The following is a 72,089-nucleotide window of genomic DNA, read 5'->3' on the forward strand; positions in this document are numbered from 1 at the left end:
GAAATTCTTGGAATGTGAGAATTTGATGAGTATATATGATACTCATAATCATGATTTGATACTAAAAATATGATTTCAATGCAATAACATGAAGGCTTGAGTGATTTATGGTTGAATTTATGGAATAATTGGCCATAAGGGAAATTTTGGGAAATCTAAGGATAGCCACATGATGATTGACATCTAATAGGTGAATGACATTCATGGATATGAATTGACACTTTAGAGATGGAATTGGAACATAAACATGAAGGATATCTTGAGCTATAAGTGGTTCTAGTGATTATTTTAGCCTAAAGGGAAATTTGGGAAACATTGAAAAGAATTAAGCATCCCATGGTTAGTTTATGTACTTACAATGAGATTATTGAAGGTTTTATGTGCTTGACAACATTTATTTGAGTGTTCAATAAGCTGGGAAGAAGCCTTGTGAGATTTGGAATGTTCAAGTGAAAAATGGACTACTTACCCTTATTGTAAACACTTGAGGATCATCATGATCTTAAGGTTTCAATGAACACTTAATGGATTAAATGGAGTGTTTTAAGATGATAAAACACCTCATAAACATGTGTGACAACCTATACAAATGGTACAAAGTGATTTGGAAAAAGGTCTTCAAGAACTATGCAAAGTATAGTTTTATTTTGAGAAAAATCGAGTTTTTTGTGTGTGCAGACATGAAAACACGGCCTTTGTAAATGCATGCTTTAATTTAGACGGCCTGTGTAAATCCCTGATTTGGAGATTTTCTTGTTTTCTTCATAACTTTTGCATACGGACTCGGATTTACGCACGGTTTTTTGTCTGCATTTATATTTTTGCATGAGGAATGATTTGAAACAATAAAATTTAATAATGGAAGCTATGAGGGGTATTTTGGTCATTTTAATGACTTATGTCCGTATATGGTATATGTAGTGTTTGAAGAGTATTGCTATAGGGAAAGGAACTAGAAGAGCACTAGCTAACCTATGTGTGATTAAGGTGAGTACGTGTTGGCATTTTCCCACTTTAGGGTAAATGGAAAAATGTTTTTTATTATAAATGAATATTAATTATTTGGTATACTAAATTTTTTTGAAATGTAAGTATTAAATGCTTTTGAAAAAAATGTTTTGAAAGAATGCCTTGAAGGCAAGAATGTTTTTGAAAGTAAAGAATGTTTTGGAAGATCGAATGTTTTGATAATGTGTTTGAAATGATTATTTTGATAATAAAATATGAAATGAGTGAATCATGAAAAGTAATAACAACAAAATGGGAAGTAATGAAAAGGAATGGAAAGTAATGAAATGAAAACTGTTTGGGCCATGATACCTAGTAAGAGGCACTAGAGGAATCTATTGGGGTGACGCCTACCCTTCGCGAGATAGATGTCCTAATGGAAATGATGCTTTGGTGGATTGATTTGTTCTTTCCACCTTGGTCTAGACTTGGGAGCGGTTCCTTTATTGAACGTAGAGCTTAAGTATAAAAATGGCAACGGCTTAATACCAGAATTAACCCTTAATGATAAAAGAAAATGAAATATGGAAATATGGTTTTGAAATGAAATGAAATGAAATGATATTTGTGACATGTATGAAATGAGTTTTCCTTGAAAATGTTTTATGGTCTAAAATTATGTTTTGCAAAGATGAAATGTTTTTGGTAAAAATATGATAAATATTTTGGGTCACAAACTGTCACACCCGGAACCAGACGGCGAAAACATCCGGGGGCGGATGACGTCATTGTACAGTATCATAACCATTGACTATAAATGAATCAAATAATTACAACCATTGCATTAAATATTAAATAAGTTTACATTATATTCAAATATTGTTTACATGATATCAAATATATGTGATAAAAATGAATGACGTGATGTGACGACGTCCCATCCACCAAAAACTCTCGTGGTTACCTGTTTATTGATTTTCTGTTAATACAAGTGATTTTGAAAAGTTTCAACAATTAAGTTGGTGATTTCATAAGCGTTTTTGTATGTGAATGATTTGTAATTGTTTCGTATAAAATGGTCAGGTATACTTCCAGAAAATCCGATATTTTCTTTATAAACGAACTGTAAGTCTTAAATCCCAAGACTAAAAATGTAAGTAATATTGTACTGAGAAATAGTTTCATGAAGTCTATCTTTATATAAAACTACTTGAGTGTATGTTAACCCGTAAATCAAGTGTGTTGTCGATACCCTATGTGAGTTATTATAACTATGCTAATGCGACTAGTTTCCTGAACGATGTGATTTGAACGTCGGAACTGTTACGACATTGTCACCCCAGACCTGCCGGTCTAACTGTGGCTAACAGTTTAGGTGTGGGGTTGCCAATCCTGTATAGATCTATACACAAGTGTCACACTCTCCTTACAAGAGACTCTGGATATAATACAGGTCTTAGTATGTGTACTCTGGTGGGTACGGTGAAGCCAAATGTCTCACAACCAGTATCTATCGATTTACATAAATTAAAAACTCCTTTTTCTTGTAGATGGACTAATTATACCATTAAATAAGTAGATGTTTCTTCTGTAATGATAGTGTAGTTTTGTGACTCCCAAACTATACCAGTTATAGTTTATTATGTTTGTTTGTCAAGAACATTCATATAATCTTTTTTATGAATAAATAGTAATCATCTTGTTTAGTTTCAAAATTTATGATCCAACTTCATATTTTTGGGTTTTAACCCACAAAATAGTGAAATAACTTGAGTGTACTCCTTTTTGTTGGAAAAAGCTATATTTTGGTAAAGAGCTTCCAAAAGCCTTGTAGTTTTGCAAATCATAATTTTTCCCATGAATTTTATAGCATAGATCATGTTTTGTTTTTGTTAGTTTTGCATTTGAAAACTAATATATCACAAATACTTGTACAAAAGCTAGTAATAATCACGTCTTATGCAAACAATGGCTTATATTTTAACATAAGGATGAAACATGCAAGTATTTATATGATAAACAAATTTTGACTTGTATCCCCCCCCCCCCTAAAACATGGAAAATCTCGAAAATGTGGGGGTATGAACTCACCTTGAGTGGATTTGTGGGTTGTTTGAAGTGATGATGTGAAGATTTCCAAGCCTAAACACTTGAATGGGGTTGATGAACTTCCTTGAAAAGAATATTATCCTAAGAATTTTAACACATAATAATATGTGTAAATATGATGAAACTAACATAAAAGTGTACAAATACACTAGACTTTGAAGGAATACTTACCAAATTCTAAGAACACACGTGAAGAATTTTGAACTTGGAAGATTTTGGCTTTCTTTTTTAGAGAGTTTGAAGTTATAGCAAAGAGAAATGGAAGTGGGGGTTTTTGATTGCTTACTGTCATGTATAAAAAGGAAAGGGTGAAGTGATATTACTTAGTTAACTGTTGGTTATAAGTTTGGATACTTGTTGGGTATACATCGCATGGGAAACTGATGAAATATCCTATCACAAAGTCAACTATCCTTGTCTTTTACTTCTCTTAAACCGAAATCACATTAGAAATGACTTAAAGTGGTGATTTCGGCCAATGTATGACCGAAATCACCTTGCACCCTTTGTGATTTCGGTACTAACTCCCCCACAAAGGTGTTTTCAGTCTTAGTTGTTTGGATCTTAGGTGTTTTCGGCCTAGGGGTTTTCTAGGTTGGTGATTTCGGCCTCCTTACAACCTAAATCTCAAGGAGGGTGGGGTACTAGGCCAAAAACTATAAAGCAAAGTTTTAAATTCATGATTTATGTTCCAACTATTAGGCTTTGCTTGAACTTTAAGTGTTTACTAAAAATATGATTTTCAAAGTATAAATATATACATACATATATACTTTTACAAATAATGCTCTTTTTGGCTTTCAAAATTTTATTGCAACAAGGTTACATTGTGGTTGTACTTATACATAGCTACATTTTAAACCTTGCTTACACGAAATTTGCCAGTTGTCACACAAACCCACGTAGCTCACAAGGCATTATTGTCTTGCGTATCTTTTTTTAGTGTCATGTATCTCAGGTTACCTTTAAGGAGAGAGGATGATAGATGGAAGTTAGAAGTCAAGTTATAGAGAATGGAGTGAAACTTGATTAGTTCCTTATTATTTTGTATTGATGTAGTTCGTATTTGCTTGCTATGGATTTATTGATGCTTAATGGTAACACCCTAAGTTTTGATTTAGAAAGTTTTTTTGGGACCGGTTTTTGTTAAATGTTGGTTAATACCCGAATGTTTTTAAAACATTGCATTTTAAAGTTGGAAAAAAATTTGAAAATTTTGGGGTGTTACATAATGTGTGGTAGGTATGATGAATTTGGTGATGGATATGGCGTTTGGTGGTGGCTAGATTGTCTTTTGTTGGTTGATGAGGTAGTGATGGTGGAGATTAGGAGATGGAGGTTAAGGTTTGGTAGGGGGGCTGAAATCGATGAATTGATTTATGGTCATGATTGCCACGACGTCGTTTGGTAGGGCAAGGAAATCTATGGGATGTGTCCCGATAAACTTGAATCCTCAAGGATATTAGTAGTGTTCATGTGATGCAGTGGTGAATAAGAAAGAGAGAAAATGAGGAGGGAGACTTGTAACGCCCGCAGATCCGGGCTAGTCAATTTAGAGACAATAAGCATCAAAAATGAGTTTTTGATGGAAGATTATTTAGAAGTATTAATATTAACTAAGTTGTAGTATATGTTACAAGGGTTCAATACATATAAAGAACGTCGAAATCCGAGTTATAACGAAGAAGTTATGACCCTTCGAAGTTTTTCTGCAAAACCGGCACGGCACCGGGAGACATAAATAGTGAATTTACGATAGATGACTTTTTAGCCTTAGCGATCTGAATGAAATTCGTAGTGTTCATTAAACTGAGAGCGTCCATAAAAAGAACGCCCAAATCTGACTTCGTATGAGGAAGTTATGATTTTTCGAAGTTTCAGCTTAACAGTGTACAGCCTGGAATTTGAATATTAGATCGAGCGGTTTTTAGCTGACACAACCTAAACGAGAATCTAAGATCTCATTAATAGTAGCATAACGATAAAAAGATAGAGGAAAACGGACGTCGGATGTAGGAGTTATGAATTTTTAACGGACCAATCGTGTCCCGGCCTGTTAAAAATATAACTTTAAAAATAAAGCCAAAATTAACCGACGGAGTCTAAACGAAAGTTGTAGATCATGTTTCTGCCTACACGTGGATATAAATAACGTCAAAATGGAGCTCGTATGCGAAAGTTATGGATTTTAGAAGATAATTAGTTTTTGGAGTAATCTGCGAGTGACACGTGTGAAAATCTAGGCCACACCTTCTTCTCCACAGCTTTGCATGAGATTGAGACACGTGGCACATTACGCCCATCATAACTTTGAGTACGCTTAGTGTAACCCTTAAAACCCCATTACGCTCAACGTAACTTTTGAGTACGCTCAGCGTACTCGGTGCTGACAGCCTATATATAGAGGCGTTTTTCCTCAATTTTCTTCACACCTTTTCTCAACTTCTCTCCCAAACACCCCCAAAGCCTCAAGGCTTTTCTCTAGCCTTTCTTAGGAGTTAGTAGCGAGTCCTGAAGCGCCAGAAGGTCCTGAGAAGAAGAGATTTCGGCTCAGAAGTTCTGCCCTCGCACAATCCGGTTATTCGCTAAGCCCCAATATAAGTGAGTTATGCTTACCCTACTTTAATTATAGCTTATGATTAATATTAGTATTGTTATTAGGAACTTATAATAAGCATTTGGGTTATTATTATGAGTTATATAAGTGTCGTTATAATATCTTTTTAACTACTCGCGGTACAGGGAATCTGGTTTAAAGGGCCGCATTGGGTTGTTTGATTTTAGAAGTGCTATATGCCAAAATGGTCCTGCCCTCCGGTGTTTTATGTCTGGCCCCTGTCTGTACATAGTGGGTGAAGAGTATTGTTTAACGCTTATATATTAGTAATAATTGCTAGACTATTAATTAGTCTCGTCAAACATTAGACTAAACTCTAGTGGTAATGATACTAGGTTTTGTCCAAGGGAAATTGTTTTAACAGTAACGAAGTGCTGTCCGAGTGCCAAGTCACCACCTTTTCAAGTGAGTGCATGGTCTATTTCATCTTACACATAGATATGAAGTATTTTATATAAACTACATGCTATGTGTGCATATTATCTATATAATTTCTATCTATGTTGGATGAACGATTTTATACAAGTTTTATATGATTTAAATTGTATATGTATTTATATCTACATAATATGTTCGGTAAAGCATGGGTAGATGAAATATGAGTTGGATGATGAGTTGAGAGGTGATATAGACCATGAGGTAAGGGTGAGAGGTGGACGATGTGAGAAACCTTGTTCTCAAATGTTGGCCCCGTCATCTAGCAGAGTATGGATGACAACCACGGACTATTCTAGACACTCCAGTGGAACACTAGCAAGCTCGCAACATGTAGGTGTTGTGAACGATGTGTTCACCCGGTGTACTCTAAACCTTTGCGATCATGCAGACTTGATGCCTAAACCCTGGTGACCATGCATACTTGGTGCCTAAACCCTGGCGACTATGCAGATTTAGTGCCTATTGTGTAAACCGTGGCAACGATGGACTTCGTGCTGATTCCTTAGGATGATCCTTAGGAATAAATGAAGTAGGAATAGCTGATTCTTAGGGTAGATTCTTAAGAGTAAAGAAGATAATGGGGATGGGTAATTGGGTTGTCTGTTTGATGATTAAGCATAATAATTATATTATTGTGGGTTGAAAACCCTGTGTACTCACCAGGTTTCCCAACCCGACCCATGCAGTTTATTTATATCACAGGTGTTGATATGAAGTCACTTTACACTGAGAGATTAAGGAGATATAAATCACTAGTGATAATGAATGTAAGTTCTGTTTATGCTTATGTTTCTGTATTGACGATGACATCCCAAATGTTTTAAAATGAATAAAAATACTTTTCTTCGGAAATGCTTTGATAACGTATTTATCATGTTTTACTGGGAACAAATTCCGCAACATTTTTATTAAAAGAGGTACTCTGATTTTTATAAAGCATAAACAAAACCGGTCTTTCCTGTCCGTGAGTATGGGGATGTCAAAGTTGGTATCAGAGCATTAGTTTTAGAGAACTAGGAATATGGAATTATTTCTAGACTTAAACTTAGAATGCTAAGCAATGATTGTGAGTAGTGTGTCTTAGGTAATACACCTGAATAGACACAAGCACTAGCTTATTTAGGGAAAATGCCTAACATGCTTTTATGTGATAAAGGCTTTATGATGCTAAATGTATGATCAGATCTATGGTTGTTGCCGACCGGATCTGGAAACTTTACGTGTTCAGACTTCTAAACGATTAATTACAGTGTTAGAACTGGCATGTAACTTTTCGGACTAATAGGGAGATTTACACGTCGATCGTAAATAAAATGTTTGTTATCTTAATTATCGTCATTACATAGCGAACATCTGAATTGGTGTATAGATCGAAATGGCAAGAACCCGAAGTGGAGTCGGGAACGCAAATGGAAATAGGAATCAACAGCCCCTAGTGATTGAACAAATACCTGTTGTAGTAGAAGCTACACCTGAACCAATCACCATGGCTAGAGTACAAGCCATGAGCCGGGCTATGTTAGTTGAACAAAGGGAAGAAATGAGGAGGATGTTGCATGCAAATAGGCACGAACCTACCATGCATATTGAGCAACCTGAGCTGATCCCCAAGCAATCGGAGGAAGGAAACTACACCCGTAATTTGAGTCAAGTTGGGACTCAAGGAGAACGCAGGAATGGCCCGGAAAGGGGAAACAACAAGTATGGATGAATGTATAAGAACTTCTTGGGTGCGAAGCCACCAAGCCTTTCCGGAAGCCCGAAGCCGGTTGATATTATGGACTGGATCTCTGAAATGGAGATGGTGTTTGAGAGTTGTAACTGTAGCGACAGGCAAAAGACCGTCTTTATGGTTAGAAACCTAAAGAATGAAGTGCTAAGTTAGTGGAAGTTGTTGGTAGGTACAATGCCACGAGGAGAAGCCATGCGAATGTCTCGGGAAGCATTCGTGGAGCAATTGAAAATGCAATACTGCTCAGAGATAGATCTGATAGACATAAACAACGAATTTCAGAACCTAAAGAAAGGAAAAATGAGTGTGGATGAGTATGCCACCACATTCACCGAGAGGATGAAGCTATTCCCCTACTTGGTGCCTACTGAACTCTCCAAGATCGATAGGTTTGCTTACGGACTGCCCACAGACTTTGGCCCAACAGTCAAAATGGCAACTACCTTGAAAACAGTCGTTAGAGCAGCCAAGAATGTTGAGACCCATATTAGGGAAAAGGGTCTGGAGAGAGCTGAAGTTGGCGAGAAAAGGAAGTATGAAGGATCTTCAAAATCCAACAAAGAAAGGAAATTCTCAAAGACTGAAGGAGGAGGAGGTGAAGCTAAGTGGTGCGAGAAGTGTAATAAGAAACACTTTGGGAAATGTAGCGAAGATGTGACTTGCTACAAATGTGGAAAGACAGGGCATTACGCCAGCAAGTGTACATCCAACAAGAAGGTGTGCTACAGATGTAACAAAGAAGGGCACATTTCTAAAGACTGCCCGAAGAAAAACGAAGCGGCAAGGCCAGAAACGCCACCAAGGCCAAGGACATTCCACATGATCCTCGACGAAGCAGAAAACAACGCAAGGAATCAAGGATGAGGAAGTCATACCCGAAGGTTGAGTTATGAAGTAGCCAAGAGAATAGTATCTTGAGATGTAGCCTATTATAAGCATAGTCTAGGGTGAACTTGAACACCTATGTAATTGTTTCAATAAATAATATAAACCTTCATTTTGTTATTTGATGTGTTGAATGATTATTTGATTTTCCTGTATGGTGACTTGGATAAACTGCGAGACAATACTTGGGACGGGTATGAGTAGATGTGAATGGTAGTAGAGGCCTATACTACCGGAAGCACATGACTCACGCTTGGATCAGGGAAAGTCACAAGGTTACCAAGAAGCTAGTAATTGATACCGTTTTATTCAAATATGTCATTACCATCATTTCGGTAATAACTAAGAAGATGATTGTTATTCCGACCCGAGTGGTCATATCGAATTGAGTCCGACTACGATGAGTATGTTACGTGGTTCAGAGAACCAAGTTTTATGTAGCATCTGACTTAATCCAGAAGATTGAAACAAAAGATAATCAAAGAGATCGGTAGAGGTATCGTGATAGTTTCTTGTAGCTAGAAATGCTACCTTTAAGATGAGATTAGAACATGAAGGAAACTATAGTCTGTTCTGGAAGACTCTAAGAGACTTGAGTCTAAGCATTGCAACATACGATGATAGGTCATTAGAATATGACACATCGTTCCATTGTAGTAATAAAAGAACTTATCTTAAGTTCGTATCCAGTCAGGATTGAGATTGTGACTTGAATGTCATAATTTGGAGTCTAACGTGAGATAGGGAGCAAGTGCAAGATCGAGCACCGCCTACACTCAAGGAGTCTAAGAGTTAGATACTCATTTGAAGAAACAAAGAAGTTACGATTATTACCTAGGATGAAGAGATAACATATGGAATCATTATAATGCCCTATTTCGTTGATGATTCCGAGACGTAATCATCCTAAGGGGGAGATAATTGTAATGCCCGCAGATCCGGGCTAGTCAATTTAGAGACAATAAGCATCAAAAATGAGTTTTTGATGGAAGATTATTTAGAGGGATTAATCTTAACCAAGTTTTAGTATATGTTACAAAGGTTCAATACATATAAAGAACGTAGAAATCCGAGTTATAACGAAGAAGTTATGACCCGTCGAAGTTTTTCGGCAAAACCGGCACGGCGCCAGGAGACGTGAATAGTAAATTTACGATAGATGACTTTTTAGCCTTAGATATCTAAAAAAAATTCATAGTGTTCGTTAAACCGAGAGTGTCCATAAAAAGAACGCCCAAATCTGACTTCATATGAGGAAGTTATGATTTTTCAAAGTTTCGTAATAGCAGTGTACAGTCCGAAATTTGAATATTAGATCGAGCAGTTTTTAGCTGACAAAACCTAAACGAGAATAAAAAACGGACGAAAACGGACGTCGTTAATAGTAGCGTAATGATAAAAAGACAGACGAAAACGGACGTCAGATTAAGGAGTTATGAATTTTTAACGAATCAATCCTGTCCCGGACTGTTAAAAATATAACTTTAAAAATAAAGCCAAAATTAGCCGACGGAGTCTAAACGAAAGTTGTGGATCATGTTGCCGCCTACGCGTGGATATAAAGAACGTCAAAAACGGAGCTCGTATGCGAAAGTTACGGATTTATAAGATAATTAGTTTTTGGAGTAATCTGCGAGTGACACGTGATACAATCTGGGCCACACCTTCTTCCCCACAGCTTTGCATAAGATTGCGACACGTGGCACATTACGCCCAGCGTAACTTTGAGTACACTTAGCGTAACCCTTAAAACCCCATTACGCTCAGCGTAACTTTTGAGTACGCTCAGCGTACTTGGTGCTGACAGCCTATATATAGAGGCGTTTTTCCTCAATTTTCTTCATACCTTTTCTCAACTTCTCTCCCAAACACCCCCAAAGCCTCAAGGCTTTTCTATAGCCTTTCTTAGGAGTTAGTAGTGAGTCCTGAAGCGCCAGAAGGTCCCGAGAAGAAGAGATTTCGGCTCAGAAGTTTTGTCCGCGCAGAGTCCGGTTATTCGCTAAGCCCCAATATAAGTGAGTTATGCTTATCCTACTTTAAGTATAGCTTACGATTAATATTAGTATTGTTATTAGGACCTTATAATAAATATTTGGGCTATTATCATCAATTATATAAGTGTCGTTATAATATCTTTTTAATTACTCACGGTACGAGGAATCTGGTTTAAAGGGCCGCATAGGGTTGTTGGATTTCAGAAGGGCTATATGCCAAAATGGTCATGCCCTCCGGTGTTTTATGTCTGGCCCCTGTCTATAGATAGTGGGTGAAGAGTATTGTTTAACGCTTACATAATAGTAATAATAGCTAGACTATTAATTAGTCTCGTCAAACATTAGACTAAACTCTAGTGGTAATGATAATAGGTTTTGTCCGAGGGAAATTGTTTTAACAGTAACAAAGTGTTGTCCGAGTGCCGAGTCACCACCTTTTCAAGTGAGTGCATGGTCTATTTCATCTTACACATAGATATGAAATATTTTATATAAACTACGTGCTATGTGTACATATGATCTGTATAATTGTTATCTATGCTGGATGAACGATTTTATACAAGTTTTATATGATTTAAATGTATATGTATTTATATCTACATAATATGTTGGGTAAAACATAGGTAGATGAAATATGAGTTGGATGATGAGTTGAGAGGTGATATAGACCATGAGGTAAGGGTGAGAGGTGGACGATGTGAGAATCCTTGTTCCCAAATGTTGGCCCCGTCATCTAGCAGAGTATGGATGACAACCACGGATTATTCTAGACACTCCAGTGGAACACTAGCAGGCTCGCAACCTGTAGGTGTTGTGAACGATGTATTCACCCGGTGTACTCTAAACATTGGCGATCATGCAAACTTGATGCCTAAACCCTGGTGACTATGCAGACTTAGTGCCTAAACCTTGGCGATCATGCAGACTTGATGCCTAAACCCTGGTGACCATGAAGACTTGGTGCCTAAACCCTGGCGACTATGCAGACTTAGTGCCTGTTGTGTAAAACGTGGCAATGATGGACTTCGTGTTGATTCCTTAGGATGAGCCTTAGGAATAAATGAACAAGGAATAACTTATTCTTAGGGTAGATTCTTAAGAGTAAAGAAGATAATGGGGATGGGTAATTGGGTTGTCTGTTTGATGATTAAACATAATAATTATATTATTATGGGTTGAAAACCCTGTGTACTCATCCGGTTTCCCAACCTGACCCACTTAGTTTATTTATATCACAGGTGTTGATATGAAGTCACATTACACTGAGAGATTAAGGAGATATAAATCACTAGTGATAATGAATGTAAGTTCTGTTTATGCTTATGTTTCTGTATTGATGATGACATTCCAAATGTTTTAAAATGAATAAAAATACTTTTCTTTGGAAATACTTTGATAACGTATTTATCATGTTTTACTGGGAACAAATTCCGCAATATTTTTATTAAAAGAGGTACTTTGATTTTTATAAAGCATAAACAAAATCGGTCTTTCCTGGCCTTGAAAATGGGGATGTCACACTCATCATCTTCAAAACAATGGTCCAGTTGTGAATGATCCACCGACTTCTTTAAGTTTGTCCTTACCTAGATCTAAACTGAAACAAAAGTTCCCAGAAGAGTCTTCGACACTACCACATGCGGCGGAACTGCAAAGTGGTGGTGCGAATTATGAGTTATCCAACCAGAAATTAATGGTGATGATGCTGGAAATGATAAAAAAGAAGTAAGGCATTACATGTCTGGGATGGAGAAAAAGACGACAAGCTGAAGGTGTTATCGGAAATGCTTTGATTAATCATATGGATGTGAACAAAATCGAGTGACGATTTGGATGAAAATATAGAAACTAGGTTGGTAATTGCCATTGATGATGATGATGATGATAAGCTCCGATTTAGTTCTTATAGAGAAAATGAAAAATTAGAAATTTTGGGTAGTTGATTTGCATAGATATAAAAATATAATTCTGGTGAAATTTTGGGAAAATGGAAACATTCTTTATTGAAAGAGATTTATAAATAATTTAATAAAATGTTAGATAATAATAGTTCTTTTTAAATTAAAATATTTTTTTGTTAAATAAAAAAAGATAAAAGAGTTTTGAAAAGGACAAATAAGTCATTTCATATGGCTCAAAGTTTTAAAAACCACAAGATTATTTATCAAAAAGATTAACATGACTAAAGCTGTTATCTTTGGTTAACCACAAAGACCATTTATGTAATTTTGTCTTATTTTTATGAAAATGTCGGTAATTAATAAAATAAGTGTTGTCGTAATTCATTCATATGTTAGCAGTGACCATCTAGATTTGTAGTTTCGTACATGGGTAAATGAACATGAATAAATATAGAGAAAATTACAAATTTAACAATTTTCTTTAATTATTTGCAAAAAATAGCCAAAAAAACACAAATTACAAAATTAGCCACCAAAATCACAAATGAATTAGAGTCATCTGCGATTTCGACATTTAATCTGCGAATGTACAAGTGTTTAAAGTGTGCGCGTGCATTGGCAGTTGTACATTTGCAGATGGACTCTGCGATTTTATTAGACGTTGATCTGCGATTTTGACTTTTTAAGGGTATAAATACCTTAACCTTTTTGAGCTTTCATTTTGCAAGGTTTTTGTTGTAAGAACTCTCTTTGTAGGCGAAAATCAGTAGCTACGGACGATTTCGTAGTTAAAATTAAAAAAAAATGTGCAAAATCGTAGATGAAACGTCAGAGGAAATCGCAGATGAACTAACGTATAGTTGACAATGCACGTCCACGCTTTAAACACTTGTATATTCACAGATCAAATGCCAAAATTGCAGATGACTCTAATCTATCTGCGATTTTGATGACTATTTTTGTATTTTATTTATTTATTTATTGCTATTTTTACTAAGTAATTAAAGAAAATGGCCAAATTTGTAATTTTCTAATTAGTATAACCAAAATGCTACAAATCTACGAAAGACACATGGAAACATTTTATACTGAGTTTGACAAAATGTGGTTATGATTAGAAATAGAAATAGAATAGATTAATGAACCGTTGACATAATAAAAGAAATTATCATCAACTAAGACATAAATGATAATTCATAATATATTTCATGTCAGAATCTTTCATTGTATCTAATATAACATTAATCATTTTACATTTTAAACACATAGAACAAAGTCTTTAGTATTAAGAAATGCAAATATACAAGGATTCAGGTGATACATGCACGCCCTACCCCGAATAAATAATTAACACTTCCAAACGCAAAGTCTTCGCTCTTCACTAAAACAAAGTAAGCTGTTTACTGAAAGAATTAAACAGCCCAGCATGACGAAAAGAGTCTTTCTCCTCCTCTTCTGTTGCTTAATGAGATCTTCCGTATCAAAGAACACAATTCAGGATCATCTTTATAGAGGCTCGTTTCTCTCCGTAGATGATGATTCACACTTCATAACCTCCCCTGACAACACTTTTACCTGCGGCTTCTATGGCTTTCAAACCAATGCTTACTGGTTTGCAATCTGGTTTACAAACTCCAAAGAACGTACTGTGGTTTGGACTGCAAACAGCAACAAACCTGTCAATGGCCATGGCTCAAAGTTAACACTTGAGACAAATGGTGCCATGGTTTTGACTGATGTGGATGGCACGTTTGTGTGGGAGACAAACCCAACGTCCACGGATGTAGATAGAGTAGTGCTGCTTAATACAGGTAATCTAGTACTCATGAACAACAAAGATCAGATTCTTTGGCAAAGCTTTGACTATCCAACTGATACTCTGTTGCCTTCTCAATCATTAACAAGGAGCAAAAGCTTGATATCTGCTTTCAGTAAAGAAAGTTTTCAACCTGGGTATTTTAGTTTGAGCTATGGTAGTAATAACGTTTTAACAATGTTTTACGATGGCCCAGAAATATCAAGTGTCTACTGGCCTAGTCCTGATCCAAGTCTTAATGTTTGGGCCTATGGAAGAACCCCTTTTAACAATACCAGATACGCATTCTTTAATGATCTCGGTGTGTTTAACTCAAGCGATGGGTTGCAATTTAATTCTTCAGATATGGGTTTTGGGATCAGAAGGAGGCTCACCATGGACTATGATGGTAATCTCAGATTTTATAGCTTGAATGAGTCAACAGGATTATGGTCGATCTCGTGGCAAGCTATATCACAATCATGTAATATTCATGGAATCTGTGGGAGAAACGGGGTTTGTGTTTATGGAGACAAACCTGAATGTTCATGTCCACCTCACTATGAGTGGAGTGACCCTAATGATTTAGGTAAAGGTTGTAAGCCTACTTTCAACAATACATGTGGAAAGTCAGCAACGTTTGGATTTGTGCCGATGCAGCATACTGATTACTATGGCTTTGATCTAAATTTCTCATCGCGCATTTCGTTTGAATCGTGTAAAGACATCTGCTTGGGCGATTGTCGTTGTGAAGCATTTGGTTACAGGCTAACAGGTGAAGGTACTTGCTATGTAAAAAGCGACCTTTTTAATGGATACCAGTATCCTAATTTCCCAGCAACCATGTACTTCAAAGTACCAATTGGCATGGAAGCTCCCGAATCTGCCTCAATCCTTAATGGTTCAAAGGCCATATGTACAGATGTCCCAGTCATGGTGGGTTCTCCATCTATGTATAAATCACCTGCTGGAAAGGTGAAATGGGTTTATCTTTACTCGTTTGCTTTGGCTATTGGTTTAGTTGAAGCTTTGGTCATCTTATTGGGGTGGTGGATATTTTATGGAAACAACGCATTGGTAAACAACCTAGAAGAAGGGTATCGTATGGTATCTAGTCAATTTAGAGGGTTTAGTTATAGAGAGCTGTTGAAGGCGACACGGAACTTTAAGGAGGAGATAGGCCGAGGAGGATCAGGAGTTGTGTATAAAGGGATTCTGGAAGACGAAAGGGTGGTGGCTGTGAAAAGACTGGGTGATGTGAGCGAAGAAGGTGGAGAGTTTTGGACAGAAGTCAGCACCATTGGTAAAATCAATCACATGAATCTAGTGAGGATGTGGGGATTCTGCTCTCAGAGAAAACACAAACTTCTAGTTTATGAGTTTGTAGAAAATCAATCTCTTGACAAAAGATTGTTCTCCTCGAGTTTTCTTCAATGGAAAGAAAGGTTCAAAGTTGCCATCGGGATAGCAAAAGGTTTGGCTTATTTACACCATGAATGCCTAGAATGGGTGATCCATTGTGATGTTAAGCCAGAAAACATTCTTTTAGATGAGTCGTTCGAAGCAAAGATTGCAGATTTTGGTTTGGCAAAGTTGTCACAAAGAGGTGGTCAAAACTCGGAGTTTACTAAAATGAGAGGTACAAAAGGATATATGGCTCCAGAATGGGCTAGCAACCTTCCTATCACAGCAAAAGTTGATGTCTACAGCTATGGGGTTTTGGTTTTAGAAATGGCAAGGGGAATTCGACTTTCGAATATGATTATGCAGGAAGGTGAAGAGGAAGAGTCGGAGCTTATGAGGGTTGTAAGGGTAACGAAAACGAAGCTTCAAGGAGAAGAAATGGAGTCATGGATTGAAGAGATTATTGATTCAAGGTTGGGAGGGGTGTTTAGTAGGAAGCAGGCTGCAAAACTGGTTGAGATTGGTGTAAGTTGTGTGGACGAAGACAGAAATAAAAGGCCTACAATGGATTCGGTTGTCCAAGTTCTAATTGATTGTGAGCCATAGTAGATGCACCAAAAAGAATTGCATTTTACTGTTTATGTGAATGTTTGTATTCATATAGGTTTAAATTACACTTTCCTTTGAAAAATTAAAAATTGTTCTTGGTTGATACTGCTCCAAGAAAAATAAAAACAAAAACTTTCTTTTGTTGCACTTTCCTTAATTGCATTTAGTTTCCTCTTGGTCTATATCCTCTTCTTTTAGGCTTATTAAATATAGTTGTTTTGTTATTATAAACTAAATCTTATATTCAATTTCAGAAAATATCTCTTCTCTGTAAATTCTAAAAGAGGAAAACAATTCATTTTACAAGTCAAAAAGCGTACTTGTTGCATGTTAATTTATTCAATGGTTTTACCCTTTCTAAATCCTAAATCTCATTCAATCTCAACCCATTTTACAAGTCAAAAAACATACATGTAGCATGTTTATTCAACACCTACAAATTTCACTATTCAGTCATAAATAACCCCCCCTCCCCCCACAAATAACTTACTAAAGTTGAAATTAACATTATAATACAAAAAGAGAGTTTACAAAAAAGTGGCCATTCAATAACCTGAATATTGTGTCTCTCAGAATATTCACTATTAGAATATAGACCTTTAATATAGGTAACACAGTGAGAAGACTCACGATTGCATATAGGATCTCATACAACATACTACACCACAACTAGTAGGATCACCAGCGAATGCATAACTACATATAATTAATCAGAGGTGAGATACACAATCGAACAGTTGATCCCACTCTAGAGCCACAACCACACAAGGAACATGCAAGAACGTTTTAATCAAAAGTTCTCAAGCTATCCTACATGACTACATACAACCCATAGGGCATCCAACTAGACTATCACTGACCTATGGTACTCTAACCAACATGCCATTACTCATATATCCTATCATATAAGGATATACACTATGACACATAGTATAGTGAGGAAAATCACATGAATCAAAGACCCAAGGAAGCACAACAACACCCTCACTCCATAAACTGGTTACTCCTATGAACCGACTAGCACCAAACAAAGATGAGTCTCTAATCAATAACCCAAATAATTCGAGTTTGACCCAAAGTCAAAGGTCAATGATAAAAAAAAGTCAACTGTCAACCTAATCAACATTCACCACGATGTGGAAACCTCTTGGCCACGCCGTGAGCATGCCATGACAAAACAGTTGACATGCAAGACACCACCACGTCGTGGCAAGCCCATGGTTGCGTCGTGGCTCCTGGCAGAAAGCCATATTTTTCATTAAGAACTTAATCGTTACATATCTAAACCCATAATTTTAGATATAGTCCTTTTCAATGATTTAGTTGATAAAGTTTCCAACTTTATCCATTAGGACTCCACCACAAGGCAAGATCTACAACCCTAAGTCCATTAAGTCCTTAATGAGGCTAAAACTTATGCATGAACACAATATACTCCAAACATGACTCTTTTTCTTATTCATTAAAATCCTAGAGACCATAAGAGAACCATAACAAGCTCGGGAGTTCCTCAAACTCCAAGAGCATCAACGGAAGGGGACAAAACCACCCAAAATGATCCCAAACTTGAATCTATGAAAAGAAATGCCAAGGTGTGAATTTTATACCTTAAATAACTCAGAAATCTGAAGAAGATGGATCCAAGTTGGTTCTTTGCTCCGTTGCACCAAAATGATCTTCCTCGTTCCTCAAGCTTCACAAAAATCAAAGAACAAGGTCTTCAATCAAGCAAACAAGCTTTTAATCATCCATGGAGGCTAGGGTTTCATTTTGAAGGGTTGGAGGCTGAAGACGATGCCCTAATCCTTAAGTTTAGTTTCTTAAATATGGAAGAAACCCTAAAATCATAAGCTTGGGCTGTAGCATCTGCCACGTCGTGGCACCCCTCTTGCCACGTCGTGGCGGCCATTAGATGCGCGTTCTTGAAGTTGGCATGCCACACCGTGGTACTCCATTCACCATGTCGTGTTACAAAGTTTTTTTTTCCAAAAACCTTACATTGATCCCTCAAGTCCTCAACTAATCTATTATGGAAAATGAGTGTTACACCCTGTGATTTTTTTTGACAAACATGGTCCTTGTGCTTTTTAAAACTTGTCATGATTGATCCTTGTGGTTTTGTTTTCCTACAAATTTGAATTGAAATTACTATTATACCATTTTTCAATTTCATTTTCCTTTTTCTTTTATATAGTTTTATTTAAAAAATAAAAAAATAAATAGACACCCACTCCGCCCCTTCGCCAATCCCTCACCATCTTTCTTCTTCCCCACATCTCTCTCTCTCTCTCTCTCTCCTCATAATTTGATCATAAAACCCAAAATTTGTGGTAAAGAAATTCTTGAACAAACCTATAAATCGATTGCTAAAGTTCTCAATTGATCCCTCTATTGTTGTCATCCTCAATCGATATCCAAGTTTGGTAAAGGTCTATGTGTCTTCCTGATTCCTTCTAGCAGCCGAGAAAGAAAATGGGTAAATAAAAAACACAAGAACAAAATTTTTTGGTTTTGTTTTTAATCTATTCCTCTATATCACTTCTGGTCTATTGATGCAAAAACCATCAGATTCAGAGAAAGAAGTCTCCACCGATCTAGAAAAGTGAAATGAGTCTCCAACAGTGGTGAGAGAGACGATGAATGTGTAACATCCTAAAATTTAAGATTAGGTTCTTAAATTAATAAAGTAAATAAATTAAATATGATTTAGTTAGTCAAATCATAAAAGATTAATCGTATCATTAATTGATATGAAGTTTAGAAAGCTAGAACTGAAAATAATAACATTTTAAAAGTTTAAGGGCCATTTGTGACAATCACGTGAAACTTAGGTTTGACTAGAGATTTGAAAAACTTAATAACTTGGACTAAGTTTGTGAAGATTAAGATGGAGAAGGATCATTTTGGAATTTATTGAAGCTTATAAGTTAGTTTGGAGTTATCTTGAAAGATCTTTTGCAAGGAGGGACCAAAAGTGGCAAGTTAGGAAAGTTTAAAACTAGTTAGCGGGTCTTCTCTCCCATTTGCTTGGGAAGAACGTAATTGAGAGAAAGGAAGAAGGAAATGGCTATTTTTGATTCTCAAGAGCTCTTAGGGTTGATTCAGGTGGAGATTTGATTGTCAAAGTAAAAGGAAGATCAATCAAATGCTTTTTAAGGTAGAATCCCTTCTCCTCTAGCTCTCAAATGCGAAATTATGACTTGGGGGAAACCCTAATGTCGATTTTAGATTGTTATGATGGTTAGGGTTTGGTTTTCTAACCTTTCTTGAGTTGTTTTGATGATCCTAATCTCAATCCAATCATCTCATTGATCGATTTGAGTGAAAACCCTCATGAACCCTAGAAACTGAAATTGGGGATGTTGCAATTGATGATGAAATGAGATGGGATTCTATGACCTAGATGATATTTGATAGCAATAAAACCAATTGGAATGCTCAAATTCATCTATGATGGTAGAATCAAAGCATAAAGATGGGTTTTATATGGTTATGTGAGAAATTTTGATGAATATAATGAAATTCTTGGAATGTGAGAATTTGATGAGTATATATGATACTCATAATCATGATTTGATACTAAAAATATGATTTCAATGCAATAACATGAAGGCTTGAGTGATTTATGGTTGAATTTATGGAATAATTGGCCATAAGGGAAATTTTGGGAAATCTAAGGATAGCCACATGATGATTGACATCTAATAGGTGAATGACATTCATGGATATGAATTGACACTTTAGAGATGGAATTGGAACATAAACATGAAGGATATCTTGAGCTATAAGTGGTTCTAGTGATTATTTTAGCCTAAAGGGAAATTTGGGAAACATTGAAAAGAATTAAGCATCCCATGGTTAGTTTATGTACTTACAATGAGATTATTGAAGGTTTTATGTGCTTGACAACATTTATTTGAGTGTTCAATAAGCTGGGAAGAAGCCTTGTGAGATTTGGAATGTTCAAGTGAAAAATGGACTACTTACCCTTATTGTAAACACTTGAGGATCATCATGATCTTAAGGTTTCAATGAACACTTAATGGATTAAATGGAGTGTTTTAAGATGATAAAACACCTCATAAACATGTGTGACAACCTATACAAATGGTACAAAGTGATTTGGAAAAAGGTCTTCAAGAACTATGCAAAGTATAGTTTTATTTTGAGAAAAATCGAGTTTTTTGTGTGTGCAGACATGAAAACACGGCCTTTGTAAATGCATGCTTTAATTTAGACGGCCTGTGTAAATCCCTGATTTGGAGATTTTCTTGTTTTCTTCATAACTTTTGCATACGGACTCGGATTTACGCACGGTTTTTTGTCTGCATTTATATTTTTGCATGAGGAATGATTTGAAACAATAAAATTTAATAATGGAAGCTATGAGGGGTATTTTGGTCATTTTAATGACTTATGTCCGTATATGGTATATGTAGTGTTTGAAGAGTATTGCTATAGGGAAAGGAACTAGAAGAGCACTAGCTAACCTATGTGTGATTAAGGTGAGTACGTGTTGGCATTTTCCCACTTTAGGGTAAATGGAAAAATGTTTTTTATTATAAATGAATATTAATTATTTGGTATACTAAATTTTTTTGAAATGTAAGTATTAAATGCTTTTGAAAAAAATGTTTTGAAAGAATGCCTTGAAGGCAAGAATGTTTTTGAAAGTAAAGAATGTTTTGGAAGATCGAATGTTTTGATAATGTGTTTGAAATGATTATTTTGATAATAAAATATGAAATGAGTGAATCATGAAAAGTAATAACAACAAAATGGGAAGTAATGAAAAGGAATGGAAAGTAATGAAATGAAAACTGTTTGGGCCATGATACCTAGTAAGAGGCACTAGAGGAATCTATTGGGGGTGACGCCTACCCTTCGCGAGATAGATGTCCTAATGGAAATGATGCTTTGGTGGATTGATTTGTTCTTTCCACCTTGGTCTAGACTTGGGAGCGGTTCCTTTATTGAACGTAGAGCTTAAGTATAAAAATGGCAACGGCTTAATACCAGAATTAACCCTTAATGATAAAAGAAAATGAAATATGGAAATATGGTTTTGAAATGAAATGAAATGAAATGATATTTGTGACATGTATGAAATGAGTTTTCCTTGAAAATGTTTTATGGTCTAAAATTATGTTTTGCAAAGATGAAATGTTTTTGGTAAAAATATGATAAATATTTTGGGTCACAAACTGTCACACCCGGAACCAGACGGCGAAAACATCCGGGGGCGGATGACGTCATTGTACAGTATCATAACCATTGACTATAAATGAATCAAATAATTACAACCATTGCATTAAATATTAAATAAGTTTACATTATATTCAAATATTGTTTACATGATATCAAATATATGTGATAAAAATGAATGACGTGATGTGACGACGTCCCATCCACCAAAAACTCTCGTGGTTACCTGTTTATTGATTTTCTGTTAATACAAGTGATTTTGAAAAGTTTCAACAATTAAGTTGGTGATTTCATAAGCGTTTTTGTATGTGAATGATTTGTAATTGTTTCGTATAAAATGGTCAGGTATACTTCCAGAAAATCCGATATTTTCTTTATAAACGAACTGTAAGTCTTAAATCCCAAGACTAAAAATGTAAGTAATATTGTACTGAGAAATAGTGTCATGAAGTCTATCTTTATATAAAACTACTTGAGTGTATGTTAACCCGTAAATCAAGTGTGTTGTCGATACCCTATGTGAGTTATTATAACTATGCTAATGCGACTAGTTTCCTGAACGATGTGATTTGAACGTCGGAACTGTTACGACATTGTCACCCCAGACCTGCCGGTCTAACTGTGGCTAACAGTTTAGGTGTGGGGTTGCCAATCCTGTATAGATCTATACACAAGTGTCACACTCTCCTTACAAGAGACTCTGGATATAATACAGGTCTTAGTATGTGTACTCTGGTGGGTACGGTGAAGCCAAATGTCTCACAACCAGTATCTATCGATTTACATAAATTAAAAACTCCTTTTTCTTGTAGATGGACTAATTATACCATTAAATAAGTAGATGTTTCTTCTGTAATGATAGTGTAGTTTTGTGACTCCCAAACTATACCAGTTATAGTTTATTATGTTTGTTTGTCAAGAACATTCATATAATCTTTTTTATGAATAAATAGTAATCATCTTGTTTAGTTTCAAAATTTAAGATCCAACTTCATATTTTTGGGTTTTAACCCACAAAATAGTGAAATAACTTGAGTGTACTCCTTTTTGTTGGAAAAAGCTATATTTTGGTAAAGAGCTTCCAAAAGCCTTGTAGTTTTGCAAATCATAATTTTTCCCATGAATTTTATAGCATAGATCATGTTTTGTTTTTGTTAGTTTTGCATTTGAAAACTAATATATCACAAATACTTGTACAAAAGCTAGTAATAATCACGTCTTATGCAAACAATGGCTTATATTTTAACAAAAGGATGAAACATGCAAGTATTTATATGATAAACAAATTTTGACTTGTATCCCCCCCCCCCCTAAAACATGGAAAATCTCGAAAATGTGGGGGTATGAACTCACCTTGAGTGGATTTGTGGGTTGTTTGAAGTGATGATGTGAAGATTTCCAAGCCTAAACACTTGAATGGGGTTGATGAACTTCCTTGAAAAGAATATTATCCTAAGAATTTTAACACATAATAATATGTGTAAATATGATGAAACTAACATAAAAGTGTACAAATACACTAGACTTTGAAGGAATACTTACCAAATTCTAAGAACACACGTGAAGAATTTTGAACTTGGAAGATTTTGGCTTTCTTTTTTAGAGAGTTTGAAGTTATAGCAAAGAGAAATGGAAGTGGGGGTTTTTGATTGCTTACTGTCATGTATAAAAAGGAAAGGGTGAAGTGATATTACTTAGTTAACTGTTGGTTATAAGTTTGGATACTTGTTGGGTATACATCGCATGGGAAACTGATGAAATATCCTATCACAAAGTCAACTATCCTTGTCTTTTACTTCTCTTAAACCGAAATCACATTAGAAATGACTTAAAGTGGTGATTTCGGCCAATGTATGACCGAAATCACCTTGCACCCTTTGTGATTTCGGTACTAACTCCCCCACAAAGGTGTTTTCAGTCTTAGTTGTTTGGATCTTAGGTGTTTTCGGCCTAGGGGTTTTCTAGGTTGGTGATTTCGGCCTCCTTACAACCTAAATCTCAAGGAGGGTGGGGTACTAGGCCAAAAACTATAAAGCAAAGTTTTAAATTCATGATTTATGTTCCAACTATTAGGCTATGCTTGAACTTTAAGTGTTTACTAAAAATATGATTTTCAAAGTATAAATATATACATACATATATACTTGTACAAATAATGCTCTTTTTGGCTTTCAAAATTTTATTGCAACAAGGTTACATTGTGGTTGTACTTATACATAGCTACATTTTAAACCTTGCTTACACGAAATTTGCCAGTTGTCACACAAACCCACGTAGCTCACAAGGCATTATTGTCTTGCGTATCTTTTTTTAGTGTCATGTATCTCAGGTTACCTTTAAGGAAAGAGGATGATAGATGGAAGTTAGAAGTCAAGTTATAGAGAATGGAGTGAATCTTGATTAGTTCCTTATTATTTTGTATTGATGTAGTTCGTATTTGCTTGCTATGGATTTATTGATGCTTAATGGTAACACCCTAAGTTTTGATTTAGAAAGTTTTTTTGGGACCGGTTTTTGTTAAATGTTGGTTAATACCCGAATGTTTTTAAAACATTGCATTTTAAAGTTGGAAAAAAATTTGAAAATTTTGGGGTGTTACATAATGTGTGGTAGGTATGATGAATTTGGTGATGGATATGGCGTTTGGTGGTGGCTAGATTGTCTTTTGTTGGTTGATGAGGTAGTGATGGTGGAGATTAGGAGATGGAGGTTAAGGTTTGGTAGGGGGGCTGAAATCGATGAATTGATTTATGGTCATGATTGCCACGACGTCGTTTGGTAGGGCAAGGAAATCTATGGGATGTGTCCCGATAAACTTGAATCCTCAAGGATATTAGTAGTGTTCATGTGATGCAGTGGTGAATAAGAAAGAGAGAAAATGAGGAGGGAGACTTGTAACGCCCGCAGATCCGGGCTAGTCAATTTAGAGACAATAAACATCAAAAATGAGTTTTTGATGGAAGATTATTTAGAAGTATTAATATTAACTAAGTTGTAGTATATGTTACAAGGGTTCAATACATATAAAGAACGTCGAAATCCGAGTTATAACGAAGAAGTTATGACCCTTCGAAGTTTTTCTGCAAAACCGGCACGGCACCGGGAGACATAAATAGTGAATTTACGATAGATGACTTTTTAGCCTTAGCGATCTGAATGAAATTCGTAGTGTTCATTAAACTGAGAGCGTCCATAAAAAGAACGCCCAAATCTGACTTCGTATGAGGAAGTTATGATTTTTCGAAGTTTCAGCTTAACAGTGTACAGCCTGGAATTTGAATATTAGATCGAGCGGTTTTTAGCTGACACAACCTAAACGAGAATCTAAGATCTCATTAATAGTAGCATAACGATAAAAAGATAGAGGAAAACGGACGTCGGATGTAGGAGTTATGAATTTTTAACGGACCAATCGTGTCCCGGCCTGTTAAAAATATAACTTTAAAAATAAAGCCAAAATTAACCGACGGAGTCTAAACGAAAGTTGTAGATCATGTTTCTGCCTACACGTGGATATAAATAACGTCAAAATGGAGCTCGTATGCGAAAGTTATGGATTTTAGAAGATAATTAGTTTTTGGAGTAATCTGCGAGTGACACGTGTGAAAATCTAGGCCACACCTTCTTCTCCACAGCTTTGCATGAGATTGAGACACGTGGCACATTACGCCCATCATAACTTTGAGTACGCTTAGTGTAACCCTTAAAACCCCATTACGCTCAACGTAACTTTTGAGTACGCTCAGCGTACTCGGTGCTGACAGCCTATATATAGAGGCGTTTTTCCTCAATTTTCTTCACACCTTTTCTCAACTTCTCTCCCAAACACCCCCAAAGCCTCAAGGCTTTTCTCTAGCCTTTCTTAGGAGTTAGTAGCGAGTCCTGAAGCGCCAGAAGGTCCTGAGAAGAAGAGATTTCGGCTCAGAAGTTCTGCCCTCGCACAATCCGGTTATTCGCTAAGCCCCAATATAAGTGAGTTATGCTTACCCTACTTTAATTATAGCTTATGATTAATATTAGTATTGTTATTAGGAACTTATAATAAGCATTTGGGTTATTATTATGAGTTATATAAGTGTCGTTATAATATCTTTTTAACTACTCGCGGTACAGGGAATCTGGTTTAAAGGGCCGCATTGGGTTGTTTGATTTTAGAAGTGCTATATGCCAAAATGGTCCTGCCCTCCGGTGTTTTATGTCTGGCCCCTGTCTGTACATAGTGGGTGAAGAGTATTGTTTAACGCTTATATATTAGTAATAATTGCTAGACTATTAATTAGTCTCGTCAAACATTAGACTAAACTCTAGTGGTAATGATACTAGGTTTTGTCCAAGGGAAATTGTTTTAACAGTAACGAAGTGCTGTCCGAGTGCCAAGTCACCACCTTTTCAAGTGAGTGCATGGTCTATTTCATCTTACACATAGATATGAAGTATTTTATATAAACTACATGCTATGTGTGCATATTATCTATATAATTTCTATCTATGTTGGATGAACGATTTTATACAAGTTTTATATGATTTAAATTGTATATGTATTTATATCTACATAATATGTTCGGTAAAGCATGGGTAGATGAAATATGAGTTGGATGATGAGTTGAGAGGTGATATAGACCATGAGGTAAGGGTGAGAGGTGGACGATGTGAGAAACCTTGTTCTCAAATGTTGGCCCCGTCATCTAGCAGAGTATGGATGACAACCACGGACTATTCTAGACACTCCAGTGGAACACTAGCAAGCTCGCAACATGTAGGTGTTGTGAACGATGTGTTCACCCGGTGTACTCTAAACCTTTGCGATCATGCAGACTTGATGCCTAAACCCTGGTGACCATGCATACTTGGTGCCTAAACCCTGGCGACTATGCAGATTTAGTGCCTATTGTGTAAACCGTGGCAACGATGGACTTCGTGCTGATTCCTTAGGATGATCCTTAGGAATAAATGAAGTAGGAATAGCTGATTCTTAGGGTAGATTCTTAAGAGTAAAGAAGATAATGGGGATGGGTAATTGGGTTGTCTGTTTGATGATTAAGCATAATAATTATATTATTGTGGGTTGAAAACCCTGTGTACTCACCAGGTTTCCCAACCCGACCCATGCAGTTTATTTATATCACAGGTGTTGATATGAAGTCACTTTACACTGAGAGATTAAGGAGATATAAATCACTAGTGATAATGAATGTAAGTTCTGTTTATGCTTATGTTTCTGTATTGACGATGACATCCCAAATGTTTTAAAATGAATAAAAATACTTTTCTTCGGAAATGCTTTGATAACGTATTTATCATGTTTTACTGGGAACAAATTCCGCAACATTTTTATTAAAAGAGGTACTCTGATTTTTATAAAGCATAAACAAAACCGGTCTTTCCTGTCCGTGAGTATGGGGATGTCAAAGTTGGTATCAGAGCATTAGTTTTAGAGAACTAGGAATATGGAATTATTTCTAGACTTAAACTTAGAATGCTAAGCAATGATTGTGAGTAGTGTGTCTTAGGTAATACACCTGAATAGACACAAGCACTAGCTTATTTAGGGAAAATGCCTAACATGCTTTTATGTGATAAAGGCTTTATGATGCTAAATGTATGATCAGATCTATGGTTGTTGCCGACCGGATCTGGAAACTTTACGTGTTCAGACTTCTAAACGATTAATTACAGTGTTAGAACTGGCATGTAACTTTTCGGACTAATAGGGAGATTTACACGTCGATCGTAAATAAAATGTTTGTTATCTTAATTATCGTCATTACATAGCGAACATCTGAATTGGTGTATAGATCGAAATGGCAAGAACCCGAAGTGGAGTCGGGAACGCAAATGGAAATAGGAATCAACAGCCCCTAGTGATTGAACAAATACCTGTTGTAGTAGAAGCTACACCTGAACCAATCACCATGGCTAGAGTACAAGCCATGAGCCGGGCTATGTTAGTTGAACAAAGGGAAGAAATGAGGAGGATGTTGCATGCAAATAGGCACGAACCTACCATGCATATTGAGCAACCTGAGCTGATCCCCAAGCAATCGGAGGAAGGAAACTACACCCGTAATTTGAGTCAAGTTGGGACTCAAGGAGAACGCAGGAATGGCCCGGAAAGGGGAAACAACAAGTATGGATGAATGTATAAGAACTTCTTGGGTGCGAAGCCACCAAGCCTTTCCGGAAGCCCGAAGCCGGTTGATATTATGGACTGGATCTCTGAAATGGAGATGGTGTTTGAGAGTTGTAACTGTAGCGACAGGCAAAAGACCGTCTTTATGGTTAGAAACCTAAAGAATGAAGTGCTAAGTTAGTGGAAGTTGTTGGTAGGTACAATGCCACGAGGAGAAGCCATGCGAATGTCTCGGGAAGCATTCGTGGAGCAATTGAAAATGCAATACTGCTCAGAGATAGATCTGATAGACATAAACAACGAATTTCAGAACCTGAAGAAAGGAAAAATGAGTGTGGATGAGTATGCCACCACATTCACCGAGAGGATGAAGCTATTCCCCTACTTGGTGCCTACTGAACTCTCCAAGATCGATAGGTTTGCTTACGGACTGCCCACAGACTTTGGCCCAACAGTCAAAATGGCAACTACCTTGAAAACAGTCGTTAGAGCAGCCAAGAATGTTGAGACCCATATTAGGGAAAAGGGTCTGGAGAGAGCTGAAGTTGGCGAGAAAAGGAAGTATGAAGGATCTTCAAAATCCAACAAAGAAAGGAAATTCTCAAAGACTGAAGGAGGAGGAGGTGAAGCTAAGTGGTGCGAGAAGTGTAATAAGAAACACTTTGGGAAATGTAGCGAAGATGTGACTTGCTACAAATGTGGAAAGACAGGGCATTACGCCAGCAAGTGTACATCCAACAAGAAGGTGTGCTACAAATGTAACAAAGAAGGGCACATTTCTAAAGACTGCCCGAAGAAAAACGAAGCGGCAAGGCCAGAAACGCCACCAAGGCCAAGGACATTCCACATGATCCTCGACGAAGCAGAAAACAACGCAAGGAATCAAGGATGAGGAAGTCATACCCGAAGGTTGAGTTATGAAGTAGCCAAGAGAATAGTATCTTGAGATGTAGCCTATTATAAGCATAGTCTAGGGTGAACTTGAACACCTATGTAATTGTTTCAATAAATAATATAAACCTTCATTTTGTTATTTGATGTGTTGAATGATTATTTGATTTTCCTGTATGGTGACTTGGATAAACTGCGAGACAATACTTGGGACGGGTATGAGTAGATGTGAATGGTAGTAGAGGCCTATACTACCGGAAGCACATGACTCACGCTTGGATCAGGGAAAGTCACAAGGTTACCAAGAAGCTAGTAATTGATACCGTTTTATTCAAATATGTCATTACCATCATTTCGGTAATAACTAAGAAGATGATTGTTATTCCGACCCGAGTGGTCATATCGAATTGAGTCCGACTACGATGAGTATGTTACGTGGTTCAGAGAACCAAGTTTTATGTAGCATCTGACTTAATCCAGAAGATTGAAACAAAAGATAATCAAAGAGATCGGTAGAGGTATCGTGATAGTTTCTTGTAGCTAGAAATGCTACCTTTAAGATGAGATTAGAACATGAAGGAAACTATAGTCTGTTCTGGAAGACTCTAAGAGACTTGAGTCTAAGCATTGCAACATACGATGATAGGTCATTAGAATATGACACATCGTTCCATTGTAGTAATAAAAGAACTTATCTTAAGTTCGTATCCAGTCAGGATTGAGATTGTGACTTGAATGTCATAATTTGGAGTCTAACGTGAGATAGGGAGCAAGTGCAAGATCGAGCACCGCCTACACTCAAGGAGTCTAAGAGTTAGATACTCATTTGAAGAAACAAAGAAGTTACGATTATTACCTAGGATGAAGAGATAACATATGGAATCATTATAATGCCCTATTTCGTTGATGATTCCGAGACGTAATCATCCTAAGGGGGAGATAATTGTAATGCCCGCAGATCCGGGCTAGTCAATTTAGAGACAATAAGCATCAAAAATGAGTTTTTGATGGAAGATTATTTAGAGGGATTAATCTTAACCAAGTTTTAGTATATGTTACAAAGGTTCAATACATATAAAGAACGTAGAAATCCGAGTTATAACGAAGAAGTTATGACCCGTCGAAGTTTTTCGGCAAAACGATGATAGGTCATTAGAATATGACACATCGTTCCATTGTAGTAATAAAAGAACTTATCTTAAGTTCGTATCCAGTCAGGATTGAGATTGTGACTTGAATGTCATAATTTGGAGTCTAACGTGAGATAGGGAGCAAGTGCAAGATCGAGCACCGCCTACACTCAAGGAGTCTAAGAGTTAGATACTCATTTGAAGAAACAAAGAAGTTACGATTATTACCTAGGATGAAGAGATAACATATGGAATCATTATAATGCCCTATTTCGTTGATGATTCCGAGACGTAATCATCCTAAGGGGGAGATAATTGTAATGCCCGCAGATCCGGGCTAGTCAATTTAGAGACAATAAGCATCAAAAATGAGTTTTTGATGGAAGATTATTTAGAGGGATTAATCTTAACCAAGTTTTAGTATATGTTACAAAGGTTCAATACATATAAAGAACGTAGAAATCCGAGTTATAACGAAGAAGTTATGACCCGTCGAAGTTTTTCGGCAAAACCGGCACGGCGCCAGGAGACGTGAATAGTAAATTTACGATAGATGACTTTTTAGCCTTAGATATCTAAAAAAAATTCATAGTGTTCGTTAAACCGAGAGTGTCCATAAAAAGAACGCCCAAATCTGACTTCATATGAGGAAGTTATGATTTTTCAAAGTTTCGTAATAGCAGTGTACAGTCCGAAATTTGAATATTAGATCGAGCAGTTTTTAGCTGACAAAACCTAAACGAGAATAAAAAACGGACGAAAACGGACGTCGTTAATAGTAGCGTAATGATAAAAAGACAGACGAAAACGGACGTCAGATTAAGGAGTTATGAATTTTTAACGAATCAATCCTGTCCCGGACTGTTAAAAATATAACTTTAAAAATAAAGCCAAAATTAGCCGACGGAGTCTAAACGAAAGTTGTGGATCATGTTGCCGCCTACGCGTGGATATAAAGAACGTCAAAAACGGAGCTCGTATGCGAAAGTTACGGATTTATAAGATAATTAGTTTTTGGAGTAATCTGCGAGTGACACGTGATACAATCTGGGCCACACCTTCTTCCCCACAGCTTTGCATAAGATTGCGACACGTGGCACATTACGCCCAGCGTAACTTTGAGTACACTTAGCGTAACCCTTAAAACCCCATTACGCTCAGCGTAACTTTTGAGTACGCTCAGCGTACTTGGTGCTGACAGCCTATATATAGAGGCGTTTTTCCTCAATTTTCTTCACACCTTTTCTCAACTTCTCTCCCAAACACCCCCAAAGCCTCAAGGCTTTTCTATAGCCTTTCTTAGGAGTTAGTAGTGAGTCCTGAAGCGCCAGAAGGTCCCGAGAAGAAGAGATTTCGGCTCAGAAGTTTTGTCCGCGCAGAGTCCGGTTATTCGCTAAGCCCCAATATAAGTGAGTTATGCTTATCCTACTTTAAGTATAGCTTACGATTAATATTAGTATTGTTATTAGGACCTTATAATAAATATTTGGGCTATTATCATCAATTATATAAGTGTCGTTATAATATCTTTTTAATTACTCACGGTACGAGGAATCTGGTTTAAAGGGCCGCATAGGGTTGTTGGATTTCAGAAGGGCTATATGCCAAAATGGTCATGCCCTCCGGTGTTTTATGTCTGGCCCCTGTCTATAGATAGTGGGTGAAGAGTATTGTTTAACGCTTACATAATAGTAATAATAGCTAGACTATTAATTAGTCTCGTCAAACATTAGACTAAACTCTAGTGGTAATGATAATAGGTTTTGTCCGAGGGAAATTGTTTTAACAGTAACAAAGTGTTGTCCGAGTGCCGAGTCACCACCTTTTCAAGTGAGTGCATGGTCTATTTCATCTTACACATAGATATGAAATATTTTATATAAACTACGTGCTATGTGTACATATGATCTGTATAATTGTTATCTATGCTGGATGAACGATTTTATACAAGTTTTATATGATTTAAATGTATATGTATTTATATCTACATAATATGTTGGGTAAAACATAGGTAGATGAAATATGAGTTGGATGATGAGTTGAGAGGTGATATAGACCATGAGGTAAGGGTGAGAGGTGGACGATGTGAGAATCCTTGTTCCCAAATGTTGGCCCCGTCATCTAGCAGAGTATGGATGACAACCACGGATTATTCTAGACACTCCAGTGGAACACTAGCAGGCTCGCAACCTGTAGGTGTTGTGAACGATGTATTCACCCGGTGTACTCTAAACATTGGCGATCATGCAAACTTGATGCCTAAACCCTGGTGACTATGCAGACTTAGTGCCTAAACCTTGGCGATCATGCAGACTTGATGCCTAAACCCTGGTGACCATGAAGACTTGGTGCCTAAACCCTGGCGACTATGCAGACTTAGTGCCTGTTGTGTAAAACGTGGCAATGATGGACTTCGTGTTGATTCCTTAGGATGAGCCTTAGGAATAAATGAACAAGGAATAACTTATTCTTAGGGTAGATTCTTAAGAGTAAAGAAGATAATGGGGATGGGTAATTGGGTTGTCTGTTTGATGATTAAACATAATAATTATATTATTGTGGGTTGAAAACCCTGTGTACTCATCAGGTTTCCCAACCTGACCCACTTAGTTTATTTATATCACAGGTGTTGATATGAAGTCACATTACACTGAGAGATTAAGGAGATATAAATCACTAGTGATAATGAATGTAAGTTCTGTTTATGCTTATGTTTCTGTATTGATGATGACATTCCAAATGTTTTAAAATGAATAAAAATACTTTTCTTTGGAAATACTTTGATAACGTATTTATCATGTTTTACTGGGAACAAATTCCGCAATATTTTTATTAAAAGAGGTACTTTGATTTTTATAAAGCATAAACAAAATCGGTCTTTCCTGGCCTTGAAAATGGGGATGTCACACTCATCATCTTCAAAACAATGGTCCAGTTGTGAATGATCCACCGACTTCTTTAAGTTTGTCCTTACCTAGATCTAAACTGAAACAAAAGTTCCCAGAAGAGTCTTCGACACTACCACATGCGGCGGAACTGCAAAGTGGTGGTGCGAATTATGAGTTATCCAACCAGAAATTAATGGTGATGATGCTGGAAATGATAAAAAAGAAGTAAGGCATTACATGTCTGGGATGGAGAAAAAGACGACAAGCTGAAGGTGTTATCGGAAATGCTTTGATTAATCATATGGATGTGAACAAAATCGAGTGACGATTTGGATGAAAATATAGAAACTAGGTTGGTAATTGCCATTGATGATGATGATGATGATAAGCTCCGATTTAGTTCTTATAGAGAAAATGAAAAATTAGAAATTTTGGGTAGTTGATTTGCATAGATATAAAAATATAATTCTGGTGAAATTTTGGGAAAATGGAAACATTCTTTATTGAAAGAGATTTATAAATAATTTAATAAAATGTTAGATAATAATAGTTCTTTTTAAATTAAAATATTTTTTTGTTAAATAAAAAAAGATAAAAGAGTTTTGAAAAGGACAAATAAGTCATTTCATATGGCTCAAAGTTTTAAAAACCACAAGATTATTTATCAAAAAGATTAACATGACTAAAGCTGTTATCTTTGGTTAACCACAAAGACCATTTATGTAATTTTGTCTTATTTTTATGAAAATGTCGGTAATTAATAAAATAAGTGTTGTCGTAATTCATTCATATGTTAGCAGTGACCATCTAGATTTGTAGTTTCGTACATGGGTAAATGAACATGAATAAATATAGAGAAAATTACAAATTTAACAATTTTCTTTAATTATTTGCAAAAAATAGCCAAAAAAACACAAATTACAAAATTAGCCACCAAAATCACAAATGAATTAGAGTCATCTGCGATTTCGACATTTAATCTGCGAATGTACAAGTGTTTAAAGTGTGCGCGTGCATTGGCAGTTGTACATTTGCAGATGGACTCTGCGATTTTATTAGACGTTGATCTGCGATTTTGACTTTTTAAGGGTATAAATACCTTAACCTTTTTGAGCTTTCATTTTGCAAGGTTTTTGTTGTAAGAACTCTCTTTGTAGGCGAAAATCAGTAGCTACGGACGATTTCGTAGTTAAAATTAAAAAAAAATGTGCAAAATCGTAGATGAAACGTCAGAGGAAATCGCAGATGAACTAACGTATAGTTGACAATGCACGTCCACGCTTTAAACACTTGTATATTCACAGATCAAATGCCAAAATTGCAGATGACTCTAATCTATCTGCGATTTTGATGGCTATTTTTGTATTTTATTTATTTATTTATTGCTATTTTTACTAAGTAATTAAAGAAAATGGCCAAATTTGTAATTTTCTAATTAGTATAACCAAAATGCTACAAATCTACGAAAGACACATGGAAACATTTTATACTGAGTTTGACAAAATGTGGTTATGATTAGAAATAGAAATAGAATAGATTAATGAACCGTTGACATAATAAAAGAAATTATCATCAACTAAGACATAAATGATAATTCATAATATATTTCATGTCAGAATCTTTCATTGTATCTAATATAACATTAATCATTTTACATTTTAAACACATAGAACAAAGTCTTTAGTATTAAGAAATGCAAATATACAAGGATTCAGGTGATACATGCACGCCCTACCCCGAATAAATAATTAACACTTCCAAACGCAAAGTCTTCGCTCTTCACTAAAACAAAGTAAGCTGTTTACTGAAAGAATTAAACAGCCCAGCATGACGAAAAGAGTCTTTCTCCTCCTCTTCTGTTGCTTAATGAGATCTTCCGTATCAAAGAACACAATTCAGGATCATCTTTATAGAGGCTCGTTTCTCTCCGTAGATGATGATTCACACTTCATAACCTCCCCTGACAACACTTTTACCTGCGGCTTCTATGGCTTTCAAACCAATGCTTACTGGTTTGCAATCTGGTTTACAAACTCCAAAGAACGTACTGTGGTTTGGACTGCAAACAGCAACAAACCTGTCAATGGCCATGGCTCAAAGTTAACACTTGAGACAAATGGTGCCATGGTTTTGACTGATGTGGATGGCACGTTTGTGTGGGAGACAAACCCAACGTCCACGGATGTAGATAGAGTAGTGCTGCTTAATACAGGTAATCTAGTACTCATGAACAACAAAGATCAGATTCTTTGGCAAAGCTTTGACTATCCAACTGATACTCTGTTGCCTTCTCAATCATTAACAAGGAGCAAAAGCTTGATATCTGCTTTCAGTAAAGAAAGTTTTCAACCTGGGTATTTTAGTTTGAGCTATGGTAGTAATAACGTTTTAACAATGTTTTACGATGGCCCAGAAATATCAAGTGTCTACTGGCCTAGTCCTGATCCAAGTCTTAATGTTTGGGCCTATGGAAGAACCCCTTTTAACAATACCAGATACGCATTCTTTAATGATCTCGGTGTGTTTAACTCAAGCGATGGGTTGCAATTTAATTCTTCAGATATGGGTTTTGGGATCAGAAGGAGGCTCACCATGGACTATGATGGTAATCTCAGATTTTATAGCTTGAATGAGTCAACAGGATTATGGTCGATCTCGTGGCAAGCTATATCACAATCATGTAATATTCATGGAATCTGTGGGAGAAACGGGGTTTGTGTTTATGGAGACAAACCTGAATGTTCATGTCCACCTCACTATGAGTGGAGTGACCCTAATGATTTAGGTAAAGGTTGTAAGCCTACTTTCAACAATACATGTGGAAAGTCAGCAACGTTTGGATTTGTGCCGATGCAGCATACTGATTACTATGGCTTTGATCTAAATTTCTCATCACGCATTTCGTTTGAATCATGTAGAGACATCTGCTTGGGTGATTGTCGTTGTGAAGCATTTGGTTACAGGCTAACAGGTGAAGGTACTTGCTATGTAAAAAGCGACCTTTTTAATGGATACCAGTATCCTAATTTCCCAGCAACCATGTACTTCAAAGTACCAATTGGCATGGAAGCTCCCGAATCTGCCTCAATCCTTAATGGTTCAAAGGCCATATGTACAGATGTCCCAGTCATGGTGGGTTCTCCATCTATGTATAAATCACCTGCTGGAAAGGTGAAATGGGTTTATCTTTACTCGTTTGCTATAGCTTTTGGTTTAGTTGAAGCTTTGGTCATCTTATTGGGCTGGTGGATATTTTATGGAAACAACGCATTGGTAAACAACCTAGAAGAAGGGTATCGTATGGTATCTAGTCAATTTAGAGGGTTTAGTTATAGAGAGCTGTTGAAGGCGACACGGAACTTTAAGGAGGAGATAGGCCGAGGAGGATCAGGAGTTGTGTATAAAGGGATTCTGGAAGACGAAAGGGTGGTGGCTGTGAAAAGACTGGGTGATGTGAGCGAAGAAGGTGGAGAGTTTTGGACAGAAGTCAGCACCATTGGTAAAATCAATCACATGAATCTAGTGAGGATGTGGGGATTCTGCTCTCAGAGAAAACACAAACTTCTAGTTTATGAGTTTGTAGAAAATCAATCTCTTGACAAAAGATTGTTCTCCTCGAGTTTTCTTCAATGGAAAGAAAGGTTCAAAGTTGCCATAGGCGTAGCAAAAGGTTTAGCTTATTTACACCATGAGTGCCTAGAATGGGTGATTCATTGTGATGTTAAGCCAGAAAACATTCTTTTAGATGAGTCGTTCGAACCAAAGATTGCAGATTTTGGTCTGGCAAAGTTGACTCAGAGAGGTGGTCAAGGCTCGGAGTTTACCAGGATCAGAGGGACAAAAGGATATATGGCTCCAGAATGGGCTAGCAACCTTCCTATCACAGCAAAAGTTGATGTCTACAGCTATGGGGTTTTGGTTTTAGAAATGACAAGGGGAAGTCGACTTTCTAATATTGTTGTTCAGGAAGGGGAAGAGGAAGAGGAAGAAACGGAGCTTATGAAGTTTGTAAGGGTCATGAAAACGAAGCTTCAAGGAGAAGAAATGGATCTGTGGGTTGAAGAGATGATTGATTCGAGGTTGGGAGGGTTGTTTAGTAGGAAGCAAGCTGTAAAACTTGTTGAGATTGGTGTAAGTTGTGTGGAGGAAGACAGGAATAAAAGGCCTACAATGGATTCAGTAGTCCAAGTTCTAATTGATTGCGAGCCTGAGTAGACTCGCTAAAAAGAATTGCATTTTACTGTTTATGTGAATGTATTACACTTTCCTTGATTGATGCTGCTTCAAATTAATGCAACTCCCGTCTTCTTTGGTCAAAGGTTTAGATCTAGATTGGCAGCCTCCCGCTCAAAAGTATGGAGGAATATTAGTTTGTATATGTATATTAGACTCATATATATATTATTTGTTATGTGTTTAAGTCAATGTTCGTATTATGTAACTATTAATACTTGGAATGAGAATTGGTATCCATTATGGGAAAATACGTACTGTGTGATAAATCCTCGAGATTAACAGAAACTTGCAATAATTTTCTTTTATTTCCTGAAATTATTCATCCATTTCTTCATGCTAGAGCTCAATTAATCAAGAAAAAAAATAAAAAGGCAATCTTACAACGGTTGTCATGATGTATATTGACAGCAAAACTTATAGTCTCTAAGTCTGCAACTATCCAACAATAAATATTAATATTAAACTGCAACATCTGCATACGATGCAAATGCCTCTTCCACATGAATAACATCTCCAACATTGATAACCTTTCTCCAATTGTTATCAATATTCTCACACACCATCATTTGCCCAAGGTAAACCTACAAATTTTATTCATTTAAATGAATACGGAAGATTATACACATAGATCCTTACTTTCTTACAACTAGGATAAAATGTGGGGACATGTAACTCACCCTGCCCTTGTATTTTGTGGGGTTCACTTCCAAGACTTTGGCCGATCGGAACTTCATCATGGTTACAGTTGGTTCACTCCCTTCAGTCGCGTCCTCTTGATTGATTGTAGGCACCTGAGAAAAAGGTTTTTGAATTAAATGAATATAAATGTTCAACTTTTCAAAATAATAAAAAAAAAAAAATTAATATGACACATGTGTTATTGACGAATTGCAATACCTTACAACGTGGGCAAAGCATGACGCCTGTAAAAGTTAACCCGTTTATTTTGATATGTTTCCAGAGGTCCTCAGCAAACGATTCACAACCATCTACATAGATGCTGCATGAGAAATTTGTTATGAAAAAGCCAAAGATGTGTTAATTGTTAGTACTTTTGACTTAATGCAGAAAGACTCATTTGTTTGTTTGTTTTCAAGTGTTTCCCAAATTGGCTGTAATTTTCTCAAATATTTTAAATTTCATTATCCAGATAACAATTTAAAACAATGAAAGACATACTTGGGCCTAAACCGGTTTATGCTAACGGGTTCCTTTAACTGTTCATTCACAGCATCCAAAGAGGCCTGCAGAATTCAATATTTAAAATTATGAATATAACAGAATGCATTTGATATCAATGGGACAAAATTGCGATTCTTGTGTGAAAAAGAAGTAAATACCCTCCTCTTGAATAACAAATGTCACTAACCTGGGATGCTAAAAGGATGGGGAAAGCATCTGTAAATTTAACATTGAATCCAGGAGCAAATAAAGGGTCAACTGGTCTAGTTTCGGTCTCTACATACAAAAAACACGAGTGAGTTAAATTTCTCTTGTGTTATATAAAATGAATTTACAAAAACGTGATAGGATTTTACCTTCATTAAAGCGCACCAATCGGCTAGGTTTTCCAAGATATTCAGTGAACCATTTTGCAGCCTCGTCTCCTTCATCCAAGGCTGACCCGCACCACTCCCAGACCGAAATCCCGTCTGACCGTAATGATGGTTTGGTCAATGAGATCTTGAGCTCGGTAGTCATACCGGGCCCACGTACCACTGCCCGAACAAGATCAAATCAATTCATATTGCATAAACAATTCCTCCTGGGACAACGCTTGTGAAATTTGGTATCTTTTTTGTGACAAGTTTTAGTTATGTTAAGGAAGAAAGATATACCCAAATAAGAAGTTTTTTTGGGCTCCCAACCCAAAGAGAAGGCTTCCATGGGCATCTCCACTTGAACTAGAGCAAGCTTTGGTTCAACCCTTTGAGTGCACGCTCTGCCTTTTGAGTTTATAACTACCCAATGACGATCCCACACAAACCCTGTATCAAAACAAAATCTAACAAATTTATTGATTGTTATGCTGTTAGCAGAGGTGCAAGTGAACATGCAGAAAGAACCACCTGGTTAAGCAAGCTACAGAGGTAAAATCGGGACACGTTTAACCCCTTTTAGGTTGGCCAACAAAATTACGTAATAAACATTAATGACTTTAACGAGTTGCATCCAGAGGATCTAAACTTTTAGGTGGAATTGAATCTTTTTTTAATGAATTTGGAGATTGGATTTTTCACTGAATGTATAAAATTTGCAAGGATTGGAAGTTGAAACTGGAGGGACGAAGATTACCGGTGGGAGAAAGAGGTGCTTGTGAAACGGAAATGGCCTTGCATGATTTAATTGGATGAATGAAGATCGATTTTACCGTCGGTGATCCTCCGGTAGCAGCTGTTGCGGCTGAGCCTCCGTCTGCTCTCACTTCCGTCATCTCTCTCTCTCTCTCTTCTCTCTCTCTCTCTCTCTTGATGCTTGGTTAATAGCGGATAATATAGAGGTGGAAGTGTGGAATCTTTCTAAAAAAATTAGGTGCAATTGACCAGTGTTGGTCACTTTGGTGTGCGATGACAGAATAATAGAATGGGGATTCCATTACAACGACAACGGAATAAAAAAATGACTATTTTAACGTGATTGGTTAAAGCAAGTATTATGGTCCATTTATTTTTTATTTTAATTTTAAAGATTTAAGAATATAGAAAAAGGATTATTAAAGATTAAAATTAAAAACTAGTAATAAATTTCACCATATCGACATGCATGAATGCATAAATTTCGGACTTCGTGTCTCTCTAATTTTACACTAATCATCAAACAATTTAGCCTAACAACTTCACAATACATCTGACACCAAAATTCTATGAATGTGGTTGTAATTGAAGAATAATTTAGCTATGACAGGGATGAAAATCGACGAAGAATTTGTGCCTGATAGGCGCATTGAGGTTGAAACAGATGATGAAGAAAACGAAGCGGAAATACATTGCGATGGCGAGGATAACGACGATGATGAAACCGGATCCGACAGTGAATTAATCTACGCTGAAACCAATTCCGGCTTCATCACCGCTTCTCAATCTCAAAACTGTTCCATTGATCCGTGGCCTCAAACTTACAGGTTCTCTTCGTTCATTTCGAGCTTTGACCATTGATGTTTCCGACTATACCAAATCTCTATGCAACTGTGATCAATTTTGAGTATAAATTATCAAATCTAGAAGAAGAACACTTAAGGATACCGCCATTCATACGAAAAATTCATAGTGTTTATTTTTAAATATCCATGATTCTATGAAATTTGCACTTGAAGAGTAGATATCTCAGTCTTCTATCATATATATCATTCTTAGCAGCAGTTATTTCTTCAAATCTACATCAACTGTAAATAGAAAACCATGCGAGCAACAAAGCCAGGCTCAATGAGCATTCAGACCAGGGCCTCGGGAGAACAGGGTAGGGGTAGACCAAATCTGTCCTAAGCAAACATTTCAGAAAGAAAAAGACCACATTTGCACTTAAGTAAAACACTCTGTACAGTTTAAAGGTTTGATTTAAACAAGTAACAAGCATGTGGATGTTGTGATTAATTAAAACAATTACTGACACAAATACTTATAATAGTTTGAGTAATCCTGCATTCTCAATCTTTGGTATATTCAACAATGCAAAGAGTCTTTGCAGTTTGAAATCTCAAATTTGTCCCTTCAGTCTATGGGTATCACAGGAGACAAGGAGTTTGATAACAACTCAAACCCTGCCTATAGGATAACTCACACAAGTTAAACAATAAGTAATATCCACAGATACAGTACATTACATTTAACTTTTATAATTTTCCATGATGAATTGCAAATTATGCAGGCAATCAATGGACATGTACACAATGCCCCTTCAGTCTATGGGTACTTTAAAAGGCGCATCAGAGTTGAATCTAAATCTACCTATAAAGAGATCATTTGGTCCTACAGATGATCAATCCACCTTGCACAAGCCCCTCATTACTGAAACAAGCTTGGACAAAGATCAAGTTCCTATCTCAACACTCCCTATAAAGTTCTCTCGAATATCAGCCTTAAGAATCCCTAGCCTCCATGATTTACCACCTCCTGTAGAGCAGTGCTCATTTTCTCAATCTGTTCTTAATGGTTAGTCCAATACCTTCCTTCAAAGTAGAACATTCAGCCCATATTATTCTCCATGAGATTTTTATGTTCTTATTGTTTGTAGTGATTGTTATGCAGCAATAAATGTCCTATGTGGTATAGGACTCCTATCAATGCCTTATGCATTTAAAGAAGGAGGATGGTTGTGTCTTCTACTTCTATTACTTGGTGGTGGTATTTCTTGCTATACAGGAATATTGATAAAACTGTGTTTAGAAAGATATGATGGGCTCCAATCTTACCCTGATATTGGACAAGCTGCATTTGGTTTTGTTGGCCGCATATGTATAGCTGTGAGTATTTATACAAAACTCAAATATTTCTACAAATAACAAAAACAAACCATGAGGACCAAATATGTAACTTTCTCTTTTTGTTTTCTAGTATAGTGCTAACTGCTAAGTACAGTAACTTTTGGTTTTTTTTTTTTTTTTTTCATTTCAATGCAGATGGTTTTGTACATGGAATTGTTTGTAAGTGCTAACTGTGAATATTAATTTCATTTGCATGATTGTATCTAATTAACAGTTTAAATTAATCTCAAGTTGTGTGCTAATTAATACTGCAGTCTTCTTGTGTGGAATATTTGATAATGATGAATGACAATTTATCATCACTTTTTCCACTTGCTCAATTGGATATTGGTGGCATACATCTTGATTCTCATTACTTATGTGCCATTATATCCACCCTTGTCATCCTTCCAACAGTTTGGCTGAGAAACCTCAGTTTACTCTCCTATATTTCAGGTTCTAATTTCTATATCTATCCTTCAGTAATTTTCCCTTTTTACCCCTGAGATAAATTAAAGGGACTAATTCCATAGGTTTTTTTGAGCAGCTTTTGGAGTTGTAACATTGGCAACTGTGATTCTATGCTTACTATGGCTAGGGGTAGTTGATGGAATTGAATATCAACCGAGTGGAACTGCATTAGAAGTTGGAAACTTGCCTGTAGCAGTTGGACTTATTGGTTTTTGCTATGGTAGCCATTCTGTTCTTCCAAATATCTACACTTCCATGAAAGATCCTTCTAGATTTCCATCTGCTATGCTTATCAGGTGACACGATTATTCATCAAAATTACTTTTTTACCCCAAACACTTTTTTATTGAACTTGTGAATTCATGCATGCATGCAATGCAGCTTTTCTATAGGTTTCGTTTTGTACACTGCAGTAGGAGTATTTGGATACTTGATGTTTGGGGACAACATTAAATCTCAATTCACTTTAAACATGCCACCTCATTATCTTACCTCCAAGATTGCAGCATGGACAGTGGTATATATGCATCAAATAACAATTTAAAAAAAATCCCATCATATCTATATATATAGCTTTAAAATTAATTAATCTAATAGTATTATTATATACATGTTGTACACAGGTTGTTACCCCTGTTACAAAATTTGCATTAACGCTTACACCAATAGCATTTGGTATTGAAGAACTTTTGCCTCCATCTCAACAAAGTTCTTATGCTGTCTCCATAATCATCAGAACAGCTTTGATGTTCTTCACCCTACTTGTAGCTTTAACAGTTCCATATTTTGGTAATGGATTGTTTTTATTAAAACTAAATTACATTTTTCGTCCTTATTTAAAGTTGTTTTTTTTTTCAATTTTGCGGCTTACTTGAGGTTCTTGTAACATTTTCGGTCCCTGTTCCAAGTAAATTACTAGTTTTGGTCCCAAAAGTTTAGTCATTTTAGTTAGAACATAGACTAAAAACGTCAAATAAGTACCAAATGTATAAGAGAACATTTTGGGACTAGAATTGAAAAAATAGCTATACTCAAGAACCAAAACGTAATTCATACTTTATTTTAATTTATTATATTCATTACAGGAGTTGTAATGGCCTTGACCGGATCAGTACTCATGATGCTTGTAGTAAGTTTCACATTTTTATTCTTCATTTTATGAATATTTTTTAATTAATTAAAATAATTAATTTCTTGATGTTTTTACAGTCTGTAATCTTTCCGTGTGCTTGCTACTTGCGTTTACTCCGTGGTCAAACCACAACATTTGAGGTCCAAAACTTACATTTTTATTTTCATAATCGTATAAAATATATTACCTTTTTTTTGTATGTTCCTCAAGCAGAAATCTATAATTTTTTTTTTGCAGATTACAGTATGTTCTTTAATGATTCTTGCTGGATTGATAAGTGCTATTGTAGGCACATATTCATCACTTTCAAGTATTCCTGGTTAGATTATAGGAAGACGGTAAGTATTATTAGGAAACGGGAATTTTATTTGATACCACATTTTTATGTTTGATTAGATGTTGAAAATGATTTTTGTGTTGAGGCCATAAGGTTTATGTCGTTGCTATTGTTTTGACTCTTTCGTATATGGTGGTTTTTGTGTATTTAAAGGTTTCATTTGGGGTTAAGGGACTATAATTTTCCCACTTTGTTTTTGAGTTATTTTAAGAATTAAAGAGGGAAAAGAAAGTAAGGATGAAAAAAAAATCTTGTTATTGAGTTAGAAAAAAAGGCCAAGTTTTATATACGTTTGTCATTCAAAAAAGTCAAAATATATACCATAGCGTAACGAAATACATATTAACAACAAATAACTTAGTGAAATATCACATCAATCTAATACAGTGTTCTAAAAGGCGCGTCATAGCGTGAGGCGTGGCTTCGCCGTTACGAAAAGCCTCATAACGTTGCTGTTAGGCGTGACGCCTGGCAAGGCATGACGCCTGGCAAGGCGTGATATGGCACGTCATGGCTCGTTATGGCGTGTTATGACACGTGTTTTTTTGTTTAAGACACGTTTTTTTGCTCTTTGTTATGTCTTTTCTAATCGGAGATACAGGTAATGTGGTTTTTGTTAATTTTTTGTTATTAGTTATTGATCCAACACTTCTAAATAGTAATTATATTGAATATAAATTTATATATATGTGGTAATATAACTTTAAATTAATTCAAAATCGCCGTCTTACATCACGCCTTGAAAAACGTCATGGTTCGCCATGACTCGTTAAGCTTGAGGCTTGGCCTTGCCGCCACGTCACGCCACGCCTCACGTCATTTAGAACCTTGATCTAATATACTCATGGTATTACTCTATATACTTGTACCAAAAATATCACCAAATCTTCTATGACATTCCAACAAAGACCACTTCATTATCACATTGTATATATAGTTTACGCTAAATAATTGAAAATAAATATCATGTATGTGTATATGTAAAGATTGAACCATTTACTCTAAATAAACCATGAATAGATAGATCATAGATACTTCAAATGAGTCCAAAGAATATTCAAACAAACATAATTGTTTCACAAAGTCGAACAATATTTCATATCTCTACTTCTACAATTGAAGCAACACAAATGGTCGCTCTAAACTTGTTGGGCGCCGGTGTAAAAAAAAAAAACAAATTCGTATAGTATCCGACAACAGCATAAGGCTAGAAGGGTGGATTACTCAATACAAGTTAAACAAAACTAAGATGTCTTTAACAAGACCTTTGAAACTGTAGTTTTTTATTTGTTTAAAAATGTTTGACAAAAGTAACTGTAAAAATGTGTAAAGTTATATAGATTATATAAGGTAAAAGTTTAAAACTCCTAAAAGTTATTTTAATTATCTTTTTAATTATGAGTTTTTTTTATAAAATTAAAGTTTTAAGCTCATATTTCATATTTCAAAAAAAAAGAACTTTTTCTTAAATTAGTGGTTTTTTTTAACTTTTTAAAAACTATCAAAAACTTGTTGTCAAAACCGCCATTAGGGGACTTTGGTAAATTGCGTTGAATTTTGAACTCTTACTAGTTAAGGGAATGTAAAATTGCATAACCATTCAGATGTAGTTCTGAGGTTTTTTATTCATTCGGAAGTCTTTTGGTGATTGAGTCACACGTATTGAATCTGAACAATTCACCTCAAAATGGTTCCATTTAGAGGTTACCAAAAAGCTATTCAGTCTAGAAAGAATTTATATATATATATATATATATATATATATATATATATATATATATATATATATATATATATATATATATATATATATATATATATATATATATATATATATATATATATATTAGGAGGCAACATTTGATTACACATCTTATACATGATTTGGGTAAGGTTTGTTAAGAGAAACTTTTATTAGATAAGCAACTGCCCCCACTCTAGGACCGCCCATGATTTTACCGGGAAAGACCCCATTTTTTGTACAAATCAAATAGTTTTTTCGGCCGATTCAACTAAAAATAATTGTTTGGACCTAAAAAGATGTCTATCAAACGGAGTCTAACATGCCCTACATCAATAAATAGTTAGATGAATCTATAAGTATTAGGTTAATAGTAACGTCGACTTACTTATCTGTCTTGTGAAAATGAAAGATCATGGATTCTTCTTTATGAGGCATATCAATTCTGGTTATAAATCATTGTCATTTATTGATGAGAGAAATATTTGTTTGATTCAATGGTATAAAACTATAAATAATGAGCTATATCATATGTACAACTAAGATTATGTACTAGTCCTTACAGTTGTTTTGTTGGTAAAGAGATGAGAAGACTATAGATTATAAATCAGTTTTCTTACTTTGGTACTATTATGATTTACAACACATATGTTGGTCAATGTCAAGAAATGATCGTGACCTAAAAGTTAAAAACAAATCTACAAAATCATAAAAAGGAAATATGACTAATGTTGAGCCACTTTTAGATGATAGAGAAAAATGTAAGGGTCTATGTTGTAACTTATTCGTACTTTTCTTCTTCCGGAGCCTTTCAGGCTTTGTTTGACGTGGAAGCCAAAACTAGGAGCCTTCTTTGTCCAAATAGACCTATCGGACACCCACCGCTCCCTTCTGCAATCTCTCCTAATAATAAACAAATCCCCCCGCCGGAGATGCCGTCGTAAACCTATACGCCGGTACCTCCGCCGCACTGCTTCTACCTCAAAGATCAACCTACAATTTCCCCTAATCTTGCCCATTGTGAGATCACCGGAAAAGAAATTTTGAAAAAGAAGAAGGAGCGTGGCTCCTCGAGAAATGGCGAGTGGCGGCAAGCTCTCGCCGCACGTGATTGTCGTCTCACTTGCCATCGTTTACATATACTTTTCGACTGTCTTCGTTTTTGTAGACCAATGGTTTGGGCTCCGTTCGTCTCCAGGAATCATGAACACCGTCGTTTTCACCGCGGTTGCGATTATGTGTATCCGTAACTACGTCGTCGCCATGTTCACGGATCCTGGTCGGGTCCCACCTTCATTTGCGCCCGACATTGAGGACTCGGAGCACCCGATTCATGAGATCAAACGAAAGGTACACAATGCGGGATCTCTTCTTTTTCTTCGAATGTTACTTGATTTGCATTTTCTTATTATATTCATTCGATTAGTTTCCTTTTCAGGTTTAAGATCCCATCTGTGTTTTTAAAATCATTTCTGCAAATCAAAATCTGTGATTTGATAATCCGTTGTTATGATTTGTTTAGACCGACCTTAAAAGGGTTTTTCCCCTTAGCTTGCTAAGTAGCCATTACTTCTTGGGATTGATTGTTAGCTTGTTAATGTTCAACTACTCTAGCTGGTTCATATCAAAATCTACATCATTCCCAAAATACTCAACATAAGTGATCTTCATCGATATTTAAGATAAAACTGTATACTTTCTTCCATTAGACGTTAAGGCATGTACTGAAACCAGGGGGTTGCTTCTTCTTTTTTTCCCATTAAGTGTTCTTTCTCTGTTGAGTTGATCTTTCTGCATTTAGTAAAAAAGAAACAGTTAATTATAGCTTACCAAATTGAGCCATATCCCCATTGAAACTGTTATATTAGAAAAACTTAACACCTAAATGTGGTAATGGCATGTTCAAATTTAAATACCGTTGGCAGGAGGTTGCTTTAGCAGACACATTGATTTCCCTCACGTGCTACACTTGATGGCTATTCTTCTTAAAATTGAAACCCTAAGGTTAAGTCTTGTAAGCTTCTTCAAGATTGTTGTAAAGAGTTGTGTTCATGGCCATTTATAAATAGCTATAATAAATAACAAACTAATTTCAAGATCATCCAACATGGCTTCCTTTTTAGACATAGAAACATATTTGTTATGGTGATAAATGATAATTGATCAATGCTTCTCTTTTGAGTATATCTCTAATCATAGGTGCCTTTAGCTATTTTCATATCTACTTACACCTGATGGTTATGACCATTTTTGTCAACTCAACAAGATCCAATTATTTTTACTAGCATGATTCATACTAGATCTATCTCTATAATCTGTATATGTAAAGATGTTATAAATACTTAGGGGAAGAAGAAAGGAAAATGCTTTAGAACATAAAAGTTTCCTATACTTGTATTTGGTGTTGACTTTTGAATTCTGATCATAGAGCAAAACAGTTTTTTCACTAGTTTGTTCAATGTGATAGTAAGAAATCATGCAAACTGAGGAATAGTAACGCATTCGACAAGAAATTGTAACTATTTTTTTGACTTGAATGTGTAGCTAGGAAATACAAAATATATATGCTCAGTCTTGTGAAGTTACATAATTTATATGGTATATTCAACTCCCTAATAACTTTACAACATGTAACTATGAGTTTTCTTATTAAATCCTGTATGGATGAAGTGGCTGAATGGATAGTGATGTCTGTCTGGATAAAGTGATGTATACATAAAGACTGTTTCTTTTATTGAACAGAATGAAGTGTATGAATATGATGAGTGCATGACGACCATTTTACCCTTTTGTATAGAAATGTTGGTAAATGACAAATGAATGTTTATATAAGAACTATTATTAATCACAAACTATTTTCTATAAATAACAATACAAATGTAATTATATTTAACCTCAATATGATTAGAACTTAAATTGAACACGATATTTGATCATAATATCAAAATAATAAATTAAATAAAACGAATGTAATAGTTAAGAATTAATTGCAGCATAAACTTCATTTAGTGCTCAAATGGTGTCGATACCAATACCATATGAGACTGTATGAACAAATGCTGTTTCTTTCTTTCTTGGGCTGAAAGAACTGTAAATGACGATTTTACCCTTGTGTTTTGAGACTGTAGATTTGTTTTTTGCAGGGGGGTGACTTGAGATACTGCAAGAAATGTTCATCATACAAGCCACCTCGTTCCCATCATTGTCGTATATGTAAACGTTGTGTCTTAAGAATGGTATGCCTGCCACCTTCTGTTGTTTTATGATTTATGCTAGTAAATGACGATTTTACCCTTTTTGGAAATGAAATTGAAGGATCACCATTGTGTTTGGATGAACAACTGTGTGGGCCACGCCAACTATAAGGTGTTCTTTGTGTTTGTTGTATATGCTGTCCTCGCATGCCTATACTCTATGGTGTGTATCATCTTAAATCTTTCTTTCTCCATTTCTGTTTAAACTTTTAAATGATTGAAGTGATTTATTTATTTTTGAGTAAGTTACACGAATGGTCCCTACGGTTTGGGGTAATTTGTGTGCTTGGTCCCTAACTTATTTTTTTTTTAACTCGGAAAGTCCCTATTGTTTGTTTTTGTTACGTGTTTGGTCCCTACTGTTTGTTTTAGTTACGCGTTTGGTCCGGATCTTACAAAAAACGACTATTATAAAAATGATGGGGTAGGTAAGGTAAGATGAAGGGGGTGGGTGTGTTTATTTAAATAAATTAAAAAATCAAGGGAAAAATAGTCTTTTAAGGTAAGATAGGGACCAAACGCGTAACAAAAACAAACATCAGGGACCTTTTGAGTTAAGTTAGTTACCAAACACGCAAATTACACTAAACCATAGGGACCATTCATGTAATTTACTCTTTATTTTTGGATGTGTAGATTTTGCTTTTAGGTAGTTTAACTGTTGATACACAAAAAGATGGACAGCAACCCGAAGGATCTTATAGAACTGTATATGTAAGAAGTCTTTCTTTTTCTTTTTTTCTTTTTTTTTTTTTTAAAAAAATCTTACAAAGTTCATTTGTTTTGCAGATCATATCCGGGATGTTGCTAATTGCACTTACCATGGCTTTAGGTGTCTTTTTGGGGTGGCATATCCATCTTACATTACAAAACAAAACCACAATAGAGGTTTTTTTTTTTTAAATAATATATAGATTTTTATTGTAGGCATTATCTTTTTAAACATAAACAATGTTTATAACATCAACATGTGACAGTATTACGAAGGCGTGAGGGCAATGTTGCTAGCTGAACAAGGCGGAAATGTGTACTCTCATCCGTATGATCTTGGGGTCTATGAAAATCTAACTACAGTGAGACAACATTTCCCTTTTCTTTTTTCTTTTCTTTTATAACATATAAAGAAAAAAAAAGATTAATTAATTTATATATTTATAGGTATTGGGTCCCAACATTCTTTGTTGGGTTTGTCCTGTATCAAACTACATAGGATCAGGTCTACGTTTCAGAACTGCATATGATCATCCACATGGCGTATTCAAAACAACAACTACAACTTCAACTTCTTCTTCTTCTTCTTCATAAAATTATCTTTGTTATATATAACTTAGTATAAAGGCCGGGGATCGACTAATGATATGATAGGGCGAGTAGAAGTACTAACAAGTTGTCCTTTTGTTGTGGGGTTTGTTTTTTGAGGGGTTGGTGGGGTGGGATGGGGATTACAGTTTGTTTTAGACTTTTAGTGCTTGTATTGTACATACAATAAGCAACATGGATGGATTATGGATAGATGGATATGGATATGGATATGGATATGGATGGGTAATATTTGTATAGATAATTGCTTTAACTATAAAAGGAAGTCTTTTATCCCTTCCTTTGGCTTATGTGAAATGTTTTTTAGCTACATATTTGTGTTTCCTATGAAGGCCGGTAAACCTAAATATAAGACAAAATTTCACAAATGGTCATTTTGGTTTTAAATTTACCCACAAAACAGTTTATATATATATATATATATATATATATATATATATATATATATATATATATATATATATATATAGGTGGGTTCAATTGAGAAAATAAAAAAGGTTGAGAATGAGGGAATCATTCTTAGCCTCTCATTTATATAAGCATAAAAAGACACGGTGACAAACTTGTAAATATGTTAATAACCTTCAATGTCAAATATGTAACTATAGAGAATTCGATAACAGTTCGTTCATCCTCAAAATTTCTCCTCCAACCTTCAACAATCATCCAAATTTCTTCAACTAAACCATCATCAATGTCATTCAGTGTTAATCAATCATCAATATTCATAGATGGGAGGTTCGTCGTTCAAGACAAATTCGCAATCTAAATTCATCAATTTCATCGATTTGTTAAAGTTTGGAACTAGAATTTCCCAGATTCGCAAACGAAATCAGTTGGAATCAGAATTTCTTCGTTGTTCATGAAATTGGAATCGGAGTTCTTGACTCGCAGTCACGGTCGACATTGAAGGACTCAGAATCGGTACTCATAGGTTCCCAATTGGATTTTCGGAAATCAAAATCAAAATGAGAAATCGATCAGACATAGGTGTCGCATCTGAAGATGAAATCGGAAGTATATGATGATTTGGAATTGATAACTTGATGTTTTTTAACATTTTTAAAATAGTTAACTTATATGCACTCCAACTGTTTGTTGAAATGCATAAACTAAATTACCACGTTATATTCATATATGAATATGTTTTCTTGCTTGAATCAGTATATGATTATTAAAACAAAAAAACAAATATGCAAGTTTGTATGTTATTCATATGTGAATAACATATAAAGATTATATATATTTGTGAAAACACATTGTAATATTCATATGTGAATATACTGTGTAATATTCATAGGTGAATATATCATCTAATATTCACAAGTGAATATACGATGTATTATTCACATGTGATATACCATGTAATACTATGTCATATTCAGATATGAAAATATTATCTAATATTCATAAGTGAATATACCATCTAATATTCACAAGTGAATATACTATGTAATATTCACAAGTTAATGAATCGTCTAATATTTAAATATAAATATACTATGTTTAGTATATGCTATATTCATATATGAATGATACTTAAAATGTAAAAAAAAAAAAAAAAAAATTAATCATAGTTTTTATTCATAAGTGAATAACGAATGTACTGTAGAATGACATTTATAGAGAAATGATGATTTATTATATTATTATGTAACGTCCGGGTTTCAGGGCTAAGCATTTTTGTCAATGTAATAGTCTAGGTCAACTCTTGTAACTCTTTTTGAAGTAATAAAGATGAAATATTTGAGTATTATGTGAATTATATGTGTTTATTATTTAATTATAAACGTATAATTAATAAAGAATAAAAATGAGCGTCAAAATTAAAGTGTGAGATAATCCCGATATCTCTACATAAAGTTGTAGAATATGTCTCAAGGTTTCCGTGCATATAAGGAACGCCGAAATCCGAGTTATAACGAAGAAGTTATGACCCGTCGAAGTTTCACGACAGAACCGGCACGATACCGGGAAGCGTGAATAGTGAATTTACGATAGAGCGAGATTTAGCCTTAGTGATCTAAACGAAAGTCGTAGAATATGTTAAACTAAGAACATCGATAAAAAGAACGCCCAAATCTGACTTCGTATGAAGAAGTTATGAGATTTTAAACAGATCAATCCTGTCCCGGCTTGTTAAAAATATAACTTTAAAAATAAAGTCAAAATTAGCCGACGGAGTCGAAACGAAAGTTGTAGAGTACGTCTTCACCTACACGTGGATATAAAGAACGTCAAAAACGGAGTTCGTATGAACGAGTTACAAATTATAATAACATATTTACGTATTAAAATAAAGTATAAATCATGTATACGTACACATATATATACATATGTATATATCATTAGAAAGGTATCGACGATGCGGTCATTATAAGACTAATGTTGAGTTCTTTCGACATTAGTTTAGTACAAATATCATTAAATCCATTTATAATAGTATTATAGAGGGGTGTTTAGTTGTTTATATAACTAAAAGGTCATTAAGTAATTATGGAGGGTAGTTTTTGAAAATTCAATTAGTATAAATAAGAGCCTTGGGCTCTCATATTTCTTGCACCATTCTCTTGATTCAAGAGTCTTTCTCTCCTTATCCCCCGAGCATTTCGGTCCCTCGTGATTCGACTTCTCTTTCTGTAGCTTAGTATAGTAAGGTGAGCGTTGAAGCGCTGCACGAATCTTTCTTAGAAAGATTCAGCGACGAAGTTCTGCCCCTGCAGAGCCCAACTCCTAGCTAAAACCCCCTTGTAAGTAGGTTATGCTTACCTTATTTTAATATAGCTTATATTTAAAATTAGTATTGTTATTATGAACTTATAATAAATATTTGAGCTATTATTATAACTTATATAAGTGTCGTTATAATATTTTTTTTTAACTACTCGCGGTACGGGGAATCTGGTTTAAAGGGCCGCATAGGGTTGTTGGATTTCAGAAGTGCTATATGCCAAAATGGTCCTGCCCTCCGGTGTTTTATGTCTAGCCCCTGTCTGTACATAGTGGTTGGAAAATATTGTTTAACGCTTATATAATAATAATAATACTAAGACTAATAGTTGGTCACGGTAAATATTAGACTAAAATTTAGCGATAATAATGCTAGGTTTCGTCGAAGGAAAATAGAATCGTTAGAAGCAAGCGCTGCCTGATTTTGGAATCATCACCTTAACAAGTGAGTGCATAGTTACTTTTAACTTACACATAGATATGAAGTATTTTATATAAATTACGTGTTATGTGTGCATATTATCTGAATACTTGCTATCTATGCTAGATGAACGTTGTTATACATGTTTTCAATGATTTAAACTGTATATGTATTTTATATCTACGAAAATGTTGGGGTAAAACATGGGTAGATGCAATAGGTGATGTGTGATAAAATGATGAGAGGCCTCGATGTCGATGTTGTTGATTCTGTCATCTAGCGGAGTATGGATGACGACCACAGACTCTTCTAGACAGTCCAGTGGAACACTAGCAGGCTCGCAACCTGTAGGTGTTTGTGAACGATATGTTCACCGGTGTACTCCATCCCCCACATGGTTTCCTTTAGGACATTTATTGCTGAGGAATCCCCTTAGCAATAGTGTCCGTCCCGATGATGATCCTTAGGCTAGGTCCCTTATGATAGGTGTTTAGGGACGTAAAGTGAGGATAACGGGAACGGGTAATCGGGTTATTGTTGATCGATGAAATTAATAAACTTATTTATTGTGGGTTGAAAACCCTATGTGCTCACCAGGCTCCCAAGCCTGACCCACTCAGTTTTATGTATTACAGGTAGTGGCGCATGAGCATAGGTGTGATGTTTTGGACGAGGGATTACGGATATAGGCCTGTAGATATGAAATAATATAGTAAGGCTTATATTGTACTGTTTATGCTTTTGATCTGTACGAACATGACATCCCGAGTCTTTTAATGAAATACATTTCTATGGAAATGCTTTTGATAAATCTTTATCATATTTTTGTTTTGGGACAAATTCCGCAACACTTTCATTTAAAATGTAACTTTGATTTTTAAACAAAGCATAAACAAACCGGTCTTTTCTGGCCGTGATTTTGGGGATATCACAGTTGGTATCAGAGCATTAGTTTAAGCGAACTAGGAATTTGTAGGATTTCTAGACTTAAACTTAGAATGCTAAGCGATGATTGTGAGGTGTGAGCACTAGCTTATTTTAGGAATTGTGCCTAAAATGCTTTTATGTGCTAAATGCTTTGCGCATAATATGCTGTTAATTGTTCGGATCTATGGTCTGTTGCCGACCGGATCTGGAAACCCTATGTGTTTAGGATTCTAAACGTACGACTACGATATTAGAACTAGCATGTAAACGTTTCGGAGTGATAAGGACGATTTAAAACGTCTATCCTAAATAAAGATCTAAATTCACCTTATTCGGTGTATAGATCAAGATGGCAAGGACCCGTAGCGGAAACGTGAACGCAAATAGAGGTAGGAACCAACCCCTAGTGGTTCAGCAAATACCTGTTGTTGAAGAAGTTGCACCTGAGCCAGTCACCATGGCTGGAGTTCAAGCCATGATTCAGGCTATGCTAGCTGAACAAAGGGAAGAAATGAGACGGATGCTCCACGAAAATAGGGACGAACCTACCATACATGTTGAACCGACGGAGCCAGTTCCCGAGCCATCTGAGGAAGGGAACTATAGCCGCCAAGTGAGTCAAGTAGGGACTCAAGGTGAGCAAAAGGATGGCCCAGAAGGGAGAAACAACAAGGATGGGCGGATGTACAAAAATTTCTTGGGTGCGAAACCACCAAGTCTCTCAGGAAGCCCAAAGTCTGTTGAGATTATGGACTGGATCTCCGAGATGGAGATGGTGTTTGAGAGCTGCGACTGCAGTGAGAAGCAGAAGACTGTCTTCGCTGTGAGACAATTAAAAACTGGAGTCTTGAGCTGGTGGAAGCTATTGGCAGATACAATGCCACGGGGAGAAGCTCTGAAAATGTCATGGGATGAGTTCTTGGAACAACTGAAGGCGCAGTACTGTTCAGAGATAGACCTGATTGATCTGAACAATGAGTTCCAAAATTTGAAGAAGGGGAGAATGAGCATCGATGACTATGCTGCTGCATTTACGGAAAAGATGAAGTTGTTTCCATACCTAGTGCCAACCGAACTTTCCAAAATTGAGAAATTCGCAAACAGACTGCCGGCTGACTTTGGCCCAATAGTCAAGATGGCAACCACTCTGAAATCAGCTGTTCGAGCAGCTAAGAACGTGGAGACCCAACAAAAGGAAAGAGGTCTGGAGAGGGTTGAGGTTGGTGAGAAACGGAAGTTCAATGGATCCTCGAAGTCCAACAAGAAGAGTAGATTCTCGAAGTCTGGTTCGAGGGGAGGAGGATCAGAAGCGAAGTGGTGTGACAAGTGCAAGAAGAAGCACTCTGGGAAGTGTGACGGAGGGGTCACTTGTTACAAGTGCGGAAAGCCTGGTCACTACGCCAATGAATGCACCCTCAACCAGAAAGCCTGTTATGGGTGCAATGAAGAAGGGCACATTTTGAAGGACTGCCCGAAGAAGAAGGAGACAGGAAGACCCAACATACCACCAAAGCCGAAGGCGAGAGCCTTCCAGATGACGCTCGAGGCTGCAAAGGAGGCAGCAGACGTCGCTTCAGGTACCTTTCTTGTAAATGGTTTGCCTGCAAATATACTATTTGATTCCGGAGCCAACTACTCCTTTGTGTCGCATAAATTTGGTGGGAAATTAGCATTGCCTGTAGAAAAAATAGATAATGCCCTGATTGTAGAAGTTGCCAGTGGCAAATTCGTACCTGTTAGTAATCATATTAGGAACATCGTCATTGACCTAAACAGAAACGAATTCCACAAAGAGCTATTACCCATAGAGTTAAACGGTTTCGACATCGTTTTGGGTATGGATTGGCTTAGCGCCAACGATGCTGAGATTCAATGCCGAAAGAAGATAGTAAAGGTAAACCCACCCGGAAAAGAATCATTTATGGTGTTTGGGGACAAACGCAGAGTGAATTCTGGAATCATCTCCCTGATGAAAGCCAGGAAATGTTTGTCCAAAGGATGTGCATCATACTTGGCATTCGTAATCGATGCCAAGAAGGAGAAGAAAGAGGTGCAGAATATACCGGTTGTGTGTGATTATCCGGAAGTCTTTCCCGAAGATCTTCCCGGATTACCACCTGATAGGCAAGTGGAATTCCGTATAGACTTGTTACCAGGAACAACACCGATAGCAAAGGCACCTTACCGATTAGCACCGACGGAGATGAAGGAGCTCATGACGCAACTTCAGGAGCTGTTGGACAACGGTTTTATTCGACCTAGTTCATCACCCTAGGGAGCTCCGGTGTTATTCGTGAAGAAGAAGGACGGAAGTATGAGAATGTGTATAGACTACCGAGAGCTGAATAAGGCAACGGTGAAGAACAAGTATCCATTGCCGAGGATTGATGACCTATTCGATCAGCTGCAAGGTTCGAGCTACTTCTCAAAGATCGATCTTAGGTCAGGATATCATCAGCTAAAGGTGAGAAAGCAGGATATTGAGATGACTGCATTCAGAACGAGATATGGACACTACGAGTTCTTGGTTATGTCATTCGGGCTAACCAATGCTCTCGCAACATTCATGGATTTGATGAATAGGGTTTGTAAACCATTCCTTGATAAATCTGTGATAGTGTTCATCGACGACATTCTCATCTACTCGAAAAGCCAAGAGGAGCATGGCAAGCATCTACGGGAAGTATTAGAAGTGTTGAAGAAGGAGAAGCTTTTTGCAAAGTTCTCCAAATGCGACTTTTGGATACGGGAAGTCCAATTCTTGGGTCATGTTGTTAACCAGGAGGGAATAATGGTTGACCCCGCAAAGATCGAGGCTGTAATGAAGTGGGAACGTCCAAAGAGTCCCACGGAGATTCGAAGCTTTCTAGGATTAGCCGGATATTATCGACGATTTATCCAAGGCTTTTCTTCGATAGCTGCTCCATTAACAGCTTTGACTCATAAAGGAGCTACGTATACGTGGAGTGAGAAACACGATGAGGCATTCGAGAAGCTAAAGAAGAAGTTATGTGAAGCACCGATACTTTCTCTACCCGATGGAGTCGAAGATTTCGCGGTTTATAGTGACGCTTCTGGAGTCGGGTTGGGTTGTGTTCTGACCCAAAGAGAAAAGGTGATAGCATACGCATCTCGACAATTGAAAGAGCACGAAAAGAACTACCCCACTCATGATCTGGAGTTGGCAGCGGTAGTTTTTGCCTTAAAGATATGGAGGCATTACCTCTACGGCACGAAGTGCAAGCTCTTCACTGATCATAAGAGTCTCCAGTATCTTTTTAATCAGAAGGAGTTGAACATGAGGCAACGACGCTGGCTAGAACTTCTCAAGGACTACGACTGTGAGATACTTTACCACCCAGGTAAAGCAAATATTGTTGCTGATGCTCTCAGTCGGAAAGTCAATCTGGAAAGGAAAAGGCCAAGAGCGTTAAGAATTGAAGTCGTCTCGACGATTGTGGAAAGTATCAGGAAAGCTCAAGAAGAAGCTTTAGAGAAAAATGACCGAAAGGAAGAACGTTAGTGTTTGGTACAAACAGTCGAGGACTGAAGGTATTCCAAGATCGAATTTGGGTACCTAAGACGGGAGGAATAAGAGATCTTCTGATGGAAGAAGCACACAAGACCATGTACTCGATTCATCCCGGTAGCACTAAAATGTATAGGGACCTAAAACCCTACTACTGGTGGCCGACGATGAAGCTCGATGTTGCGAAGTATGTGGCCGAGTGCGTAACATGTGCGAGGGTTAAGGCACAACATCAGAAACCGTATGGGAGTTTGGAACCTTTACCTGTTCCCATGGGTAAATGGGAAGACATCACCATGGATTTTGTGACTAAACTGCCCAGGACGAAGAACGGTCACGACATGATTTGGGTAGTCGTGGATCGTTTCACCAAGAGTGCACACTTCATAGCAGCCAACGAGAAGTGGTCTATGGATAAGCTCGCAAATGCTTACGTGAAGGAAATTGTAAGACTTCACGGTGTCCCTCTTACGATTGTATCAGATCGTGATAGTCGTTTCACGTCAAGGTTTTGGAGGAGTCTACAAGAGGAGTTAGGTACAAAGTTGTGTTTGAGTACTGCTTATCATCCGCAAACTGATGGTCAGAGCAAAAGAACGATTCAGATGCTGGAAGATATGCTGAGAGCATGTACCCTCGAATTCCAAGGGAATTGGGACGAGCACTTACCTCTGGTAGAATTTTCCTACAACAATAGTTTTCACTCGAGCATCAAGATGGCTCCTTATCAAGCCTTGTATGGGCAGAAGTGTCGTACGCCGTCTTGTTGGCTTGAAGCCGGAGAGAAGCAGTTTATGGGCCCCGAGATAGTCCATGAGACTGCTGAGAAGTTGAAGGTGATTAGGGAAAGGATGTTAGCAGCCCAGGATCGTCAGAAGAGCTATGCTGACAAGAAAAGACGACCGATAACTTTCGAAGTTGGGGATTCCGTTTTGCTTAAAGTCTCACCGTGGAAGGGACTTATACGATTTGGGAAACGAGGAAAGTTGAGTCCAAGGTTTATTGGACCGTTCAAAGTTCTTCAGAAGATAGGGAACCAAGCTTACAAGTTGGAATTGCCCGAAGAACTCAATGGTATTCATAACACCTTCCATGTGTGTTATTTGAGGAAATTCACAGGAGATGTTCCCGACATAATTCCAATCTCAGAGTTAAGGATGGATGAAAATAAAAGGTTGATCGAAGAGCCTGAGGCAATTGTTGACCGTAAGACTAAGAAGTTACGACGCAAGATGGTCGACTTGGTGCTAGTCCGATGGAAACATTCGAATGGGCCGAATCTCACTTGGGAAACAGAGGATGACATGATGAGTCGCTATCCACATCTGTTTGCTGATGCATGATTCCGGGACGGAATCATCCTAAGGGGGAGAGAATTGTAACGTCCGGGTTTCAGGGCTAAGCATTTTTGTCAATGTAATAGTCTAGGTCAACTCTTGTAACTCTTTTTGAAGTAATAAAGATGAAATATTTGAGTATTATGTGAATTATATGTATTTATTATTTAATTATAAATGTATAATTAATAAAGAATAAAAAGGAGCGTCAAAATTAAAGTGTGAGATAATCCCGATATCTCTACATAAAGTTGTAGAATATGTCTCAAGGTTTCCGTGCATATAAGGAACGCCGAAATCCGAGTTATAACGAAGAAGTTATGACCCGTCGAAGTTTCACGACAGAACCGGCACGATACCAGGAAGTGTGAATAGTGAATTTACGATAGAGCGAGATTAAGCCTTAGTGATCTAAACGAAAGTCGTAGAATATGTTAAACTAAGAACATCGATAAAAAGAACGCCCAAATCTGACTTCGTATGAAGAAGTTATGAGATTTTAAACAGACCAATCCTGTCCCAGCTTGTTAAAAATATAACTTTAAAAATAAAGTCAAAATTAGCCGACGGAGTCTAAACGAAAGTTGTAGAGTACATCTTCACCTACACGTGGATATAAAGAACGTTAAAAACGGAGTTCGTATGAACGAGTTATAAATTATAATAGCATATTTACGTATTAAAATAAAGTATAAATCATGTATACGTACACATATATATACATATGTATATATCATTAGAAAGGTATCGACGATGCGGTCATTATAAGACTAATGTTGAGTTCTTTCGACATTAGTTTAGTACAAATTGTTGGATTAGTGTCTAAGTCCATAACTATTTTGGTATGTACTTGACCCGATGGTGCATGGTCCTTTTGGGTTGCCTTCACCAAAGCAACTTGATTGGAGAAATAAATAGAAAGAGAGGATAATATGATTTATTAATATGTTATAAGGATAATATATTAAAGGAGAAATCATATTTGTTTAATTAATATTGGTCAATAATTAATTGAGAATTAATTTTGTGATCAAGTGTAATTAATTAAACTAGAGGGGCTGAATTGTAATTATGTGATAGTTACAAAATAAGGTAAGAATTATCTTATAAGTATGGTGAACGAATTTAAGGTTGGAAAGCCTTAGAATTCGAGTATGATAAGGATTCAAGGATTATCTTATTGGTTGCTTAATGGATAATCAACTAGATAAGGATAATGACTGAAACCCTATCTCTACACCTATATAAACAACCCCAAGGTCATGAATTCGTGTATCCCTTCCCAAGAAGTCCTAGATACGAATTCTAACCTCCCTCCTCTCTCCTTATACCTTCTCCACTTGCTTATGGTGTTTGTAAGCCATTAGAGAAGTGACACTTGTGACTCTTTGCTTTCCAAGGTCAATTCAAGGAGGAATTGGATTGTTATTGCTATATAACAATCAAGGTATGTTCTTAAACCTATTTACATGTGAATTCTGATTTCCATATGCTAGAATTAGGGTTTATAGTCTTGGATTCAAAGTATGTACAATAGAGAAACCTAGATCCAAGCTTTAGGGTTTGTATGAGCACATAGGATGTCTTATGCCCAAAACCCATCAGTGGTATCAGAGCCATGATTGCTTTCTATTGTATTGATGCTTGATGTTACTGAAAATCGATTTTTTTTTTTTAGTTTTGAAGGTTTGACTCGCCGAGTCACTTGGTGAACTCGCCGAGTCAGCTAGACTAGACGAGTCCAAGCCCAGACTCGACGAGTCAAAGTGTCTGACAGCTCGTTTTCGCGATTTTCTTCCTGTTTTGGTTTTGGATAATTACCATAAACTTGTTTTTGTGATAAAATCCGAATTTTTTCATTATTATGTGATTATCCTTACCTAAATAGAAGATAATTGTCAAAATTTAGATAATCACCTGTTTTATTAGATAAAGTTTGATTATTTGTAATTTAGATTTGAATTATCTTGTGAAATAGTTTCAATTTATCCCTTTAGGTTTTATAGTTTAAATTTGAACCCCAAAAGTTTTGTTGTTTTGAAATTTAAATAGTTAAAACCCTAATGTTTTGAAAAAGGTTTCAAAACTTGCCCTCAAGTTTTGGAATTTAAATTTTGATTAAATAGTTTAATGCATATTTAAATTCTAAACCCTAATGTGTTGAAATGTTTCAAAACTTGCCCTCAAGTTTTGGAATTTAAAAGTTGATTAAAAGTTTAATTAGGAATGTTAAATTCTAAAACCCTAGCATAGTTTTGAAAAATTTCAAATCACACCCTTATGGTTTTATTAATTAATTAAGGTGTATAATTAAAAGAGATTTAATAAATCCATAAAAGTTTAGGTTAACCATTTAATAGATTAAAAGTGTAATTGTTAAAGTTAACCACATATTATTTTAAAAGTTATAAAATACACCATATACTATATATAACATTAAAAGTCTAACATTATATATATGTATAGCTAAAAGTCAGTCTTACCGTTAGTAGGCCTCATTCACGAAGCTAGTCTATAAGGGGTGTTTAAGGAAATTGCCTATAAAATGGCGATTGAATGGGTATCCACTCTTACCCACCGCACTCTTGACTAGTGGAGGGTCGTTAGCCGAACGGGTAGGATAGGACGAAACCTTCCATTATAAGTATAATGAATTACTAAAGTAACTAAATATTTTTTTTCGAAATTCCCAATCTTAGTTACTTAGGCAAAAGTGAATTGATGCAATTCCATGAAATTACACTTTGTGCCCTTGCGAAGACGTTAGTGGAGCGTGTGTGGTTAACCGGCACACTAAATGGGTCTAAGCAAAGGTAGCAAAAGGTGACTCAATGTTTGTCATAGTTCGGTGGAGCGTGTGTGGTTTACCGGCACATCGAATAGGTGACTGTAACATGTGAGGGCACCATGTAAGTTTGCATGGTTATTCACACCCGCTTTGTGATCCTCGGCATCCCAGTCACAAACAAGAGGGGCATATCGAGATTTAAACATGCCATTGAAAGTTCAATGAATCTCAAAGGATCTAGGAGTTTTCATAGATTTAAAACTTAAATTTCTTTTTCATTTTTCGTGGTGTAAATTAGTGAATCGTCATTCACTTACCTTCAAATGTTCTGCAATTTGGGTTACGGCATCCCTCTCCCGAGTTGTGGAATATTGTGTTGGGTCCTAGCCTTAGTATTTCATTTGGGTGATTTACTAAGGACTCTATCTATCAACTAACTTGAATTCTTTTCTTTTTTTTCTCCCGTATTGTAGATGTCAAAGTTTGACAACTATGGTCTTCTCAAATCCCGTAGAACAAGCATTCCACATGAAGATGATATTCCACGATTCGATCGAGGAACAAGAAATCATGCTTCACTTCCTCTACCTCCAATTATTCTCCCTAACCCACAAGATTGTAAAATTGAAAGGTTCAATATCACTCAAGCCCTTTTGGCAAGTAAACATAAAGAAGGAAAGTCGGTGTGTGCACACGTCCTAGGGATGAAGTCGCGCATTGATAGACTAAGAATGATGGGATCCGTTGTTAGTGAAGAGATGGCTGTTGATTGGGTTCTTCAGTCACTTCCCAACTCATATAGTGAGTTCGTAAGAGAGTACTATATGACGAACCACAACGTGACCCTTATAGATCTCACCTATATGCTTATTGCTGCCGAATCAGCAATGGTTTGGCACAATAGAAAGGCAAAGTTGATTGGTGAATTTGCCTTCAAGACCTCTATGGATATAGACAATGGCAATGAAAGACATGCAATGATCGAAAAGTTTGATCATAAGAGAAAGGCGATGTCTGAAGTAGTTCCATGTGTTATTCCAAAAGAGTCAATTTGCTTTTATTGCCAAGAGAAGGGGCATTGGAGACGAAGTTGCCCTAATTACCTAAGAGATCTAAGAGATGGGAGAGTCAAAGGTATGACTGCGCTTTAGGAAAAAATCCACTATCTAACTCCATTAAATTCCTATTCATTGATTCTTAATACATGATGTAATAAGATTACATATGAGTGTTTTGTAGGGTCGGTGAAAAGAAAGGAAGCTTGATAAGAGAGCAAGATGAATCTAACCACAAGAGATGGATCTCGATCGCATGGACTTGATGATTAGATTTTGAGCTTAGAAAGTTATGATAGAGTTGTTAGAAATTTTCTTTTGTACATAGTTTTCAATGGATTTTGCATTGTAAGGAAAATTTTTCCGCTGCTTTTATAAATAAAATAAATTTTGTTTGACTTATTTGTTTATTTCCTTACAATGAAATCGTTATGAAAATTGATGTTCGAATATTTCTACAACAAATGGATATGATTCTTAGTTATGTTATTTATGGAAATGTCAAGAATTTACCAAATAGGGAGAGTTTCTCATCGCCCAAAGTTTCAATTGGATAGAAATTTGGAATCAGACAACTTGGTTGCATGATGAATGAGAAATTCATATTTGGAAATTAGACCAATTCGTTGACAAAGTGTCGAGTGAAGGACTAGGAGATCGAGTACACAAAGTTGTGTGTTGATCAAGTTCACTATAAGAATAACAAAGATATTCGTCATGATTTACTAAAAGGCTTAGTAAATATGATTATACTTACAAGATTAAGTGTAATTCTAAATTGATTAAAGGGTTTAGATCAATAGTAGAACGAATAAGAAGAATCATATAGGCAGAAAGATAAAAGTTTCTCCATTCTAAGAAGATGGGAGAGTAGCTTTTATGCTTTATGATAGGTCTTAATGATTAAGAACAATATCTTAATTGATCCTCTAAGTGAGTCTTAGTACAATTGTATGTATAAGGAGAGGATTCAAGGATTGAAGAAATGGTTAAATCAAGAAGTCTATCATACTTCGTTCCAATAACAAGTCTTAAAGTTAAGATTGTGACAATGAGTGAATAGTATTAAGAAGGTTTATAACATTCATCAATTGTGGAAAGTTGTGATGTCTTGGATAAGACAAAGACCAACTAAGACCAAAATTATGAAGTGTTTTGTTTTGATAAAAGCTACACTAACTCTTGAATATTTGTTTGTCAAGAAATGTTTTGACAAGAGAATCGTATATGTCAAGGAGTCAGTGGGAGTCTTTATAGTCTTGAAAAGTTTCAAGAACAAATCAAATAAACCTTATCGATCATCACTAGCACACGAGTTGAGGTTTACAACCTATCGTGTTGACATTATTTTGATTCTGTGCCAATCCAATCGAGTTAATGAGTTCTCATTTTGAACGCATAAAAGGCAAAGCACCTTAATCAATGGAAGGTACATTGATAGGAAAGGGTGAGCTGCTTAACTACTTGGAAGACATGGTGGGCAGCTGTGCTACCATAAGGCAAGAAATCAAGATTAAGAAAGTTCGCTCCATATGAGTTTGAATTTGTCGTAAACTTGGTTTTGACAAATTCACATGGATAGAAACAGATACACTGTTTAAATCTAAGTGTCATAAGATTTCCTCCTTCATGAAAATGATTGTGAGGAAATGCTTTCACTAAGACAGATTTTAAGAAGATAGTGATTGTAAAATTGCATTCTCGAATTCAATTATGGTTACGGCATCCCTTTCCATAATTTGAATTGTGAGGTTTGGCAATTAGTCTTAATTGTTTCGACACACATATGAACTATCGAAGGCAAAGGTGTATAAGTTCAAGAAGCATTGATAAAGGATTATCAAAGCACTAAGTATTAGAAACATGAACTTAAGAAATTCAATAAGTATTGTTTTTTCTGAAAGTTAAGATGTTTATGAATACATTTCGAAGCTAGTGGGAGCATAAGTGTTATGTTTTATAATAATCATCATGATAGTGGGAGCATAAATGTTATGATTGTATGATTATTAAGGAAAGTATTGCAAGGTTAGCAATATTAATTATAGAAAACAAGAGTCATACTTTGCAAAGTTGTAAGAGTTGAAAGGTTGTTTTGCTATAATTAAGGGAGAGAATATTATGCTTCATTTCAAATCTAAAGGATTAGGTTGAGAAATGTTAATAAATTTAGTCAAAGGTACATAGTGTGTTCTTAAAATTTCGATTATGATTACGGCATCCCTCTTCACAATTCGAATTTTGAGAACATAGCAAATAAAACATTATGCGTCGTGTCCCATACGCTAAGGGTATAGGATCGATTGCAAATGCTTTAATGTTTGACCATTCTAAAATTTTCCAAATGTCGAGCGCATTTAGAGGGAAAAGGGACTAGAATTGGTTTTGACTAAAAACAATTAAACAACTATCAAAGGACAATCCAAAGTTCGACGAGGATTGGTCGCTTGTGAAAGTTGGAAGTATAGTATTGGAAAATATGGAAATGGTTCCATATTCGATGGACCGTATCGACATCATTACGAATAGATAAGATTCTATTAAGAATGAGTTGTCATATGGAACATATGGAAGTGTGTCCATATTGGGAATTGAATATTGAGAAATCTATGACTAGATTAGAAACTTCTATGCAAAAGGATGTTCAAAGAATGTACTTTGAGTGAGAGACATCACGTCTATGGAATTGTCTTGTAACAATCTCCGATAGAGGACTTTGTAATATCATTGGCAATAGTCTTTGTGACTTTGGTGCAGTGACATTACGAAAGGATAAGTTGCATAGAATGTTAGAATCTAGCATATTCTATAAGTAACAAGAATTTGATATTCTTTAACTTATGAAAAACGGATTTGGAGTTGTGAAATGAGAAGGATTGGAAATGTGTTCAATGTGATCTATTTCACAAAGTAAGAACCATAGGTAAACATTGTGTGCATGCTAGGAGCATGGGACAAGTGTTGGAATTCAAGTAAGAAGTTGATTACCCGAAACGACAAATAATGAGTAATCAATATGGTGATAAATAAAAGGTGTTTTATTTATGCTCAAAGGGTTGAGGCCATATGGGATTAGTATTATTCTTGTGTTTCACTTTGCATGTTTTGACTTCCAGAATAATTGAGTTTATTAAGAATAATCGAATTATTCAAACGGGCCACTGTCGTTCATATGTTGGAAGTAGATATGAATGAAGACTGTCGTGAATTGGTGTGTGGAATGTCTACAAAAGTATTAGACATAAGCAAATGTTTGCTGCAACGTTCATGAGTGCTTATGAATGTGATTTGAGCATTGGATTAGACCCACTCTCACTTGGATCACTCCATGGATTGTATCACGAGTGATTGGTGAGACGATAATATCTTATATTCTTGAAACCGAGATGTGTGAGTTGTATCTTGCAAATCGGTTACACATTGATAATATGTAAACGCACCAGTAACTTGGTGTTATAAAACATATTGTTGTGTGTGATTCGGTGAGTGAGTACAAGCAAGCATTGTATCAAAGTTTATCCGTTCCTTTTATCCAAAGTAGGATAAAAGCGATATCTTTGGGCCCCTCGATGGTTTAGTGATGACAAACGTAAATGCTCGGCCGGGCTAGGGCTAATTTGATTTGTTCAATTAGTCAGTCGTCATAAATCGGAAATCGAGATATAGTACAAAGAGAATGATTTGAAATCATATCTCATATGATATCTAGAATGGAGGAATATGTGATCCCTTATCTAAGGACACACGTATTTGATATGATCAGAGTTGACAGCGGCTTTGGAAAGCTACGATTGCAGATCGGGATCCGAAGTCATACGCAGAATAGTTGTTAGACTTATCCAAGTGGGAGACTGTTGGATTAGTGTCTAAGTCCATAACTATTTTGGTATGTACTTGACCCGATGGTGCATGGTCCTTTTGGGTTGCCTTCACCAAAGCAACTTGATTGGAGAAATAAATAGAAAGAGAGGATAATATGATTTATTAATATGTTATAAGGATAATATATTAAAGGAGAAATCATATTTGTTTAATTAATATTGGTCAATAATTAATTGAGAATTAATTTTGTGATCAAGTGTAATTAATTAAACTAGAGGGGCTGAATTGTAATTATGTGATAGTTACAAAATAAGGTAAGAATTATCTTATAAGTATGGTGAACGAATTTAAGGTTGGAAAGCCTTAGAATTCGAGTATGATAAGGATTCAAGGATTATCTTATTGGTTGCTTAATGGATAATCAACTAGATAAGGATAATGACTGAAACCCTATCTCTACACCTATATAAACAACCCCAAGGTCATGAATTCGTGTATCCCTTCCCAAGAAGTCCTAGATACGAATTCTAACCTCCCTCCTCTCTCCTTATACCTTCTCCACTTGCTTATGGTGTTTGTAAGCCATTAGAGGAGTGACACTTGTGACTCTTTGCTTTCCAAGGTCAATTCAAGGAGGAATTGGATTGTTATTGCTATATAACAATCAAGGTATGTTCTTAAACCTATTTACATGTGAATTCTGATTTCCATATGCTAGAATTAGGGTTTATAGTCTTGGATTCAAAGTATGTACAATAGAGAAACCTAGATCCAAGCTTTAGGGTTTGTATGAGCACATAGGATGTCTTATGCCCAAAACCCATCACAAATATCATTAAATCCATTTATAATAGTATTATAGAGGGGGGTTTAGTTGTTTATATAACTAAAAGGTCATTAAGTAATTATTGAGGGTAGTTTTTGAAAATTCAATTAGTATAAATAAGAGCCTTGGGCTCTCATATTTCTTGCACCATTCTCTTGATTCAAGAGTCTTTCTCTCCTTATCCCCCGAGCATTTCGGTCCCTCGTGATTCGACTTCTCTTTCTGTAGCTTAGTATAGTAAGGTGAGCGCTGAAGCGTTGCACGAATCTTTCTTAGAAAGATTCAGCGACGAAGTTCTGCCCCTGCAGAGCCCGACTCCTAGCTAAAACCCCCTTGTAAGTAAGTTATGCTTACCTTATTTTAATATAGCTTATATTTAAAATTAGTATTGTTATTATGAACTTATAATAAATATTTGAGCTATTATTATAACTTATATAAGTGTCGTTATAATATTTTTTTTTAACTACTCGCGGTACGGGGAATCTGGTTTAAAGGGCCGCATAGGGTTGTTGGATTTCAGAAGTGCTATATGCCAAAATGGTCCTGCCCTCCGGTGTTTTATGTCTGGCCCCTGTCTGTACATAGTGGTTGGAAAATATTGTTTAACGTTTATATAATAATAATAATAATACTAAGACTAATAGTTGGTCACGGTAAATATTAGACTAAAATTTAGCGATAATAATGCTAGGTTTCGTCGAAGGAAAATAGAATCGTTAGAAGCAAGCGCTGCCCGATTTTGGAATCATCACCTTAACAAGTGAGTGCATAGTTACTTTTAACTTACACATAGATATGAAGTATTTTATATAAATTACATGCTATGTGTGCATATTATCTGAATACTTGCTATCTATGCTAGATGAACGTTGTTATACATGTTTTCAATGATTTAAACTGTATATGTATTTTATATCTACGAAAATGTTGGGGTAAAACATGGGTAGATGCAATAGGTGATGTGTGATAAAATGATGAGAGGCCTCGATGTCGATGTTGTTGATTCTGTCATCTAGCGGAGTATGGATGACGACCACAGACTCTTCTAGACAGTCCAGTGGAACACTAGCAGGCTCGCAACCTGTAGGTGTTTGTGAACGATATGTTCACCGGTGTACTCCATCCCCCACATGGTTTCCTTTAGGACATTTATTTCTGAGGAATCCCCTTAGCAATAGTGTCCGTCCCGATGATGATCCTTAGGCTAGGTCCCTTATGATAGGTGTTTAGGGACGTAAAGTGAGGATAACGGGAACGGGTAATCGGGTTATTGTTGATCGATGAAATTAATAAACTTATTTATTGTGGGTTGAAAACCCTATGTGCTCACCAGGCTCCCAAGCCTGACCCACTCAGTTTTATGTATTACAGGTAGTGGCGCATGAGCATAGGTGTGATGTTTTGGACGAGGGATTACGGATATAGGCCTGTAGATATGAAATAATATAGTAAGGCTTATATTGTACTGTTTATGCTTTTGATCTGTACGAACATGACATCCCGAGTCTTTTAATGAAATACATTTCTATGGAAATGCTTTTGATAAATCTTTATCATATTTTTGTTTTGGGACAAATTCCGCAACACTTTCATTTAAAATGTAACTCTGATTTTTAAACAAAGCATAAACAAACCGGTCTTTTCTGGCCGTGATTTTGGGGATGTCACATATTATATGATTAATAAACTAATTGGAAATTATGACGAAATGATTTGCTAATATATTATATGATTAATATATTAATTGGAAATAGACAGTAGGTTTATTAGTTTATTATGTGATTAATAAATTATTATGAGATCGATTGTTAAAATAATTCTTTTGTTAATTTATATGGTTATTAAATTGATATGAAATCAATTAAAATTGATTAATTATTAATCAGAATTAATTTGGAATTAATTTACGGTTAACTGGAATTTATTAGAGGTGCAAGGGGTGAATTGTAATTGTTCAATAGTTGAACAAAAGAAGCGATTCTAGAACGGTAGAACCATTCAAGGGGTGGACGGTTTTAGGAGCCTCCTTGGGGTTTCCAGAAGCCTTTTTGATGCATATAAGGAAATGATTTGGATTTGGATTAAAATCTATTCAAAACTTGCTTGGTCCCTAAGTTACCTAGACTATAAATATGACCCCTTATGACCTTAATTTCGTTCATGCGCTACCCATAAAGCCATAGGAACAAAATTTTCCTCCCCTCCTCCCTCCTCAATGGTCTTCTAGTTCTAAGGTTTGGGTGTGAGCCATTAGAGGCATCCAAGCTTTTGGTGCTTGTTTTCTAAGGAACTTCAAAAGGATTTGATTTGATTATTTTCAATAATAATCAAAAGGTATCTAACCCTAATCTTTATGTTAATTTCAATTTTCATAATCTCTCTCTATGGTTTTCTTGATGTTCATAGGTTATTTCTATCAATAGAGAAAACCTAGATCCTTTCTAGGTGCATGTGAACTTAAAGGTTTAAGTGTTTTTTTGTCACATGATTTTTTTTTTAACCTAGCAAACTCAACAGTGGTATCAGAACCTTGGTTTTCTAACTGATTGTGCATAATAGTGAACTGTTCAAAATTAGGGTTTATGGAAATTAAACCTTAATGGCCTTAAATTTTCGCAAAAGACTTAGGGTTCTTGAGACCTTAGCCTCCACCCCTATTTTCGAAATTGATAGGGTTTCTAGTTTCCTTAATTATAATTTTAAATGCCTTAAAATTTGGATAATTAAAACCCAGTAAGTTTTAAGGACCTTGGCGGTGATGGACTTTGTGTCAATTCCTTAGGTCAATCCTTAGGAATGAACGAGCGAAGGATGATCAATTCTTAGGGTAAATTCTTAAGAAATAAAGGAGATAATGAGGTTGGGTAATTGGGTTGATTTGTTTGACGATTAAATATAATAATTGTATTATTGTGGGTTGAAAACCCTATATGCTCACCAGGCTCCCAAGCTTGACCCACTCAGTTTTCTTTTTATTACAGGTAATGGCACAAGAGTATAAGTTGGTTGACTTGATGAGAGATTTCGGGATTATAGACCAGTAGTTGTAAATAACTGCCGTAAGGTCTGTATTGTACTGTTTATGCTTTTGGTCTGTATCGGAACATGACATCCTGAGGTTTTATTATTTAATGAAAATACATTCTCTTTGAGAAATGTTTTGATAAATTTTATCACATTTTGTTTTTGGAACGAATTCCGCAACTCTTTTAATCAAATGATTACTCTGATTTTATAAAACAAAGGATAAACAAATCGGTCTTTTCTGGCCGTGAAATTGGGGATGTCACACAAACCCTTTCCCGTCCTCTTCTTGGGACAGCACTTGAAAATTACTTCTAACCTCTTCAAACCAACCTAACCCTTAAAAAAAATGCGGCTGACACATTCCCACAGTTTCTCGTTCCAAGAAGTCCATCGCAGCACCTCTCGTCTCCCACCTCCCGTCGACCACACTCCTCCCAGAGCATCCACCACCGGCACAGCCCCCTTCCCACAGTTTCTCGTTCCAATAAGTTGGTGGAATTACTTCATTGTTCATGCTTGATATTAATTTTTCGATTTTGTTGTTGAATCTTTGTTCTTGCTTAATCTTGATGCTAATCAGTGTTGTAAAACTCGCCGAGTTAGCCGATTACTCCTCCGAGTACTCGCTACTCCCCCCTTTGCCGAGGCGAGTTACATAATCCCGAGTACTCCCCGATCGGCCCCTTACGAAGTGAATAGTGTTGTGAAATTCGGTCAACTTGGTGATTAATATGTATAATATATTTAATGATTTATTATTTAACACACACGCGTGTGATTATTATTACATACATATCTTAAATTTTCAGTAATTATTCACGAAGTGAGACCATTATGTGTTTTTCATTTTTTGTGTATTCACATCTATCCAATTTTGTTATAAATTTCAATCAACTTATGATTTTATCTTATGATTTTGACATATATAATTTCCCTAAAAATATTTCTACACAAATTTTCAAACCCGAGTACTCCTGAGTACTCGCTACTCGGTAGTCGGCCGAACAGGTACCGAGTAACGAGTTCTACAACCTTGATGCTAATATTATCAAATAGTTGATGATGTTGTTTCTATCTTGATAAATGATAAGTTCTTGCTGCAATGTCTTCAATTTGTGCTTAAAAGTCACATATTGTTGTTTAATTATCATGAAATATTGCTGAAATATCATAAAATTGTTGTTGAATTGTCACAAATTGTTGTTGAATTGTTATAAATTGTTGCTGAAATGTCATGAAATATTGTTCAAATGTCATAAAATGTTGTTGAAGTGTCATAATTGTTGCTGAAATATGAATAATCTTTGCTGAAATTGGTTATTTTAATCAATACAAGTTGTTGTTATGCTGAAAGTTCTTGGTATAAGGTTATGTTTGCTAAAGTATGTATTCCATATGTTTTTTTATTAGCAATGGCAGATAAACATACATGGACCAATGAGCAAACAAAATTCTTATTGAACACTTGTATTGAAGAAGTACAATGTGTTGAAGTACTACGCATGTCTTGTGAATCATTTGTCCGACTACGCGCACATTTTAGACTAAATTACGCGTAAAAGGATAGCAAACATGTATCAGTTGAGGAAAAGATGGCTATGTTTTTTATGATGATCGGTCATAACCAACAATACATGATTATCAAGCGAAGATTTCAACACTCAAAACAAACAATTCATAAAAAATTTCATGAAGTGTTGGACAAAATGTTGTTTTTCGCACATGACATTATAGTACCAACTTCTTTTAATCCGAATCCAAACATTTCGGGACATAATATAAGGCTACGACGGGTGTTCAAAGGAGCAGTTGGTGCACTTGATGACACTTTGATACATGTTGTCCCCGCAAACAAACGAGATTTATATGGAAGTAGGGGAAAAGGCGATTGTTACCAAAACATATTGGCAATATGTGACTTCAACATGATGTTTACGTTTGTTGTGGCCAGTTGGGAAGGGATAGCACATGATTTGAGAATTTTATCAGAAGCATTAG

At 36.0% G+C, this 72,089-nt stretch overlaps 5 protein-coding genes across 5 annotated transcripts; 4 read left to right on the forward strand and 1 right to left on the reverse strand.

Annotated features, from left to right (window-relative positions):
• The first annotated feature begins 13,833 nt into the window (after positions 1 to 13,833).
• On the forward strand, positions 13,834 to 16,590 carry LOC128129303 (putative receptor protein kinase ZmPK1). Its single transcript, XM_052767917.1, has one exon. It carries the CDS (start codon positions 14,051 to 14,053, stop codon positions 16,427 to 16,429), a length of 2,379 nt encoding a protein of 792 aa, XP_052623877.1. The 5' UTR covers positions 13,834 to 14,050; the 3' UTR covers positions 16,430 to 16,590.
• Positions 16,591 to 34,286: 17,696 nt separating this feature from the next.
• On the forward strand, positions 34,287 to 37,138 carry LOC111882704 (putative receptor protein kinase ZmPK1). The gene has a single exon (XM_023879069.3). The coding sequence runs from the start codon at positions 34,504 to 34,506 to the stop codon at positions 36,889 to 36,891; it is 2,388 nt and encodes a 795-aa protein (XP_023734837.1). The 5' UTR covers positions 34,287 to 34,503; the 3' UTR covers positions 36,892 to 37,138.
• A 49-nt stretch (positions 37,139 to 37,187) lies between these two features.
• LOC111882705 (uncharacterized) lies at positions 37,188 to 39,449 on the reverse strand. Its single transcript, XM_023879070.3, has 8 exons — positions 39,208 to 39,449; positions 38,751 to 38,900; positions 38,451 to 38,630; positions 38,282 to 38,370; positions 38,092 to 38,156; positions 37,810 to 37,912; positions 37,590 to 37,703; positions 37,188 to 37,493 (listed from the first exon to the last, which is right to left on the reverse strand). Exons 1-8 carry the CDS (start codon positions 39,344 to 39,346, stop codon positions 37,371 to 37,373), a joined length of 963 nt encoding a protein of 320 aa, XP_023734838.2. The 5' UTR covers positions 39,347 to 39,449; the 3' UTR covers positions 37,188 to 37,370.
• A 360-nt stretch (positions 39,450 to 39,809) lies between these two features.
• LOC111882714 (amino acid transporter AVT1E) lies at positions 39,810 to 43,298 on the forward strand. Its single transcript, XM_023879080.2, has 11 exons — positions 39,810 to 40,033; positions 40,777 to 41,060; positions 41,157 to 41,371; positions 41,528 to 41,551; positions 41,647 to 41,827; positions 41,919 to 42,138; positions 42,224 to 42,359; positions 42,466 to 42,631; positions 42,928 to 42,971; positions 43,052 to 43,114; positions 43,212 to 43,298. The coding sequence occupies exons 1-11, from the start codon at positions 39,810 to 39,812 to the stop codon at positions 43,296 to 43,298; spliced, it is 1,644 nt and encodes a 547-aa protein (XP_023734848.1).
• Positions 43,299 to 45,863: 2,565 nt separating this feature from the next.
• LOC111882741 (probable protein S-acyltransferase 16) lies at positions 45,864 to 49,916 on the forward strand. The gene is made up of 7 exons (XM_023879103.3): positions 45,864 to 46,402; positions 48,196 to 48,288; positions 48,368 to 48,469; positions 48,943 to 49,020; positions 49,096 to 49,194; positions 49,284 to 49,379; positions 49,465 to 49,916. The coding sequence occupies exons 1-7, from the start codon at positions 46,130 to 46,132 to the stop codon at positions 49,609 to 49,611; spliced, it is 888 nt and encodes a 295-aa protein (XP_023734871.1). The 5' UTR covers positions 45,864 to 46,129; the 3' UTR covers positions 49,612 to 49,916.
• Positions 49,917 to 72,089: the final 22,173 nt, after the last annotated feature.

The sequence above is a fragment of the Lactuca sativa genome, chromosome 9, assembly GCF_002870075.4.
Source record: "Lactuca sativa cultivar Salinas chromosome 9, Lsat_Salinas_v11, whole genome shotgun sequence".
In the NCBI taxonomy this organism is placed as follows: Eukaryota; Viridiplantae; Streptophyta; class Magnoliopsida; order Asterales; family Asteraceae; genus Lactuca; species Lactuca sativa.

What these genes read in the sequence shown, in the direction of transcription:
- LOC128129303 (XM_052767917.1), top strand. Translation starts at nt 14,051, where the DNA reads ATGACGAAAAGAGTCTTTCTCCTCCTCTTCTGTTGCTTAATGAGATCT.
- LOC111882704 (XM_023879069.3), top strand. Translation starts at nt 34,504, where the DNA reads ATGACGAAAAGAGTCTTTCTCCTCCTCTTCTGTTGCTTAATGAGATCT.
- LOC111882705 (XM_023879070.3), bottom strand. Translation starts at nt 39,346, where the DNA reads ATGACGGAAGTGAGAGCAGACGGAGGCTCAGCCGCAACAGCTGCTACC. An exon ending in AGCACCTCTTTCTCCCACCG is followed by an intron (nt 38,901 to 39,207) that starts GTAATCTTCGTC and finishes GTTTTGATACAG; the next exon opens with GGTTTGTGTGGGATCGTCAT. An exon ending in CCACAAAATACAAGGGCAGG is followed by an intron (nt 37,494 to 37,589) that starts GTGAGTTACATG and finishes TAAAATTTGTAG; the next exon opens with GTTTACCTTGGGCAAATGAT.
- LOC111882714 (XM_023879080.2), top strand. Translation starts at nt 39,810, where the DNA reads ATGACAGGGATGAAAATCGACGAAGAATTTGTGCCTGATAGGCGCATT. An exon ending in TTTTGTACATGGAATTGTTT is followed by an intron (nt 41,552 to 41,646) that starts GTAAGTGCTAAC and finishes TTAATACTGCAG; the next exon opens with TCTTCTTGTGTGGAATATTT. An exon ending in CAGTACTCATGATGCTTGTA is followed by an intron (nt 42,972 to 43,051) that starts GTAAGTTTCACA and finishes ATGTTTTTACAG; the next exon opens with TCTGTAATCTTTCCGTGTGC.
- LOC111882741 (XM_023879103.3), top strand. Translation starts at nt 46,130, where the DNA reads ATGGCGAGTGGCGGCAAGCTCTCGCCGCACGTGATTGTCGTCTCACTT. An exon ending in TCGCATGCCTATACTCTATG is followed by an intron (nt 48,470 to 48,942) that starts GTGTGTATCATC and finishes TTGGATGTGTAG; the next exon opens with ATTTTGCTTTTAGGTAGTTT. An exon ending in TCTATGAAAATCTAACTACA is followed by an intron (nt 49,380 to 49,464) that starts GTGAGACAACAT and finishes ATATATTTATAG; the next exon opens with GTATTGGGTCCCAACATTCT.